Genomic DNA, 67080 nt, shown 5'->3' on the forward strand with positions numbered 1-67080 from the left:
GCCATTCTGTAACGTCCTCCACTATTACGTGTAATGTGAATTTTGCACGAGTTCCGATCTTACAACCAAGAATTAAATAAAACATGATTCATTTTAGAATGGCATAAGCATTTTTAAAATCCACATTGACATCTATTTATGTATATATTTTCAAGCATACACGACGATTTCGGAAGGTTGAGCAGCAGTGCTTTGGGTTTATCATTTTCATCCTGTCCGTCTGTCTGTCTGTCTGTCTGTCTGTCTGTCCGTCTGTCTGTCTGTCTGTCTGTCTGTCTGTCTGTCTGTCTGTCTGTCTGTCTGTCTGTCTGTCTGTCTGTCTGTCTGTCTGTCTGTCTGTCCCCATCACCCAGTCGCTCATTGCATTTAATTTTCTGTCATCCACAATATTTAACCCAGCCAAAAGACTTACGGGGTCACATGGCAACTTGACAGGTAAGTTCAATATAACTCACCTCCACAACCTCTATCATGTATTCATCATTGATATCATACTGGAGATAACCTGCTATGGAAATGTTTCCGTCATCCTCGACATCAAAACGGTCGTTCTGTTAAGGGATGGAAAATAATTATGATCTCAAAGCAAAATGCCACAGCACATGCGGGCTTTAAAGAACAATAAAATCTCACGTATGTATGTATGTATGTATGTATGTATGTATGTATGTATGTATGTATGTATGTATGTATGTATGTATGTATGTATGTATGTATGTATGTGTGTGTGTATGTGTGTATGTATGTATGTGTGTATGTATGTATGTATGTATGTATGTATGTATGTATGTATGTATGTATGTATGTATGTATGTATGTATGTATACTATGTGAGTCTGTCCATCTATCTAATATGTATTTTCTACATTTTTCCATCTGTAAGATTATGATTATCATTTTGAACTGAATTCGATATATCCATTATCTAAAATATTACGATATATTACAGACCTCATTTCCATCTACAAGTCTGAACGTTGATGGCGGCAATGCCGTGTCGTTGTTGGAGCTTGTCCACGGTATCGTAAACATAACGTTGCCAACTGGAGTATCCTGTAACGATATGTGTTCATAAATTCATATAATTTAGTTACTGGGGGGGGGGGGAACTAGTGAGTAAAACTTGTGAGATACGAACTGTGCACTTCATTTCTTCGAATGGTATTCCTAAAATGCAGACTCCGACTTAGACCACCAAGATCCCCTATATTCAACCTGTAGAAGGGCGGGGGGGGGGGACTTCAGAAAAATGATAATTTAAATATCATGTAAGAAACCACCCCATCTCACACACAAATCGTACATAATCCAGATACATTATTGTGTCAACCAATATAAAATAATGTGGTTTCTAAAGGTACATAAATGTAAATATTGCAATCTTTAATTATAAAGTGTTACCATATGGAAACTGGTCATTGCCTTCAGAGCCATTATTTCAATTTTTGACAACTGTTTATCAAGGCTTGTTTTCAAATAAAGAACATTACACACACACACACACACACACACACACACACACACACACACACACACATATATATATATATATATATATATATATATATATTCCTTGACAGGGCTAGATTTTTAATTGAGCCACCGTATTCCTTAAACATGACTTTTGGATTGACTGAACGCTAATACCCTTTTCAAGGTCAAGTTGTTGAAGTGTTTGGTTTGTATTTGACGAAATATAAATCAAAAGAGAAAAGTGGAAGTCCACTGACAGCACTTCCTCATGACATGGCCTGATTGGAATTCCAGCACTAGATGTGTCTTCCCGGGATAATTCATTTCAAGTACTTTGTATAATGCAATCTCAAATACAGTCAAATCGAGCCTAGGCTATTCGGACACCCCGTCATGATTTAGAATCAGAAAAACGAAAATATTCCTATCCATAGAATCAAGTCATATGGGGCTTTGACTATTGCCCCCCCCCCCCGATGGTCGAAATCCACGCATTAATTGACTCTAGGCCGGGTAATGACGCACTGTTTACCAGTACTAGTTTGAGTGACAGTGATATTGTCACATGTCAACCTAAAAGTGACGTCATAATAATATTGTCGCCATGTGAATTATTTGTTGTCGAAACCATCAATGGTACGATGCCTGGCTTCCTGTACTTAATATGTTGGTGCCATGATAAATCTACAATTATATGAATTATGTGTTGTCGAAACAGTTAGTGGTAGAAACTGTGTTATTACCCTAGAGTCAAGTGGTTTGGGGATTTTGACTACGTCCACAGACAGAGACAATATCCATGTCACTCAAATATTGCTTATGTAAATATTCTAAAATTTATGTGCTCTGTGCTCTCGATCTTTCGTCACTGCGTTTCACTTCGGTTCTACGCAAGGTTTATATATATAGAAATTTGGTTCATCAATCATATGCAACACAATATATAACAGTCGAATTAACTATTATTTGGCAGACGTCGATACGAACGACATTCGATCAAGTTCAAGGCTTCCAACGTCTGTACGTTCTGCCTTTTGCAGTAAATTGTGTAACGACAGTATACCCCTTTACATAATGAAAAATAACTTCTTTCCAAAAATGCTCGACGCGTTTCTTGGTATCCTTTGGGTGTTATATTTAAAACTATAGTGCCTCCTGTAGGCCCAGTTCTTAGCTGTTTCCACAAAGTGTAAACTTTTCCTTTTTTTAGAACCGTATTTCTCGAGTATTTTTCAAGATATTCCTGCGGAAAAGGTGCGAAAACTTAAATCCACCCAGAGCCTAAGTCCAAAAGTGTTGGCTCAACGTCAACGCTATCTCTCGTAATCACTCGATGTTAATCCGGTGATATACACTTGTTCAATGTGAAAGGGCGAAGACAGCAAAACTTACTTTTTGACCGAGGAACTATAGCTTTAATGACACACTGTCTTTTGTGTTCGTGATAAGGCCTAAGGAAAATGTTTAGTTCCGGTTATCCGACCCCACCTAGTTTTTCACGTCGACCGTAAATTTGTTTTACGTATTTGAGAAAAACATTACAAAATCTCGCAAATTGTGAAGTCTCGCAAGAAATACTGGATGGGTACACTGCCACTAACTTAAAAAAAGACAATATAAACTTTTCTTCCAATATGTAATGGCTGTACATCTGATGAGAAGAAACCAATACCACAGAGACCATATGGAAAACGACGGAACGCATAACCACCTGAACTAGACATTCACATATGAACAAATAAATGTATATGTAAAATAAAATGTAAAACCCCACCTATTCTACAATTGAGCGTAATTGGAACACAAGATTAAAGTCAATGCGTTTTGTCTTTGAGTATGATACTCTGAAGTCCATTCATTCTTTTTATTGCTTTGATCATAGCCACTGGAGACTCTCGTCAACGTCTGTGGTTAAAGTAATTAATTGTATGTGTGTAGTAGTACGATCATGGTATATGTCATTCGCTATTTCAAGGGGTAACATGGTACACTTACCTCTTTCACGTGTACTTCATACTGCATACTTTGTATTTCGGACCGTAACGACTCACATTCTACAGGAGAATTCAAAATAAAAAACATTATGCATCTCACAATCTCTCAATTCGGGGTGTTCTGGTCTCTCTCTCTCTCTCTCTCTCTCTCTCTCTCTCTCTCTCTCTCTCTCTCTCTCTCTCTCTCTCTCTCTCTCTCTCTCTCTCTCTCTCTCTCTCTCTCTCTCTCTCTCTCTCTCTGACATATAGAACATAGACACCGACTTCACCTACTAACCTGTTGAAAATAAGACGAAGACGAAGATGAGCGAAATCTTCACAATATAGGTGGCCATTCCTTCGCTATTCACCCAATAATGATGGGACTACTTCCCTGTTCACGTCTTCAAAGTCTGGCTGGTGTAAAAACTTAAATTCTGTCGTGATTTCACGTAATGTATACTTATGACAGAAAGGCGACAACTAGATAGATAAGTGGCCACTTCCATGTTTGCTGACCACTACTCATACAGTACAGCTAGTAGCCAATCACAGTCAATGATTTAATCTTGGTGACGCCTTCTCATGAAGTACCAGCCATCATATGATTAACAAAAAAACAAGGCCATATAACATGTACTGACATCAGAGTAAACAATACTTTCAAGTATTCTATGGCTGCTCCACACACTGCGGGGGGACGTTAGTCGAAATGGCGCTAGGCGGCTACTTTGTAAATGGCTTTTTGCATGTGCTTATTTTAAAACAAAAGTTTCAAAGATAGGAGGGAAAACCCCCTCCTCTCCGCCCCTCTCCTACAATAGCCATCACAGCCATCACTCTCAAAATCAGTGTTAAAGGGAAGCGCCCTGCTGCCCAACGACTAGTATCTGAAAGTATAGGTTTAAGCGTTGTATAAGATTTCTCCTTTCGAAACCTAAATCTGTTTCTAACGAAATATATCGAGGACCCTGGATTCGATAAAGTAGTTTTCAGCGGGGGCGGTGGAGAGGTGTGTTAAGAAAAATCCTGAGTTCGGGGGGGGGGGAAGGGGGGGGGGAGGTAGTCGCGGAATTTTGACCAAAATATTTTTTCCTCAAGTGCCCCCGCCATACTCCTGCCATAAGTACTGACTATTCACTTACAACCAGGGTTGGATGTAGAACAGGACCAATGAATTTGAATACTCCCTTTGTGACCTTCCTCCTGTTACTGGCCAATGGCTGTTGGATGGTTTGTAAATAAAAAACAACAAAACAAACAAACAAACAAACAAACCAACAAACAAACAAACAAATAACATAAACGGAGAACCACCAACATGTCTTGCGCTTGTGTGCATACACCATGATTCGCAATGAAATCCCTCAATCAATCAAATTATGTGACTTGCCGAGAGCTTATTTCATCTTGTGTGTGTACATTAGAGCGCCTCAATGACATAGTCTGTGTTTCAGGGTAAGCCACTGCAGTTGACATCAACTAGCATTATAGAGGAGACGAGTTTCCTCAGATTAAGCCACATTACATTATTAAAAAGGACACGCTTTACAGCGGAAAGCCACCACCATTTCCATTCTTTCCTCCAATTGAATCACAGCATTTGCATGGGATGTAGGTGCGGCAGTGTCTGCACATAGTAACGGACGCATCTATGATCTAACTTTGGCGATGCCATGATGATACAATGTACTTCAATAGTTCCTTTGTCGTAGAAAAATCACTGAAGTTAATATTTTCTTGCTAATGATGTAATCACGTGTGTGTGTGTGTATGTGTCTGTCCGTCTGTGCACATGGTGTCTCGAACAAACAAACAAACAAACAAACAAACAAACAAACAAACAAACAAACGCATAAATATGATATAACACACACACATAAAATTGACAAACATTAAATAATCAGGTTGCAAATTTCAATCTCATTGGTATATTTATGTTTCGTATATGTATTGCATAAAGTCTGGGTCACTTGACAAACGATCACAAGGTTTCGAAATTGAGACAAACAAAAGTTATTAATAACAGTTAGTTGACTGAAAGAGATATGGAGGTGTTGAGACAGAAGTCAGATAGCAGTGAACCTCTATACCTCTAACTAGTATAAACTTAGACCACTAAAAATCTTTTTCTTCCTTGTTAGTGCATGTTTGAGTGTTTGTCTAGTGTGATAATCACCCAGAAGATAAGAGATAACGCAAATGTTTGTGGTAACTGGACCAGGCTAATTATGAGATTATGGGTGTTTTAATTTAGATAAGAGGAGAAGAATGGACAAGATGTCTTTATTTAGTCAATAATGAAAGAATTATGTACAGCTGAAAGAGTGAGAAATAGCCAGGGAAAGAAGGAAAAGTTATATCCCCACAAAAATCATTGAGTCAATTGAGAAATCTCACACACAACATAAGTTTTATTTCACTACAAAATTAATCATTCAATCGATCAATCATTCAACCTAATAATAAATAATCAATAATTCGATCCATCGATCGATCGATCGACCGATCGATCAATCAATTACATGCTCCGAGAATGAAGTCATCTAACCATACTAAAACCAAAATTGTCCAGGGTGGAACACACGCACATTTCTCTCGTTGTGTTCCCACTGAGCTCAGTGGTGAGATCCCACTGTATGGAGATGTTACATGTTTCCCCATTGAGTTGTCAAGCATAGAATTTTAGGAACAATATGTACGACGTTTATGACGTTGAGTCTGCGTTAGCGACCAGGTATTTTACCCTCTGCTATCCGCCATGCCATCATGTTTGAAATACCAACTTGGGTACTAAAGATATCTAAAGACATGTTGTATCATATTAAAGTTCAAAATTCATTTAATCTGTAAATGGGGGGGGGGGGGGGGGGTGTAGATACAGGTCGTGAACATGAACTGCATTGAATATGGACCAGCAGTTTTCCTTAAGGACCAGCAGCATTTGCTACATGTCGGTCCTTATGACCAGTAGTCATTTTCCCTTAAGTTCACACACTGCTCTCTACTGTCCGCGACTAACATCACTATTTAGAGGCATATTTCAGAAACATAATTTCATTATACCTTATAAAAAGGTATTGTAATTGCTTTCATTGAGACTAGCAATAGATCTGTTTGATAACAATATCCTCGGGTTCCCAATCATCAATTTTAATTGAACTGGAAATTATGAAAAAAAACACGAAAACAGAGAAAACGTCAGTATTTTAAGACAAAACAGTGGACAAAACAAGGACATCGGTTTGTATATATGCATGGTGTACGCATGCGTACTATAAATTTATGTCGACCACATTATAGAGGGTGTAACCATGGTAACAGTATCATGAACAACTCAAATAATGGCCTACCTTGTACCGATAACACCCCCATTCTGTGGACTGTATTTAGTGTTATTAATTCGAACACAGCAGCAGAAAAGTATGTATTTTGAGTTGATTATGTTGCTCTTTCAAATCTCCATTAATTAAAAAATCTATACATCGTTGACAGTCGTCATATTTTGTCGCCTCGATCATCGTACTTTTCCAGCCACAAGATTCTATCATGCATTGCGAATTTGAAAGAAATGGCGTCGACATGATATGCCTTAATATTCATACAAGGGAACAACAGAGAGAGAGAGAGAGAGAGAGAGAGAGAGAGAGAGAGAGAGAGAGAGAGAGAGAGAGAGAGAGAGAGAGAGAGAGAGAGAGAGAGAGAGAGAGAGAGAGAGAGAGAGAGAGAGACAGACAGAGAGACAGGAGAGAGAGAGAGAGAGAGAGAGAGAGAGAGAGAGAGAGAGAGAGAGATTGAAAAAACTAAAAACATATTATTCTTGATTGACTTGTAAACAATCTATAAAATATGTTATTTTGGTCACAAACGTCAAAAAGTACAGTTGAAGTAGACAGTTTTATTCTGAATGTATCTTTTTCAGAATCTCCTTATACTAAACATTTTTTGTACATACCAACGAAAAAGAGGGTAGTTTTCATGTTTGACTACATGCATGTAATTTCACCTGAAAGCTATACTGGTTATAAATCACCTACCTCTGCCACACAAAGGTCATACTCTCTCTGAACTATACTATCGATTCCACAGCAACATGATGGCATTATATCAGTTTTGAACAAAAAAAACTCCACTAAACTGTGTTTCTGATAATATACGCTCAGAACACAGGGTAGGGGTCTTTCCAAGGTGCTCTAACCCAGGGAGGATACCCGGGGGAAGATATAATGGTTCAAAACAATTGCAAGTTTATTTACCGACAAATTAAGTGGAAGCAGCAATCAGAACGCGGCTTCCCTTTTTGTCGTTATGAAAGGTATTCATTTTACATCTAATTTGATTTGGTTTACTCTGTCCAATGGGCTTACCATTAGGACTTACTTAAGGGTGCATGTTTTGCTTAATGTATTGTGAAAAAGGTTTGAAGCGATATGAGATGCTATGACAACGATATACCCTGCAAAATATTTGATATGACTATATTTACAAGTTTTTCATTTCCTGTCCAGGCCATCAATTACGGCCCCAAGAACCCACACACAGTCTAGTCCCTGGTAATTAAATGGAATAAATATTGGGTTCACATCAATACTGAGTTATATGAAATCATGAAGTCCTTCATGGTGTTGGGAGTCCTCTCACATCCAGGCTACTTTCGCTATTAATATACCAGTTTGACCCTTTGCTGTATATTAAAGTCCACTCTCATTTAATATACTGTGTGCCCTCAAAGGTTACTTAGTATTTCAAAAAACGGCGAGTGCCCACTCATTGTGAAAGTACGACCCATTAATACAATAATTTGGTCTTTTTGGACAAAACTCATACACATCATGGATTCAGAATGTATTGAGCAGATTAATTTGAAATTAGATAGGAATGTTGGTAGGGTTGTCAAGATCATAAAATATTCATTATAAAATGATTTGGTCTTTGTATAGGTTGACATAGGTAAAAAATGGTATTCGTTTGTTAAAATGTTCAACTGAGAAACTAAGAAGAGACTAATTACTTTTTTGTTACTTTTCATTCTTATAGAGAGAGAGAGAGATTGAACAAAACAAAAAACACACTATTCTTGTTTTACTTGTAAACAAACTATAAAACATGTTATTTTGGTCATAAACGTCAAAAAGTAAAGTTGACGTACATAGTTTTATTCTGAAGCTGTTTTTTTTAGAATCTCCTTTTACTATGGGTTGTATTACTGTTATTAAAAAAGCGACAAAATGAAAGCTAAATCATTAATAATATTAGGGGCAAGTGGCCATTGTCAATAACCGTCTACACTTACGATTCCATTTTTGTACATAACAACGAAAAGGAGGGTAGTTTTCATGTTAGTCTGCATGTATGTAATTTCACCTAAATGCTATAATGGTTATAAAACGTCTACCTCTGCCCACACAAAGGTCATACTGTCTATGAACTATCGATTCCATCAGCCACAGCATCATGATGGCATTATATTAGTTTTGAAGAAATAACTCCACTAAATTGTGTTTCTGATAATGTACCCTCAGAAAACAGGGTAGGGGTCTTTCCAAAGACAAAGTGCTTGAACCCAGGGAAGATACCCGGGGAAAGATATATGGTTCAATACAATCGGAATTTCATTTACCGACAAAGAAAGTGGAAGCAGCAATCAGAAGCTTCCCTTTTTGTCGTTATGAAAGGTATTCATTTTACATCTAATTTGATTTGATTTACTCTGTTCACTGGACTTTAATACCTTAAGGGACTTACTTAAGGGTGCATGTATGACACGCTATGGAAACTATATACTAGTACCCTGCAAAATATTTGATATGACTATATTTACAAGTTTTTCATTTCCTGTCCGGGCCATCATCAGTTACAGCCCGAACAACCCCCACACTGTCCCTGGTAATTAAATGGAGTAAATATTTGGTTCACATCAGTACTCAGTTATACGAAATCATGAAGTCCGTCATGGTGTTGGGAGTCCTCTCATATCCTGGCTACTTTCGCTAAATTATATGTTAATATACCAGTTTGACCATTTGCTGTATATTAAAGTCTACTCTCATTATACCGTATGCCCTCAAAGGTTACTTAGTATTTCGAAAAACGGCGAATGCCCACTCACTGTGAAAGTACTACCCATTAATATGGTAATTTGATCTTCTTGGACAAAACTCATACAAATCATGGTGTTTCTTTTGTCAAAATGTTAAACTGAGAAACTAAGAACAGACTAACTACGTTTTTGTTTACTTGGGATTCTCTGAGAGAGAGAGAGAGAGAGAGAGAGAGAGAGAGAGAGAGAGAGAGAGAGAGAGAGAGAGAGAGAGAGAGAGAGAGAGAGAGAGAGATTGAACAAAACTAAAAATACACTATTCTTGTTTGACTTGTAAACAAACTATAAAACATGTTATTTTGGTTATAAACGTCAAAAAGTACAGTTGACGTAGATACTTTAATTCTGAAGGTGTTTTTTTTTCAGAATCTCCTTTTACTTTGGATTGTATTACTGTTATTAAAAAAGCGACAAAATGAAAGCTAAATCATTAATAATATTAGGGGCAAGTGGCCATCGTCAATAACCGTCTACACTTACGATTCCATTTTTGTACATAACAACGAAAAGGAGGGTAGTTTTCATGTTAGCCTGTATGTATGTAATTTCACCTGAAAACTATAATGATACCGTTATAAAACATCTACCTCTGCCCACACAAAGGTCATACTCTCTGTGAATTATCGATTCCAACAGCCACAGCAACATGATGGCATTATATCAGTTTTGAAGAAAAAACTCCACTAAATTGTGTTTCTGATTATATACGCTCAGAAAAATAGGGTAGGGGTCTTTCCAAAGTGCTTCATCCCAGGGAAGATATATGGTTAAATACAATTGCAATTTCATTTACCGACAAAGAAAGTGGAAGCAGCAATGAGAAGCTTCGTTTTTTGTCGTTATGAAAGGCATTCATTTTACATCTAATTTGATTTGGTTTACTCTGTTCACTAGACTTGCTGTAGGGGACTTACAAAAGCGTCCATGTTTTGCGTAATATATTGTGAAAAAAGTGAACGATATGACACGCTATGGAAACGGTATACCATGCAAAAAATTTGATATGACTATATTTACAAGTTTTTCATTTCCTGTCCAGGCCAGTAGTTACGGCCCCCACAAATCCCCACAGGGTCCCTGGTAATTAAATGGAATAAATATTCGGTTCACATCAATACTGAGTTATATGAAATCATGAAGTCCTTCATGGTGTTGGGAGTCCTCTGTATGTCTACACTGTTGGTATGTATAATATTCTCCACTCATGTACATGACTGTCACATAAAATGCTAGATACCGCATCTGTTGCTTTTGTCATAAAGTCGGAGGCTGTTTTGTTTTTATCTTCAGAATATACTCATGTGTATGTTGTATTCCAAATTTGCCTGTTGTTCGAGAACACTTGAAAGATTTCCACCATTCTCGTTGTTTCAAATTCACTTGTTCTTCATTTTATCAGGTGGGTGTAAAGAATATTCAAGCCCTACCTAACACTGGTATGTATTTTACGAGTAATCTTAATTGCCATCAATTCAGTTCTAATCAACTTACTATGGTGTAAAACTGTTCGAAACTGTCTGTATGGCTATCTGTCTGTCTGTCTGTCTGTCTGTCTGTCTGTCTGTCTCCCCCCTACCCACCCACTTACCTACCTATCGCCCCTTTCCACACAAAACCTTCATACATGTATACACATTTTTATTGGTTTATCAATATCAGGATAACCTCTACGTGTATATTTACGTTCCTCTGAAATACATCATTTGAGAATTTTCATCAAAACATCGACTGGGTAGTTGGGAGAAAATGTAAACAGTGACAAAAATCACGTTTAATTTTAGTTGAGTTTGATTTTGAGTGTTAGCCTTTATTGATACTTTTTTCACTTCACATTGTCTATAAAAGATGATTACATTGGATGTTACGAAGATACCGAAGACGTAGGTCTATGCGATGACAATTTTGAAGACCAAGATGGTCTGACGATTGAGAATTGCATACAATATTGTCAAGACCGAGGTCATCCACACGCTGCGTTGTACTTTGGTAACCAGTGTTGGTGTGGTGAACTGTCCAGTCAATCATCGACCGCTCCAAGTAGTGAATGTGACACTCCATGTCCCGGGAATGCAAACCAAAAGTGTGGTGGTAGATTTGCACTGTCTGTCTATAAAATCGGTAAGTAATTATTCAAGAGTTTTCAAAGTATTTCTTAAAGTTATTTTGTGAATTTGTTCATACTAGGAAACCGATGTTTATTTATATGTTATCTATGAAATATTCAATGAGCGTTTGTAAAGTACACTTGCCGTAAAGAGGACAGTAGTTTACGACAAGCAGATCGCGTAATTGTTGATCTCCTCTAATCAATGCATTTCCGAATTAGAATTTTCATATTGGTCTTTCTTGCTGTATAATGCGATGTTGACAGTCAAGAACATGCATTTGAAAAAAACGCTCTGTAGATTATCTGCATACTAAATGACGTGTTCCAGATTTCAATGCACTAGATTACACATTTTTGCGATATCTAAAAAAAGAAAGAAATTCATTTTGTCTGAATTATATTTGATACTGAGTGTTGTTTTAATGGCATGTCACTGCATCGTGTACACACACACACACACACACACACACACATACACGTCCCTTCACCATGAAATCCATACTAGTTCTGTTGAACATCTTCACAATAGTTTGTACAGTTGTACACTGTAGTGGATCGCCTTTGGGCAAGTCAGACTACGAAAGAACTTCACCAGGAAGATGATGTTTTTGTCCAGTCATAGTGGATCGGATTGAAAACAACAACAACAACAACAACAACAACAACAACAACAACAACAACAACGCAATTCGATCTAACCTATACCCCAACATCAAGTTGTTTTAATATATGAAACATAAGCTTCTAGATTGCTAGATTATCCTTTCACATAGAATGGACTCCTGCCGCATCAATACTATCAAATTCTTCAAAAAATTAATGTAACTAACTCTAGGACATACAGAAAAAATATACTAGATGTAAACTAAATGCTTCCTGTAAAGGCAAAACCATAGGTTTTTATTTCTACAAACATTGTTGAAATGCAAAATTCTTATTATCGAACTACATCAACTAGATTTAAAGGACACATTCACTTCTTCATCATCAATGCATGTACTACAATGAAATTCACATGACCGGCGTGAAAGGAATAGACACACCTGTGATTTTCAAGATGAACTCAATTGATAAGACCCTGTATATAAACAATTATACTCTTTGGAAAGTCCAATTCAACCAATCAACGCCAAGTGTGGTATCTGATAACAGGAGGTCAGAAAATAGATGTGCAAAGAGTGCAATTGTTTATATACCTTAGTCTTACTCTTAGCCTCCATTTCTTACACCACTCATTAAACTGACTCAACATATGTTGCATATCATTTTCATTGTAAGCTAAAAGCACTATATCATCTGCATACACAAGTATGCTAACATTATTATTACCTATATCAATACCTCTGTGCATAACTGTAATTTCTACTACCATGTCATTACTTAATAAAGAGAGAAAACAGAGTTAGGTATAAACTATCGCCTTGTAATGATAAAGCCGAGATAAAAAAGGTGTTGAGAAATTATTCTTATAAACGTGGGTACTAGGGGGCCTTCCGGCTTCGATAAATCTCAGTAGCTATGATAAGCAGTCCAGTTGAGGGCTAATTTACACATGACTAAATGCCAACATGCTTTACAGAACATGCATCCTTATTATGTGATGGTTGATGCATGTACCAAATGTTGCAGAATTTGAAGTGTGCATTATTGAGATATGGTTTACTTACTGAAAACAATTAATTATGCAAATGAATAATTAATATTTGTTGTATGTTTACCAGTTCTTGACATCAACGATATGGAAGACATAGCATGTTTCATGAGAATCGATATCCATTCGGTAGTCTTTGATATATCCTATCCTCAGACAGACTGACAGACAGACAGACAGACAGAAAGATAGACAGACAAGTACAACAGAACCTTCCATTATGGGAGGTAAAATGAGTAATATGTTATTCATAGTGCTAAATGTAGGTATGAAGAGGTGTACATTAGATAGGAAAGGGACCATTGAATGATTACTTTCACTTTTCCGCAAAATATACCAGCACATTTGGATGCTATTTTCGGAAGGCGTATAATAAACGTGTTCTATGAGAGCAAACAGTGTGAATATTGTACCCTTTGCGAACTTTATCATATTTGCTATTTGGAGTTCAACAAACGACAAAGACTGTTGGACATTTATTTTCATATTGTTGTCTAACAATAAGCAGAATCAATTACTTAAACTTAACTTGTATTGAAAAGGTAAAATGAAGGTACTTCCATGTTTGAGAGGATCCTTTACAACCGAACATGTATATTAAATGGAAGGTCATTTATGCATAGGACTGCCGGTCTTGAATGTGTTGTGCTGTTTATGACAGGATATGGTATCAGGGAAACTATGATTTAATTATATTCTATAGCTCAGTTAAAGTAGTACTGACAATGCCAGACTTTCAGTGGTGTGAGAACTCAGCTCTTCTCTCCATATTATTGAGCGTTTTCTTATCTTTTCTCATCAATACATCAGGGACTTCACTTGGTTGTGAAAATTCACTTGAATTGACTTCCACTAGTACGGATGTAGCAGTAGAGACAGATGTTCCTCAACTAGACCAAATGACTATGTGTATTTGGGCAAAAGCAGTTGACAATCCTGCTAAGGGTACACTGATGTCGTATGCTGTTCAAGGCTGTCATAATGAAATACTGGTATATGGCAGTGTCGACATCGAAATTTATATCCACAATGATAAGAAAGTAACATCACTTTCCATTAATGATGGCAACTGGCATCTGATGTGTGCTACATGGTGTTCAAGTGGTGGAAATTGGGCCCTTTATGACAACGGTGTGAAATCCGGTTCTGGCTCTGGTCTGAAGAATGGTTATAAAGTTATTGCAGGTGGTACCATCACCTTGGGACAGGAGCAGGATTCAGTAAGAGGAAGCTACGATCCCAACCAAGCCTTCAAAGGATTCATAGCATATTTCAGCATGTGGTCAAAGGCTCTGAGTGCTACTGAGATTGATGGCATTGACTGCTCCAGTATTGGTGATGTCTTCTCTTGGGATGTGAATGGTCTTGATATCAAAGGAGACGTGGATATTGTGTGTACTGAAACGTGTGGTGTAGATTGTACGAAAGTGTGTGGTGAGTTGAGTAATATCTTTTATCGAACAGCGTTCAAAGGTTTTCATAGAATAATATCTATATATGCATTTACAATGATTTTTAACATGGAACTGTCCAATGAAGGCATTTCCACTTTTGAGAAGATCCCTTAGGACCGAACATGTATATTAAATGGAAGGTCATTTATGCATTGGACTGCCGGTCTTGAATGTGTTGTGCTGTTTATGATTCAGGATATGGTATCAGGAAAACTATGATTTATTATATTCTATAGCTCAGTTAAAGTAATAGTGACGTTGCCAGACTTTCAGTGGTGTGAGGACTCAGCTCTTCTCTCCATATGATTTATCGTTTTCTTATCTTTTCTCATCAATACATCAGGGACTTCACTTGGTTGTGAAAATTCACTTGAATTGACTTCCACTAGTACGGATGTAGCAGTAGAGACAGATGTTCCTCAACTAGACCAAATGACTATGTGTATTTGGGCAAAAGCAGTTGACAATCCTGCTAAGGGTACACTGATGTCGTATGCTGTTCAAGGCTGTCACAATGAAATACTGGTATATGGCAGTGTCGACATCGCAATTTATATCCACAATGATAAGAGAGTAACATCACTTTCCATTAATGATGGCAACTGGCATTTGATGTGTGCTACATGGTGTTCAAGTGGTGGAAATTGGGCCCTTTATGACAACGGTGTGAAATCCGGTTCTGGCTCTGGTCTGAAGAATGGTTATAAAGTTATTGCAGGTGGTACCATCACCTTGGGACAGGAGCAGGATTCAGTAAGAGGAAGCTACGATCCCAACCAAGCCTTCAAAGGATTCATAGCATATTTCAGCATGTGGTCAAAGGCTCTGAGTGCTACTGAGATTGATGGCATTGACTGCTCCAGTATTGGTGATGTCTTCTCTTGGGATGTGAATGGTCTTGATATCAAAGGAGACGTGGATATTGTGTGTACTGAAACGTGTGGTGTAGATTGTACGAAAGTGTGTGGTGAGTTGAGTAATATCTTTTATCGAACAGCGTTCAAAGGTTTTCATAGAATAATATCTATATATGTATTTACAATGTTTTTTAACATGGAACTGTCCAATGAAGGCATTTCCACTTTTGAGAAGATCCCATAGGACCGAACATGTATATTAAATGGAAGGCCATTTATACATAGGACTGCCGGTCTTGAATGTGTTGTGGTGTTTATGATTCAGGATATGGTATCAGAGAAACTATGATTTATTATATTCTATAGCTCAGTCAAAGTAATACTGACAATGTCAGACTTTCAGTGGTATGAGAACTCAGCTCTTCTCTCCATATGTTTTATCGTTTTCCTATCTTTTCTCATCAATACATCAGGGACTTCACTTGGTTGTGAAAATTCACTTGAATTGACTTCCACTAGTACGGATGTAGCAGTAGAGACAGATGTTCCTCAACTAGACCAAATGACTATGTGTATTTGGGCAAAAGCAGTTGACAATCCTGCTAAGGGTACACTGATGTCGTATGCTGTTCAAGGCTGTCATAATGAAATACTGGTATATGGCAGTGTCGACATCGAAATTTATATCCACAATGATAAGAAAGTAACATCACTTTCCATTAATGATGGCAACTGGCATCTGATGTGTGCTACATGGTGTTCAAGTGGTGGAAATTGGGCCCTTTATGACAACGGTGTGAAATCCGGTTCTGGCTCTGGTCTGAAGAATGGTTATAAAGTTATTGCAGGTGGTACCATCACCTTGGGACAGGAGCAGGATTCAGTAAGAGGAAGCTACGATCCCAACCAAGCCTTCAAAGGATTCATAGCATATTTCAGCATGTGGTCAAAGGCTCTGAGTGCTACTGAGATTGATGGCATTGACTGCTCCAGTATTGGTGATGTCTTCTCTTGGGATGTGAATGGTCTTGATATCAAAGGAGACGTGGATATTGTGTGTACTGAAACGTGTGGTGTAGATTGTACGAAAGTGTGTGGTGAGTTGAGTAATATCTTTTATCGAACAGCGTTCAAAGGTTTTCATAGAATAATATCTATATATGTATTTACAATGTTTTTTAACATGGAACTGTCCAATGAAGGCATTTCCACTTTTGAGAAGATCCCATAGGACCGAACATGTATATTAAATGGAAGGCCATTTATACATAGGACTGCCGGTCTTGAATGTGTTGTGGTGTTTATGATTCAGGATATGGTATCAGAGAAACTATGATTTATTATATTCTATAGCTCAGTCAAAGTAATACTGACAATGTCAGACTTTCAGTGGTATGAGAACTCAGCTCTTCTCTCCATATGTTTTATCGTTTTCTTATCTTTTCTCATCAATACATCAGGGACTTCACTTGGTTGTGAAAATTCACTTGAATTGACTTCCACTAGTACGGATGTAGCAGTAGAGACAGATGTTCCTCAACTAGACCAAATGACTATGTGTATTTGGGCAAAAGCAGTTGACAATCCTGCTAAGGGTACACTGATGTCGTATGCTGTTCAAGGCTGTCATAATGAAATACTGGTATATGGCAGTGTCGACATCGAAATTTATATCCACAATGATAAGAAAGTAACATCACTTTCCATTAATGATGGCAACTGGCATCTGATGTGTGCTACATGGTGTTCAAGTGGTGGAAATTGGGCCCTTTATGACAACGGTGTGAAATCCGGTTCTGGCTCTGGTCTGAAGAATGGTTATAAAGTTATTGCAGGTGGTACCATCACCTTGGGACAGGAGCAGGATTCAGTAAGAGGAAGCTACGATCCCAACCAAGCCTTCAAAGGATTCATAGCATATTTCAGCATGTGGTCAAAGGCTCTGAGTGCTACTGAGATTGATGGCATTGACTGCTCCAGTATTGGTGATGTCTTCTCTTGGGATGTGAATGGTCTTGATATCAAAGGAGACGTGGATATTGTGTGTACTGAAACGTGTGGTGTAGATTGTACGAAAGTGTGTGGTGAGTTGAGTAATATCTTTTATCGAACAGCGTTCAAAGGTTTTCATAGAATAATATCTATATATGCATTTACAATGATTTTTAACATGGAACTGTCCAATGAAGGCATTTCCACTTTTGAGAAGATCCCTTAGGACCGAACATGTATATTAAATGGAAGGTCATTTATGCATTGGACTGCCGGTCTTGAATGTGTTGTGCTGTTTATGATTCAGGATATGGTATCAGGAAAACTATGATTTATTATATTCTATAGCTCAGTTAAAGTAATAGTGACGTTGCCAGACTTTCAGTGGTGTGAGGACTCAGCTCTTCTCTCCATATGATTTATCGTTTTCTTATCTTTTCTCATCAATACATCAGGGACTTCACTTGGTTGTGAAAATTCACTTGAATTGACTTCCACTAGTACGGATGTAGCAGTAGAGACAGATGTTCCTCAACTAGACCAAATGACTATGTGTATTTGGGCAAAAGCAGTTGACAATCCTACTAAGGGTACACTGATGTCGTATGCTGTTCAAGGCTGTCATAATGAAATACTGGTATATGGCAGTGTCGACATCGAAATTTATATCCACAATGATAAGAAAGTAACATCACTTTCCATTAATGATGGCAACTGGCATCTGATGTGTGCTACATGGTGTTCAAGTGGTGGAAATTGGGCCCTTTATGACAACGGTGTGAAATCCGGTTATGGCTCTGGGCTGAAGAATGGTTATAAAGTTATTGCTGGTGGTACCATCACCTTGGGACAGGAGCAGGATTCAGTAAGAGGAAGCTACGATCCCAACCAAGCCTTCAAAGGATTCATAGCATATTTCAGCATGTGGTCAAAGGCTCTGAGTGCTACTGAGATTGATGGCATTGACTGCTCCAGTATTGGTGATGTCTTCTCTTGGGATGTGAATGGTCTTGATATCAAAGGAGACGTGGATATTGTGTGTACTGAAACGTGCGGTGTTGATTGTAAGAAAGTGTGTGGTAAGTTTACAACAAATGTAATTTTTCTTTCCAATTTACATCTTTACACCCTAATTGTTTTCGTTGTATTATACAATTTTTTTTCATATTGTTTCATCCAGGGAAGAAGTAACCAGGTTGATCAAAGGGATAGCATGGAAAACGTTGACAATTTATTTGAAGCTGTTATTAATGAATAACTGGTGTAATTTTATTTGACGAATATGTTAATGTCACATCGAAATGTTTGTCTTACTACCGTATAGTCAATATGGAAATTCAATGCAATTGAAGGTGTCTATCATTTTCGTCATAGTAACATATTTTCTTTCTTGTGTGAAATTTTCGTTTTATTCCATTCATGTAGTCTAGAACATGAAAAAATGTTTATCTTATCTCATGGTATAGACTGTAATAAGTGATATAATGTACTTTTATGTCTACTTTTTCTGGTTGTCTGGGCTAAATAAAATTGGCATAAACGTATAATAAATTTTGTGTCTTTAATACATTCGACTCAAACATGTACAAAACAGTACAAGGAAAGTACCTGACGGCATATATGTCAAAAAAACCTGCATCTTCATTCCCCATAACAATATGTTGAACAAATGTTATCTCTTCCAGGCTACTGAGCATAATACTCTGCATATTATGGACATAAATGTTACTATTAACGTTGCTAAATTTTATCGTCTGGCTCGTCAAAAAATCTTATTAATATGAACATTGCTGTATATTATCATGTGGCAAACTGATTGCCATTGCTCTATTTATTATTAAACCGGATGTAAACTGAATGCTTTCCATAAGGGCAAACCTTTAGATTGTTGTTCCTTCATGCGTTATTGGAAAGAAAAATTCTGCGCTACCAGAAATAATATCGTATATCCCAATACTACGTCAATAAATAAAACGTAGCATTGGAACTCCGGCTGACACATTGTACATACCCCTTCTTCAAAAGTTGAGTTTTGGTGTATATTCCATTCACTGTAACCTTGACTAAAGTCTGCCATTTTAGATTACTGAAAAATCGTACACGTCAACTGACATCTCTTCTTTCGTGCCAGTAAAATGGACGACCGCCTAACAGAGTTTTTGTCCACTCGCATGCCATTACATGTCTGCCTTATATATAGTTTTCGAATATACATGCTGTTGGTTGGCAAAGTTGTCAGTGCAGTGCGTCTTGCACAGATGGGTGCTTGCTGCTTGTTCGGGTTCGTTAGGAATTGTGGTCGGTTCTCTTGGTTCAGCAAGTTCTTTCTCGTACAAAGTAATAAACAATTCAGTTATAGATTCTTTTTGGGTGGTGGTGGGGGCAATTTCGACATTTTAAATCAAAAATAGAATAACATTCATGTTTAACAGCTTCACTCTCACATGGTGGCTTTCAATATGTCAGCAGATCTGTCAGAAAGAAGAAACACGAAAGTCACACTACCGTCCATTGTATCGAAAGATCACTTTTACCTTCCATAAGGAAGGGTATATATTAGGGATGAGGCGGTCCTGCATTTTAGAAATACCTGGAATTTCGGTACAAGAGAAGCTAAAGTTTGCGATTCTGAATGAATATTATTATCGGGACATTGCCAAAATGACAACCTACTACTTTCCTTACTTATTCATCACTATTTAATAGGATGCTTCAGTTAAAAAAAGGATAAGTTGAATGTACAGAATATTGTTAGTTCTATGGGTTTGAACAGCCTGCCTTGTTGCCACGACATCTGCCATCAATGTACATGACTTGCATCTCCTGAGAGTGCCGTGGAGGGCTCCCTACTGTCGCCGCCAATGATGATGGACAAAGTGCTGTGATACAATCTTGTCACGGCGCCCTCTGGAGAGACAATGTACTTGACTCCATGACATATCTCTTCCGGTTTGTGGGTTTTTGAGATCATGTCTACAAATAACGAGAGACTTCGCAGCCGACTCTCTAACTCAGATCTTTAAAAAGACGATTTACCAGAAAATATAAAAGTTTATATGATGAGCTGAGCTGTCCAAAGGTAATTCACCCCCGAGGGGGGGGGGGGGGGCAAGTCACATAGACGGCAATATGGGGAGTGTCTGCGCGAAAGGGGTTGTATTTTTATGCTGGTTGGTATCAGAAAGAGTGTACTTTTTCATGAGGTGGTGGTATGAGAAAGGGTTGGGTGAATCAAAACTGGCGTTAATTAACAGAGACAAATATGCAGTCAACACTGGAAGCGCTTCAACCGGGTGTATCTACCTTCAAAACTTCCATACTCTCGTCACTGATGCCACACTAGATTGAGGGCTTGCGCCCTGGCTTTTACTAATTAAAATGCAATTTGGTATCAGAAAGGGTATACTTTTTGAATAAATTTTGCTATCACAACGCTCTTTGGGTTTCAATGTTTGTGAGGAGCCTCCCCCATGGAGTTATCCCCCGGGAATTCACCGCATCGGAAAGGAAACATCTCTCACGAAGAACATCTAAATAATCACCATGTTTATAAATTTACGAATACCCCGAGAGAGAGAGAGAGAGAGAGAGAGAGAGAGAGAGAGAGAGAGAGAGAGAGAGAGAGAGAGAGAGAGAGAGAGAGAGAGAGAGAGAGAGAGAGAGAGAGAGAGAGAGAGAGAGAGAGAGAGAGAGAGAGAGAGAGAGAGAGAGAGAGAGAGAGAGAGAGAGAGAGAGAGAGAGAGAGAGAGAGAGAGAGAGAGAGAGAGAGAGAGAGAGAGAGAGAGAGAGAGAGAGAGAGAGAGGCAGTATTGGACAGGACAAAGTAACATCTAATTCAAAACCAATACACTTTTCTGGTGGCAGTTAAACATCAACATAACCCACGCGTCTATCTAATTCGATTAATCAAAGGCACAGTCACTTGTGAGCTAACATTCTATTCCAGGATGATCTTATTCTATTTCGGGATGAATACAAAAATAATGACGTTATTAGGTATTTACGAATATTCAAAATATACCGTCAGAACAATATGACAGTATTTTTAAATATTCGTAAATACATGTACCTATAATAACGTCATTATTTTGACAATGATCACAACTTGAACCTCTTCTACAGTACAGGCGTCTATCTACACGTAGTCGGGCACGTGCAGTTTAGCTGAGCACAGTGTGATGTGAAGGTTTGCACAGGGGGCTATATTTGAGGGATTTTGATTGGAAAACATGATACGTCCCATGAGTTCTTACCGCGTGGACCAATTCGTGATACAAGGATGAAATTAGTCAATAATACTTCTCCTTATCCAAGGTCACGTGTGACGCAAAATCCATTAATAGCCAAACTTTATGATTAGTGATCTTAAGTTTCGAGTAGGAATGTTTTTTTTTGTTTTTTTGTCAAGTTAGCCTACAAAGACTTGCCTACCTGGTTTGACACAATGGTTCGACAATGATTGACAAGCTGGATAACCAAGATTCTTGGTTATTGGCGAGTAAACTCGCCCCCCTCCACCCTGGAACACTTTCTTCATCTCTCCGAATTGCATTCCACGTATGTGGGATCATGAAGGGGAATACTAACACGATTTTGTTCAGATTTGTTGATGTCTGCTAAAATGACATATTCCAAAATTTATGTTACCCCCAATCAATCAATCACTCACTCACTCACTCACTCACTCACTCACTCACTCACTCACTCACTCACTCAGTCAATCACTCACTCACTCACTCACTCACTCACTCACTCACTCACTCAGTCAATCAATCAATCAATCAATCAATCAATAAATCAGTCAATCAGTCAGTCATTCATTCATTCAGTCAGTTAATCAATCAATCAATCAATCAATCAATCAATCAATCAATCAATCAATCAATCAATCAATCAATCAATCAATCAATCAATCAATCAATCAGTCAGTCAATCAGTCAGTCATTCAGTCAGTCACTCAATCGCTCAATCAATCAATCAATCAATCAATCAATCAATCAATCAATCAATCAATCAATCAATCAATCAATCAATCAATCAATCAATCAATCGAGGGATCGATCGACCGGACGACCGACCGACCAACCAAGCAACCAAGCAACCACCCAACCAAGCAACCAATCGATCGATCGATCCAGCGATCGATCAATGTCAATCGCCCAACACGGCATGACTGGAGGGGTTTGTTCTGACACAATAGGTTTTCGGCAAAGGTTTAACCCTTTCAATACTCATGTACTCTTTATATCCAAAATTTTCTACAGCATATGTTAATTAAATCACAAGACACTGAGGTGAGGTGCGTTCAAATTTCCTGGGGGCGCACTAAAGTTTGTAAATATTAATTTTCATTGAAGCTAGAATCCATGTACAGGGCTGTTGAAATAGTGAAATAGCTCAATATTGACGTTACGAAGGCATGCAATCACTTCTTTTTGCATTTTCTCAACGTTTCTAAGGGATTGAACATAAATTACACAGGGTGGGGGTGGGGGTGGGGGTGGGTTTGGTAATGTTCAGAAGTTCAGTGGGTGAAAAAGATTGTCTCTTTCCCAACACCTTGCAGAAGGACTACTGACACTTCCCTCCACTGTCATTAAAATATATGTAATCAAAAACATTATTGTACAAAACTAGTTACCCTCCCCTAAACACTTGCATGAAAAATGGTGACCCTCTAAAAATATCACTTCCCCTGTAATTTGTGTCAAGTCCCTAAGTTCTCTAATTAGATGTGAATTGTTCCGGAAATAATTATTGATTCGACTGAACATATTTAATTACCTTTCTTCAAAAGGAAATTATTTTTACTTTGTAAACTCAATTGGTGGATGTCATTTAATGGTGTCACTGGTCAAGGTAAGAATTCTTGTAGGTTATGAATTAAGAGTTAAATTAGTCTGTGAATCATAATGTAAAAAGACTAAGGTGGAAAATAGCTGCATGATGTGTATTTGACTACAGTTGTTTCGTTTCTCATATGGTTGAATTATTGATATCGTGTGAACAAGTGTTTCCTTAAAGAGGGCTTACTAAACAAAGCACCCAACCAACAAAGCATCCAACCAACCAACCAACCAACCAATCAATCAATCAATCAAAAGAATTTGTACGTATAGCGCCATAATCCAATACTACGTAATGTTCTATGGCGCTGAACAGGAACAATAGTAGATCAATGTAAAATGAAGTTAGAGAAAGCTCTTGCAAACAGCTGTTTCTTGATGTCCCTCTTGAATTTATCAACTGTTGACGAAGAAAGGAGTTCAAGTGAGACCAGCGCTGCTCGCGAGAACGCATGCTCACCATATGATTTTATGACAACCCACCCACCCACCCACCTATCACCGAACACACCGACTTGGTTTTTATCTTACAGGGTTATCGACTGGTCAAAAATCTTCATATCCCGCAGATCTCCACTACACATTACATACAATCGTCTACAAATATGGCCGAGCTGAAAAACAAGCTATGTCCGATGTTGTCATTTGTAGTTCTTCTCAGTTCTGCGTTTGTCGCAAGGTCTTTGAGACAGGACCACACATGTCAGCCACTGACTATCCCAATGTGCGTAGCGCTAGAATTATACAACGAAACTGTAGTTCCAAACCTACTCCAACATGATACTCAAGATGGTGCCGGACTAGAAGTTCATCAGTTTTACCCTCTGGTAAAAATCGAATGCTCCCCGTATTTGCAACTCTTCCTGTGTTCTCTGTATGCTCCGCCATGTACATTGCGTTCAAGTGAAGGAGAACCAATTCCACCGTGTCGGCCCCTTTGTAAAAAGGTTAAGAAGTCGTGTGTGACTTTGATGGAGAACTTTGGTTTCTCGTGGCCTGAACGCCTTAGGTGCCGAAATTTCCCAAAAACATCGACCGACGACCACCCATGCGTTGAATTTGACATTTGAGAATTGGAAATACAACACTGGATTCAATAGTCTGTGAGAGCCTATACGGATGTTCGTGGATGTAGAATTGTTATTTCGTGAATAAGATTTACCAATAGGACATGCACATGCAGTGTTTACACGAATGTTACGTTTGTATTTATTTCAATAAAGTCTCTGAAAATAAGTAATTTGTCAGACATGAATTTTTGTCAAAGGTTGATCTGGTATTGAACTTCAACCTTGACTGTGAGCAGCAATTGTCTACAGGATATCCACTAAAATACGACTCCGGTAATCGAGGCTTTGGTTTGCTATGATAGACACAAGCGAAAACAATTGTTGTTCGATTTAGTATATTACACATGCGGGTGAGAGCTTTTCCTCTGTTATACCTCAGACCACTAAAAATATTCGTTAGTGGTCTGAGGTTGTACGAATCTAATCACCCTCAAGTGATTAGATTCGGAAATCCAAAAACAATACTGAGCTTCAAGTTTATAGAACTAGCTTTCAGATAGCCGCCCTACTGTGACAATAGTATATCAATGTTGCATCAATATGTTACGACAGTAGCTTTAGTTTGTGTCTAACTAAATAAGCAGAAGCCTCGATTAGAGCACATACAACTTGTCTGTGATTTAGAGTAATATTTTATAGACAGCTAACATAAAGACTGGAAAGTGTAGCATGATCTTGAACGCTAGTGTATGGTCTAGATGACATAATTCAGAGGGGGGTGGGGGTTCATTGGATATAGTAAGTAAGTAAGTAAGTAAGTAAGTAAGTAAGTAAGTAAGTAAGTAAGTACTTTTATTATAGTGACATGGCGTAATAAAATACCTCCCAGCCCATCGGGCTTACAAGTCACCTTGAACATAAAAAAGGATACATTGACAATATAGAGAGGTCACAGTGAAAAAAGAAGTAATTGTACATAGAGTGGAAGGGTATAAACTCACATAATGGTCTGAGGTATAGATACATGAATGTTAGCTTTGGAAAACACCATTAATTGGCAAACATGATAATCAATATTCAATAATACCTGCAACCAATATCATTTTTCCATGTTGTTTTATAATAACTAAACGTCAGAGTTTTGGAATGTTAGCTTAATTTTATTTTACCACAGTTTTTAAAAAACCCAAATCATCGTGAATGTTTGTGTTAGACGAACAAATAATTGCAGTTTGTAATACGATCGTGGATATAGTTGTAAATGTAATTATAGAGAGTGCACGAGGAAATGTGTGAAATTAAAACTAAAAGATAATTTCATATTTGTAATTAATTCTTGGGAAGTTAATTAACTAAGTCAAATATATGCAATGATTCAGGGTTTGCGGAAATACATTGATCTATAATTGGTTTTATTAATTGTACTTTGTAATAATTATCCCCCTGCAGTCATTATCACCGAAAAATGTTGGGAATAATATCTAATTGGATTTCTGATGTGCAACTGTGTATTATTGATGCCATTGTCACTGTATTAATATCAATGTCTGCAATATCCTATAGTGTAACTGCCGTCTATGTCGCGATGTTGACACATTTATCCACAGACAAGCCTTAGGAAGAATTCCTTGTCAGTGGTACTGAAGTGTCACAGTGTTTTTATTGCATAGTTAAAACTCGGTGAATTTTCGCTCTGAGTGAAACCACCAAAACTCAAAGCTGTAATAGTATAATTTCATCGTACACTTACTAGCTCTCTCCCAAGGGGTGCCATAATGGCGTGCGTGCGTGCATGCATGCGTGCGTGCGTGCGTAATACGTAATTTCTCAGGCATGCAATATTTCAGAGCGGTTGAACGATGCAGATTTGTGTAAGTGACCTTTCTTGACTCCAAAGCACAAAGAAATGCAGATAAGGCCTAAACAAGAGTTTGGTTCCAGTTACCCGACCCCACCTAGTTGTTCACTGCCAACCCTAAACTTTTTTTTCGCATTCGAGAAAAAAATAATAAAATTGCGAAAATTGTGAAGTCTCGCGAGAAATAACGGATTAGGAATCTGATATGAACTTAAAAATACAATATAAAACTGTTCTTTCAATCTGTAATGGCTGTACATCTGATGAGAAGAAACCAATAACACAGAGACCATAGGGAAAGCAACAGAAAACATTAATACCTGGACTAGACACTCGCACATGAAAACAATTAAAAAAACCAACTACCTACCCCACCTATTTCTAAAATTGAGCGTAATCGCAACTACACAATTGTTCTAGGCCTAATTAGGATGAAAGCAGCTTTAATATGCTATTTAACAAAAGCTAAATGCAGAGTGGAGGTCTCTACACATTTTTCTAGGTCTACATTTAAGCCATTATTAACCAGAATTCAGTGACTGACTTGACACAAGGTCGTAACTTAATACTGTTAATATATATTTATGCTTATAACAGCTTATAGTTATAACACATTACAGGGCCACACACTGTGAGTATGAAATTGTCGAACAAATAATACATCCCTAGTGGATATTGTCCGGAAATAGTACATCTATATTATACGTTAATGCAAAAAACTAGTACACGACTCGAAGAATGGGAACCCTGGAATCGTAATTATATTGATTGAATAATAAAGACAAATTTCGATTCTGGATTCCGAATTTCGGGATGTCCATGCTATCGATGCGACTTCTATCATTGATGACGATGTGCATAATTAATGCTTGTGTGTACCATGTCTCTGGAATATTGACATGGTTTGGTCACTAGTCGACCACACGTGATTCATTCGAAATATGGGCACGAGCATAATTTCATAAGGAGGGGGGGGGGGCGTTAGGCTGGCACTAAGAGGGGAGGGGAATGAAAATATGTATATGTTATTTGCCAAATACCGTTCCATATCTTGCTGCGAGAGGTACATTTTTCTGGTATAACGGAGAGCCGGAGGCGAGCCGTTATACCAGAAAAATTGCCTCGAGCAGCAAGATGTGGAACAGTATTTGGTAAATAACATACTTATACGTCACCTGCGACTATGAATTTATTTTTGAATGTCTAAAAATGCTGTTTCATTTTAAAATAAAATAAAAGGCTTCTCATTAGCCATGGAGAGAACAGTGCTCAGTTCAATATTAGTAGCAGAGCATGATAGACCCAATCTCTAAGATATTAGGTAACTCAGAGTTTCACGCCTTTGCATCTTCAGACGATTATATTATTATATTTACTGTCCCTGTGGGACTGTGGTTGTACATGTACGATTGAATATCGCGAGAATCAACATACATGACTCTTATGGCTTTCTAGTACACTCACACTCACAACTGCATGTCTGTTTTACAGTGTCTGAATCCGTGGTCAACAAGGTTGTTATTGATTCTTGCATTGATGCAGTGCTCACTTCTTGTTCGGTTGTGCTCGGATCATTTTCGTCATCAGGCAAGCCAATACAAAATGTTACACCATCGTCAGACTCGGGATATAAATGACAATCCAGATTCGATGGCCAAGGAAATCCAAATTCTGTTAATATTGGTTCGCATCTTTGCTTTACCTCTTCGCAATAGTTGCGGCATGGTAATACGGGCCCCTCTACCTGTAATATGCACACTGGCAGGTATGCGTAGCATAAAAATGACCGTAAATGCGCGGAACACCCATATTGTATTAGTGGAGTAAATGTCTGCAGTTGTAATTCAGCGTCCATCTGAGACATATGACCCATCATATTTGGGAACCTAACTTGGTAGGACGTCAAGATATCTTCGCAAAGTGTAACTTCGACCGGCTCACACTGTTCCTCTTGTGCTGCAGATGTGACTACCGTGATGATAACTGCGATAACGTAAATCAAAGCCGGTACAAATTTCGTATGCCAGCGACTCATCTTAAATATCGTATTTCGGGGCTTAAAGAAGTGTCCTAGGAAAGATGATAAACCGTGATCAGTACATGTAGGCATGTAGTGAAATGACCACGTTAAAATATTATCAGAACAACTCTTCAGAACGTAATTAATATGCATTTGGCAATATGCGTCACATTTGACCCACATGACGTCGCGCATAATCTGAAATCGATAGAAATCAGATACATGACGGGAGAGAATTTTGTTTTCATTAATTTAGCCAATACCAGTCAAAGGAGGCCGGACGGGGGTACAAAGGCATGATGGAGTTGGGTTATCTGTCAATTTGCAAAATGACTGTCTTTCATCATAAGGCCTAATAAAAAAATGTGTGGTCCCGGTTACCCGACCCCACCTAGTTTTTTGCTGCCGACCCTAAACATTTTTTAGTTACATGTTCGAGAAAAAATAATACAATCGCGAAAATTAAAAGTCTCGCCAAAATTAGTGGATGCGGAAACTGACAACAACTTAAACATACAACTGATGGCGCCTGGGACCCTATTTTGCATATGACTGACTGTATGTTTGGAGGTGGAGAACTTGTGATGACTCACTGGCAAGTTATCACCAAAATATAAACATTCCCTATATCTGGGTTTTTCACATGCAAATGCCGCATATTTGAATAATCCTGAATGACAAACAATCTAAGCAGCTGTTTGCAGGGGAATTTGTCTCATTTGGAAAGTTTTTTTCATTCTATGAAACAAACAGACTGATTTTCAACTAATTTATGTATCAAGTTACCATCCTACGACATTCACAAACAATTTGTACATGATACATGACCTGTGTGTTTCTCGGAGCACAGAAAAATGCTGAAAACAAGACCCAGAAGCTAGCTAGTGCTCTGTGCAGCAGTTTGAAATTCCCGCATTTGCATAGATTAGCCATAATCCTCTTTATATAGGGCAGTTCTGGAACAAAATACTGTTCTTCAAATCTGTTAAAGCTGTACATCTAATAGGAAGAAACCAACAACACAGAGATCATTTTGAAAGCAAAGAAAAAATAACTACCTGAACTAGACACTTACACATGAAAAAAAATATAATAAAATAAAATAAAAAATCTACCTACACCATCTATTCTAAAATTAAGCGTAATCGGAACCACACAATGTTTTTATTAAGCCTAAGCATATATGTTACACCGTCTGCTGGTGAATAATACTTTTTCATAATAATAATAATAATAATAATAATTAAATAATATTATATAATAATAGCTCTTGTAAAGCGCTATATATCCTAAAAGTTCATAGGAGCTGAACACTACAAAAGCAATAAAAACTACTAGTGGAAAACATACTAAAAGAGTCACAAAGTTCACTGACAATATAAAGAGTCCCGTGTAATAAATTAAAAGTACACAAGAATCACTGGTAAAAAAAAGTTACTGTACATGCAAGTCAAACTTATTCAGGCACCTACCTTGGAAATGTGACTGGGACAAGTATGTAAGCTTGTTTATCTTGGACTGTGAAAAAAGCTTAATGCAGAGTGGAGGTCTCTACACTGTTTTCTAAGTCTACATTTAAGCCACTATTAATCAGAATTCAGCCTGAGTGACTGATTTGACACAAGGTCGCAACTTAATACTGTTATTATATAGTGATGCACAGCTTATATTATTATTATTATAAGACATTTCAGGGCTACACACTGAAATTATTGAACAAATAATACATCCCTGGTTGATATTGTCCGGAAATAGTACATCTATATTACACGTTGATGAAGAAACTCACATGCGACTCGAAGTGCGGGAACCCTGGAATCGTAATTATTTTTAGTATTGAAAACAAAGCTCGTCGTCTCCAATAACGCAGTCGGATCATAGTCCTGTAGCTATCTATTTTCTTCATTCTAGCCTTCATTATTGACTGCCAGGGAGGGGGTGGGGTGGGGGTGGGGTGTATGAATACGTTACACAATTCGATTCATCTATCTTACAAAAACACATGGCTAACCATTGTCTAACTTTTTAGCTGGGTTGCTGTACTTAACAATGTCATTGTATGTTAGATCAGGCGACACTATGATGGTATACAGACTCAGATATAATGGCAACGTTCGTGTGTGTGTGTGTGTGTGTGTGTGTGTGTGTGTGTGTGTGCGCGCACAAGAATACATATATGATGTGTATGTTTGGTTGTTTCTGGAGTGCCGGGGGGGGGGGGGGGGTAGGCTGGCACTGAGAGGGGAGGAATGAAAAAAAATTGGACACTGTTTTTCCCAAGCCTCCCGTATACAAATTCTGCTTGTCCTATGACATATAGTAGAAAATGACCGTTCAAGTTACAGCTCTCATATTGTTCAAGAAATGAAAATTCATCTAAAGTGGAAACAGATATAGTATTTACATGAACTTTATTAACATTGTAATACAATTTTTCCATGCCACGATGTTTTGATATTATCACAGATTTTACAAAATTTATCAAAAAACATCGTAAGCAAATGTTTTCATGTCTAATTTTGCATTTAAGTTGATAGGTGCATAAGATATGATTTTAAAAGTTATCATGAAATTTTACATTTTGTATGATCTGGGACACTTTAGAGGTCATCACACTAAAGGATAAATTATACAACCATGTACCGGTACACCACTTTAGATAGCTGAAACTTCAGTTCTTGAATTTCCATGCTATCATGTAACATGTGCTAAATGGTCACTATTGTAAACAATATCACATGTGCAACCTTAATAATAAACTATCACTATTATAAACCACATAAACTCATCTGGTGACAAAATGTCAATTTTCAGAAAATGTTACGGTAATATAACAAAACATGAAGATTTTACCATAATTCAAAATTATGCCTAAAAATTGAGTGATGGCTATGTGGATGGTGATCGAATGTAAATATAGAAATAAACCAACCAACGGACACGCAATTTTAAAGCCACATGTAATGTAATTATAGATTCTGTTCAGGCAAATTCAGACACCATATACATTCCCAAAAAGTGGATATACATTTTAATTATGTAAATAGGGATAACACTCTAGAAATATTCAAATTCGCAAAGAAAATAATGAAGCGAATTGCTGTTCTGTTAACGGAAATACCAACAATTTGCATATATTGCTGTTGAATTAAATCAACATTTTGAGTCAGTTATGTAAATAAGCTAATTATATATGCAACACATGGAATGAAAACTATGGAGTCATCTAAGTATTGACTACCATAAATTTAAAATACTGTCTCAACACTTCAGAAATATGGTTTGGCTCAATGGCGCGCACAGAAATTGGTATGTTCAGAAGTTTGGATCAAAACTACAATAATGCAAATGCAATAATGTTATGCAAATGAGCTTATATGATATTCAACCTAAAAATTTATGGTGTGTTCTCGGGCTGATGTGAAGCCACGTCGGAGAGGGTCCAATTTATATTGTGATTGGAAAGCATACACAACTATGCTAATTTTTTCTACACATATATCATGAATCTGACTGTACATTCATGAAGCTCATTCACTAACAGAAGTGCATGACTACACTTTATCAAATGTCTGGCTAATTTATTTCTGTTGTCTTCTAGTAACCTGACTCACACTGCAATAGACCTGTTGCTAGTTCCAAGATGTAATGCACATCTCTCCATACAATGCCATGTATTGTGTACACACTGAGGGGTTTGCACGTGCTACTCAGGGGATGGTTGTCACCTGACCATACCCTAAGTTCACCCATAAAATCCCTCTCTGTCATTGATAGCGTTTAGTCTTTGTTCTATAAAATCACTTGTAATCAAAGAGGTCAACATGTCTTTCATCATTTCCTGATGAAAATGTTATTTAAAATGTAATAAAGACAAAAAATTTTAATAACCTAAGCAAAGTCCTCTCGTGCTGCATCTTGGAACTGAAAAATCAACTATTGGTGATCTGTTTTTGAATCAATTAAAATATCTTAATGAAAGGCTTCATTCTATACTGTGTTCTAATGTTATGAACTAGGAAAAACATATACATGAATAAATCAAGAATAAACAAGAATAATGTCAAACACAAAATGCAAAATACAACATTTCAAAATATCGCATTTAAAACACAGCCCGAATAGTTAATCAAAATACAGAAATTGTTAGTGTCTAAAAATACCCTGTTGTCAGTAGAAACTAACAAGACTTTGTATATAATATCACCCTACTCTCGTCATACTTTGTGACTATCACATGACATTCTCATTATCCCGTTATGTATTGTTGATGAGAAGTCCGCACTTTGCATCATCTGTATCCACCCACAAGTCCATTCCAACATATCATTTTACAACAGCGTTAGGGGGTCAATTAAAAACATTGCACAGCATCTTGGGTAAAATGTCAACAACAAATGATTCTACTGGGATACATTTCCAAGCTCAGTGTGGGAGGCCATCTTCAAAATTACACCCTTCGGTGCCTTCTCCATCACATCGATCTGTTTTCCAATGTTATCTGTTTCTTAAAAATTTCAAAAAGTTACACTATCAATAAGGAACTCTACATTTGAATTCAAATTATTCAGTGAGTCATCATTTGTTAGGGCAAAAATGAATTTTTTTTTTTTACTTCTATGAGTTGCCTAACTAACGCAAGTATACTTTGGGTATACTAATTGTTACACAAGCTTACTCAAAGTTATTACTGTGTGATACATTAATTGAGAAAAGTCAGTATGTGTCCAGATCTACACACAATATAACATATTCAAATGACAGCGAATTCATGATACTTTTTAGTTTGAGCACGGTCTCCGAATACTAATTGTTTTTTATTTTACAAACAAAAGCCATGAAAAAAACCTGCCAAGGCACTATCAACTATAAAATATATCCTCTTTACACTAGATATACGTACGATAAAGAGAAACCCATTTCACTCAAACTGGATGAAACCTAGAAAACTTTGAGGTTCTAATTCCCTGTTAAATGAAATGTTAAGCCCATCTTTGCTCTTTCAAAAACTGTTTTCTATTTTTTGATCTGATGTGTTATGCACAAGATATTTATAAGGAATTGGTAGAAAAGCATAAAAGATGTTCCAGTTACCCGACCCCACCTAGGTTTTCACACCGACCCTAAACTTTTTTTTTACGTATTGGAGAAAAATAACAATAAAATCGCAAGAAATAGTGGGTGCGGAAACTGACATCAACTTAAAAAGACAGTATAAAAGTATTCTTCCAAACTGTAATGGCTGCACATCTGATAGGAAGAAATAAACAACACAGAGACCATTTGGAAAACTGTGGAAAACCTGAACTAGACATGAAAAAAAAATATAATAAAATAAAATAAAAAATCTACCTACCCAACCTATTTTAAAATTGAATGTAATCAGAACTACACAATTTTTTTTTTTACACCTTAACACAACTGCCTTAAAAAAACACACTATTTTGTTCATATAATTACTTTGATCATTCAGAGATCTGACATAGCTCAGGGTTTTATAATTATTGTCTCTCAAATCACATGTTAAGCAATATAAATAGTTCTAGATAGTATTCAAACTCTTAATTAGAGAAGTTTAATAATTTCTTCCAAATACAAATGTACATCAAAAAGAGTAAAGCATTAATTTTGATTGTTTGATTTAGCTATTGGCCTATATAAGATTCAGTCTCCTAAAGACATATACAGCACATTTCAAGTTACCATTCACTGGATTTGTTTGATACAACCATGCAGAAAGCAAATAAGAAACTGCATATTTTACACTAGGATAGAAATATAGCAAACTACTTACCACATTTTGTCTACTCTGAAATAAACAATGCAACTGTTCTGCAACTAGATGCAGACATACTGGTGCCAATGTTTTGAAATCTGCATTTGACATCTGCAGGCATGGTGGCACGTTACTTCATTTCATTTAGATAAAATGTAGCAAGAAACTGTATTCATTCAATCTTGCTATCTTAAAATGTAGCATGTGCAGTTTTGTATTGGTTTCTGCTGCATGGTTGTATCAAACAGAGCCACTGAATGATGCTTGAAATAGGTTGTATACTCTTTTGGGCAATAAACATATACTAGAATTGTATTGCTTACTTGAATTATCACAAAAGTTGTCTATTTCTACTGAAAATGTGATCAACATCAATCAATTTTACATGTTTACAATCTGAACAGATGATAAAATATTTAGAGAAAAAAAACATTATTTATCGACTTATAACAATTTTCATTTTATATATTCTGAATAACACATAACTATGAAATCTGAAGACATACACAGAAATCTAAAATACAATGGGTAACACTGAAATAAAGCACTTTCCCTTTGTGCTACACTCATTTATAGCATTCATATCAAGTTTAAAGGTATACTGTTTCAATTGGTTTATTTACAAGCCTTGCATGTGGCCTTTCTTATGTGGTCAATTAGCAAATGAAACAGTATACTTTTACACTTGATATGCATACTATATAAATGATTGTGGTATACATGTATACAGAAACACTTTACTTTGGTGTTATGAGTTTTAACTGCTAATTAGTTAAAATCATGCACTTCTTTAAACATGATTAGAATTTCAATGGGACTGAAAGAGTAATGAAAGACTGATGGGTTTTGTATACAAGTTTGGCTATGACTATATCAAAATCTCATAAAGTGCGTGTAGAATACTCCAGCCTGCAATATCGATCTTGTTTTGCATAAAAGTTTTGAATTGTTACAACTAAATTTTTAAAATACAATGTTGTATATTTTGTTCACTTATTGTAACAGCAGGTACCGGGTAGATATTTATTCCAGGCATTCTAAGTTTAATATAGTAGAAAGTGCACACAGAAGAGTGAAGTACAATGGCTTAAAAGAAGCGTACAAGGGGCTAGTCTTATTTATATGTAAAAAGTACAAGAAAGTGAACAAAGAAAACTATGTGTGCCAAAGTGACAATCTGTAAGTTAACCGAAACCATGATTTAGTGAGGCGTGATTTAGTGAGGGTATAACTAATGATACAATTATCTTTATATAACACAATATAATTTTTACACATCGTTACTTTGTAATCTTTTGCAGACATGACGTGATAATGATAATAATGATGTATTACTCACAGGGTTCATACGTGTTGAGCACTTTGCCCTCTATGCAATATGCAACTTATACACAGCAACTCTTGAGATGCACCTAGTTTGATGTTCCCCCTATCCCATACTCTGTGGTCATCTAGATGCTATCTGTGACTTCAAATCTCTTTTCATGACTAGCTCAATGAGGTCCTGAGATGAAATTTCAAATTCAAACAAAGTCATCATGTCTATGTTAATCATTACAGAATTCTGTCCAATGTTAAGTTAGTGTTTATTGGAATCAGTTACATAATGTCCAAATATGGTATATTTTTCATATAAGGACACCGTTTACACACTGTTTACATGTCCAAATATGGTATATTTGTCATATAAGGACACCGTTTACACACTGTTTACATGTCCAAATATGGTATATTTGTCATATAAGGACACCGTTTACACACTGTTTACATGTCCAAATATGGTATATTTTTCATATAAGGACACCGTTTACACACTGTTTACATGTCCAAATATGGTATATTTGTCATATAAGGACACTGTTTACACACTGTTTACATGTCCAAATATGGTATATTTGTCATATAAGGACACCGTTTACACAGTTTACATCATTCTAATAGTTAGGGGTTTACTCATTTGCATTCACAACGTTCTGGTTGATGATTTCTCATTAAGCTAGACAGGGTGAAGAGATATCTTGAGATTTGGAACCACAGTTAGCATCAAGACTAACTCTGTGGTGACTCACAAGAAAGTCCATATGTTTTAATTTTGCCTCAAAACAAAATGTTTATCAGAGCTGGTGTAGAATCACTTGCATTATCAGGTTTTTCAGCCAGTGTCGAGACATTCTCATTGCAAACTTATGTCATTTTGGGGAAGTACTTTGAAACACATCTATCATACATTGTGCAGTTAGACATGTTGCTAGGGAGACATGTCAGGAATTTTATACTGATTATTTCATAAATGTATCTATCAAAATATATTGAAATTACAGAACATACAAAGATAGTATGAACCCTGTGGGTGGTAAATGTTCTGAGGAAATTTCAAGAAAACAAACTAAGGAACAAGACACTTCATATTATAATTTTTTCAATCAAGGCATTGTTGCAGTTATTGCTATACAGTATTTACAAGTACAAAAAAAAACCTTAAAGTGGCCATACGGATGAGGATTGGGTATTTATTTTGGATTTTTAATTCTTAAAATAATTTTATTACAGCTTCCTACTTGAAAAATCAATGTGAAACAAGTCTGTGTTTGTAACTCAATAAATTGTAAAACATTAATAACTGTGTAAAATGTTTGTAATTATATAAGAAACATTTTATACGTTTGTTAACGTTTTTTTGGCATGTATTCAGTTACAAATGCAGATTTGGTCTATGTTGTTTCACATTGGTTTTTCATGTATGAAGCCATGATAAAATTGTTTTATAAATTAAAAAATCCAAAATAAATACCCAATCCTCATCCATATGGCCACTTTAGCTCCTAGGATTGACACAATTTGATATATCTTCTTGTACATTTATGACTGATATGAAGGTTCAATAAAAGTTAATATGTCAAGAGTTCCTTCACATACTCACCTAGTATATTCTAACAGGCCAATTCAAAAGAGGAAAATGTAAGGTATACTAGAAATGAATGTGTTTATTTTCATTTTTTTTCAATTAAAACAGACCCCTTTCTCAGCAAGTCTGCACATTGAAGTCAGTAAACACTTGTTGATAAAACCACTCATAAACACTCACAAACTTAAAATTTACAAGCAGTAGTAATTTCAAATAAAAAATTACTGTCCTTTGGATACAGATAAATCATTATTTTTTGTGGGTAGATCCTCATAACTTGTAAGACATGACTACAAATGTGAAATTCGTTGGTTGAAAGTCAAAGTATTCACTCCACAACTTGATAGCTGAATTTTGAAGTCAAAGCTCCACAACTTGATGGTTTAAATTTGTCTTCAAAGCTCAGAAGTTGATGCTTAAATTTGTTTTCATAGCTCCACTAACTTGATGGTTTAAATTCACCATCAAAGCCCCACAACTTGATGGTTTATCTTCACCATCAAAGCCCCACAACTTGATGGTTCAAATTCATTGTCAAAGCCCCACAACTTGATGGCAGAATTTTGAAGTCAGGGCCCTACAACTTGATGGTTTAAAATTGTAGTCAGAGAGCTCCACAACTTGATGGTTAAAACTACTTCATGTACAACCAACTATCATCTAGTCATGCAGCTTGCTGGGAGGGTTCACACTTCTCTAAGAGTTCAAGTACTTTAGCAACAGTTTCCCTGACTTTGAGGTTGGTTGCTGGATTGCTAAGCAGTTGCTTGAGTAACGGTAATCCACCATCTGCAAGTAGCAATGGACAGTACCTGTCTGTAGAGATAAAGGAAGGCATACCATTGTTAATGACTGTGTGTGTACCGTTTGTAAATTTACATCTAATTTTCTGTTTGTGAAAACCTAATTTATGATAGCTACGTACTCTGTATATCATGTATTTCAGTATATGAAAATAATATGACAGAGCCCCATGACACAAGAGTGCAAGTGTTGAATAATCTGGGTATTTGCACGAGTGTTTGCAGTGTTCTCTGCGTCCATACTTTCACGAGCATAGTGAGTGAAAGTGCAGCAGAAAAGACTGCAAGCACGAGAGTAAATACCCCTGTGTACCAACACTGGAACTCAAGTGCTATGGGGTTCTGTTAGTATTACATATGTTTATTTGAAAAGGCAAATTTCCATAAAAACAATACAGCGCGATCACACAATTTCATGTGTAGTGAATGATCACACCCTCATTTGCATATCATTTGCATATCATTTGCATGTAGGTAAGCAATAACGTTTTCGGTATTAACCCGCAGTGAAAATACCACTAGTATGCGCGCACACACACCGGTGCACGTAATCTCTGGTAGATATGTAATAACATGGATAATTTAGTATTAAAGAAATAGAAGTTTTCTTGACAATCCTAATGCAAACATGCAACACAGGGGTGTCCATGCAGTCCAACAGACAAAATGATAAATTTAATTACCATGGATATTGCAAACATACAGCATTGCCCAAACAGCCCACAACTGTGCTGCTGGGGTGTCCGTGCATCTCAACAGAGGAAAAAATGGATGAAAGGACCTATATGCAACCACAGTGCTGTCAGGAAGTTCCCAATCATTAACTGTCTTGTACTGAAATACAATAAAGATAAGATTTTTAAAAATATTTTGTCTCTGGCTACATTTACACAATGCCATTTTGAAATGAAACACAGCTATTTTGTTGGGTTTGCACATAATGTTTATGCAGAGATGCCAAAATGCACAACAACGAGCAACAATTTGAAGAGCTTTTGAAAGTAGACATACGTACTTACGCATGCTCCTAACCACTGTGTTATGTTTGCACATGTGCAAAACAGCATAATTTTTTTATTAGTTCCATTTTTGGCATTTTCATATAAATGGTACAAAATGTATCTGTCATGTAAACATATCCAAACTTTTTAACGCACATCAATAAGATTGATTTTTAGTGGATTTCATTGAAAATGTTATTGTGCTAATGCAACATCAATTGCGATACAATATATCTCCAAGGATAACAAATTGATGACATCTCCCTTGAGGAAATGGTTTATTTCGTTCAGGCATAATTATACATTAATAATGAAAATTCCATGATTAATGTTTGTTCACCTGACCAATGAATAATGTACAAATTGTGATCATGAAACAAAAATACTTCATACTTCTTTCAAATTTCAGCTTAATTCTACAACAGTTTAATAGTGCACGTGGACAAGTTGAATTTGGTGGTCAAAAATGATAAATCGGTGGTCATGGAAATTGAGACCACTGCTATATTCAAACCTGGCATGTCAACACATCTTTTCAACCTTCAACAAATAAAATATAGATCAAATCTGCTTACCAAGCAATCATGTAGTTCATTTCTCAGCTCCATTGACAGTGGCCAACGTTCTGCACCATCACTTATGATATGTGCTACGACACCTGCAGCAAAGTAACTCACTTCGATCTTACTGCTGCCAAGCAAGAGCCTGTATAACACAGAAATACAAACTTATTATATAATATATGGCCATTTATTTCATTGTCTGGTACAACGTGGGGTTATTTATAATTTGGCTGTCTGTCATTCTTAGCTTGTAGTTGCTTATAAGTTGGTCCCTTACACAATTTATAACATCAGTTGAGTTGGCTGTGGTGGGGAGGTCAGTTCTTACCATACTTGCTTGACTGCCACCCTACTATTCCAGCAAAATTTAAATTGACAAACTTTTTCCATTTAAGAGAGTGCATGATGTTGTTTGCAGGTATAAATGCTTGCTGATTGAGTATGTGTACTGTAGCCATCAACCACATTGATTAATGAATCCTTTACTAACCATAGACCCTTCACGTGGAGGGTTTATGTCCTATCCAAAGCTTTCGTTTTTGTGGGTTTCACATAACTTGTACATGTATGTTTTGCAGTCATTTATTCATAACATAAAATTCATACTGCAACAAATTGTCAATACATTTCAAAGACATATCTCCCACCACAGCCAACTCAACTGATAAATTGTGTAAGGGACTTCTGACATATTTAGTAAGTTTCTCTATACAGCATTTGAACAAAGAGAGATGCTTGCAAGTGAGTTGTCAGTGGCTGAGCAGTTAGCTTTTTTGCTTCTTACCGCTGCAATCTGGGTTGAAACTTGTTGGCTGGTTTTGAGAAGAAATTTCCCAGATCTGTATGCATAAATAGTGATGCTCAGTTTGACCCACAATGTAGATTTTGCTTGGGTACTTTGGTTTCCTCCTGCTCTAACGCCTAGGACCCTTAGACACTGCATAAGTGGCCACAGTCCACAATATTTGAATTTCTGAATTTACTTTGTTAATATTAATATAATGTTTATATTATTCAGCAATACCAAGTTTAGATCAATTAAATCACGTACAAATCGTTTCAGTAAAGTTTCTATCCCACGGCCATACGCACACTAAACAGAGCATGATATACAGTTTTTAGCAGGTCTTTAGATCAGAACATTTTTTTAGTCACTGCCTTTTTATTTGTGTCTGTCATTGTATTATATCCTAGTTTTTGTATCTTTTGTGTTTTGACTGCGAAACCACACCGACTTCCATTGTAAACTTTTTAAGTTTATATGTGGCAATAAAGTTATTATTATTATTATTTACATGACTTAAACTTCGTTTATGATTACCTTACAGTGAAAATTCTGAAAATACACTATACATTTATATATCTTTATTTATTTGTCTTTGTCTTAATTTTAATTAGGGACACATATTTAGAACTTTTACTTGCACAGTTACACCTCTGTTCTGTTTTGACACCAAATATATTGAACATAGCATCAAGTCTGAATTTAGATTTAAAACAGCATCATCTTTTAAAGCAACATGTTGCTACTAACAACCTAGTATGGATTTGAACAATATTCGGTTTTGTTTTAGCGTAAAATATTTCTTAGAAATAATGGCACTGAAGACTCATGGAAATTTCATATTCAACAGAAGGTACTCAGTAAACATGTTCCTTTTTATGAATGGGGGGGGGGGGGGCTGTTATTTTAAGCCCAGGGGACAAATCATGGTGGTTATACAACCCTGATAAAAGTCACATTAATGTGATGATCCTGACACTGAGGGCGCTATAACATACAAAGTGACTCACTCAAATAGACGAAAGAAACTAAATATGAATACCACACTTCTGATATTTTCCTGCCAGTCTCTGAAAAAATGTACATTTTGAATAAACATTTATCGTCCAAATGTGACAAATAAACACACTGGCTTAAACAATTTAATATCTTCCTGCAAGATGTGGATCTTTACAAAATGTACACGCTGATGTAAGGGGGGTGGGGGGATGTAGAACGGGGGAGGATTTAAACCTTTCTCCCAACTCAAACATATTTTTGTACAAACAAATACCCCCTTGGGAGTAAAGAGGATTGATAGGTATACAATACATGACACTCTATGGCTTTATTAAGTATATATTTTATCTCTTCTTTGTAAAGAGTAGAGTCTCTCTTCTTTGAATACATTGAAAACCACCTACCTCAGCTGGTGAATAAAGTCTTCTTTAACCAGGATTACTCTTAAGTGTCCAACCTCAGCCACGTTATTCTGCAAATGATTCAAATGATTCTATATTATTCAGAAATATTCCACTTCTTGAGTCAGGAAAAAAATTTCAAATGAGAGCAGTTTTCAAATTATCCCACAGTTCAACAGTAGGCCAAATATTGTAATAAAATATGTTTTTTTTAGCTTTATTGTTTTTTCTTTCGATTGAAAAATTGATAGAAAGTAAATACTCGTCAAATTAAAATTAATTACGAGAAACAGTTGTCTAGTTGAGTTATTGAAAAGCTAATCCTAAAAAAAATGAACGTAAGTATTCCCTATGGCTTCACTGATAGCACTAATGCAAGAACATGGGATTGAATCATGGGCCTTTCGAGAAACAATTTTAATGACTTCATGCATAATGAACCTAAATTTTTTAGAAATTGGTTTCATTTAACAGAGAAACAATGCCAATTGAAAGTAGTAGCATTCCTTTTAAAATTCACCACTTGTTATGTTAAAGGTAATCCAAACTCTGGTACAGTTTTCACTTGAATATCTTGGTTTACCAGGTAGTAAACAATGTACATGTATAAAATTCTTACCAACAAACCCAGAACCTTGGTTTGCAGATTATCTTCATCTGGGAATGCCTGCAGAAAAAGAAATACATGTATTATAAAAATGATGTTACTTTTTATATACCACTCAGAGCTAACAAATGATTACATCTGGCACAATAGGCTTTCATACTTCTTTAACTCACATAGGACTAAGGAGCGTACAATCCATTCAGCCTTTTGTACATGTAAGTGCATAGAATTAAAGTGTTAAAATGTTAGATGTCATGTTTGAGTTCATTTTAGAGTTTCCATGACATATAGATGGTGGTTGAAAATAGGATTGCATGATTTTTCTGTTAATAACTTTGTCCTATCCCCCCTATCCCCACCCCTTCCCATCCCCACCCCTTCCCCCACCCCATGTTAGGAATATCACAGTAACTTTTTCTTGACTTTAGATGACATATTTCATACTTAAAATGCAAATTACATTCATTCTTATTTTTTCCCATCACATATGAAATTTGGATTTTAAACTGTCTACTGACAAAACTTTAACATTATGTCATTCCTGTCCTAAAATGTCCCAAAAATGATATGGACAAAATTTTCCTTTAGTCCTTAATATGAAGCTCTTAAAAAATGAAGGGATAAAGAATGGTACATAACAATGTCCACTTCTTCTCACCTCTAGCATTTGTAGAAAGATCTCCAAGCCTTGCTCCTTTAGGAAGAGAGAGCAGCTCTTTGGGCATTCGTCAGTAAGATTCCAAAGGGCACTTAGTGTAAATTTCAAGGCATAGTCAACCTGTCTGGCTTCAATCTTCTCTTTCACAATCTGTAGAAGTTTCTAGGTTACAAAAATAAATGATATTAAGTTATAAAGATTCCTAGACTAGCTGCTCACAATAGTTTATACACGACCACAAATCCTGGTTACCATATACCTCAAATTATACATACATGTACAGTGTCTGTAGTTTGCTTGTGTAATTCGTAACAAATAACATAGTGTGAGACATTAAAAATATCATGCCGCCTAACTCAAACTCTATAGTCACTCTAGTTTTGTAGTAATTGAAACTCTGTAGTCACTCTAGTTTTGTAGTAAAAAACATCATGCCGCCTAACTCAAACTCTATAGTCACTCTAGTTTTGTAGTAAAAAACATCATGCTACCTAATTGAAACTCTATAGTCTCTCTGGCTTGGTAGTAAAAAACACCATGTTTCCTAATTGAAACTCTATGGTCACTCTGGTTTGGTAGTAAAAAACACCATGCTGCCTAACTCAAACTCTATAGTCACTCTGGTTTGGTAGTAATTGAAACTCTGTAGTCACTCTAGTTTTGTAGTAAAAAACATCATGCTGCCTAATTGAAACTCTATAGTCACTCTAGTTTTGTAGTAAAAAACATCATGCTACCTAATTGAAACTCTATAGTCACTCTGGTTTGGTAGTAAAAAACACCATGTCGCCTAATTGAAACTCTATAGTCACTCTGGTTTTGTAGTAAAAAACACCATGCCGCCTAACTCAAACTCTATAGTCACTCTAGTTTTGTAGTAAAAAACACCATGCTGCCCAATTGAAACTTTATAGTCACTCTGGTTTTGTAGTAAAAAACAACATGCTGCCTAAACTCAAAATCTATAGACACTCTAGTATTGTAGTATATTTATTATCTCAATTCAAGAGAACACTGACAAAACCAAAGCAGATTCAGTGTAGAGACTTTCTTGGTAATACTAGTATTCAGATTATACAAACTCAAGAATTTAAATGAAAATATGTTAATCATAATTTATCAACATAAATAAAATCACTTTCACAACTGAGGTTAAAAATAAAGTTCTTAAATTAATTTTCTCCAAAATGATTTGTCGTATCAAAGCTTGTCATCATCATCATCATCATCATCATCATCATCATCATCATCATCATCATCATCATCATCATCATCATCATCATCATCATCATCATCATCATCATCATCATCATCTGATTTTGTGATTGTTAAACAGTAAATTTTGGAAAAGATTTTTGATGGATTGTTTTTAATCTGTGTATTATAACAAGTCTTTTTATGTTTTGAGCAATTTTTCAGCATATGAGCTGGTTCTTGAAATAAATCATTATTATTATTATTATTATTATTATTATTATTTCCAAGGTGTATTCTACCTTAAATCAAGATTAGCTTACCCGTATGTTAGTCTGACTTCCCAACTCTTCAATTTCCTCTGTACTTATTTTCAGGGCTGCTTCTGACAGGATGAAGACCGCCATTGTTCTCATAGGGGAGTCATCAAATGTTCGCAGACACTGTATGGACAGGGAAGCTGTCTTGCATCGGTCAAATTTCTGTAAAATATAAGACGATCATCAAATATTCATTTGGAAGTATATTGTTAAAGGGGTACAGTCCCTGTACTTTATGGGTGAATTGTCAAAACTTCAGATTACAAGTACGACCACCTTTATGATACAATGTAAACTCAAATTTACTCTCTCAGTATTAGTGTGTATTGTTACATGCTTATACTCTGACAATAACTTACCACGTCTCTCAGGACAGTATCATTGTACAGAATCAACAGACAGTTCTTCTGCAGCTGAAAAAGATATGCAAGTAGTTCAAAAAATGAATTATTAACATGTTATATGTAGAGTAAATACTGAATTTTACATTTTGGTAAAATATCATCAATTACTTAAATGGACATGAAAAAAAAGGTCTATTAATTCTCAGTACCTGAAATAGAATATTACTGCCTAGGTGCATCATAAAAATAAAGAACATTCAATTTCTTGATCAACACCATAACTTCCGCTCCACACGCTTCACATGCATTACTATAGGTGTGTGTGAGAATAAGTTTACCTACTTGTTCTATATATTTTGACACACTAGCATGAGGTACAATGCTATTGCAGGTACAGAGAATAAGTCAACCTTCTTGTTCTATTTTGACCCTCTAGGATGAGGTAAAATGCTATTGCAGGTGCTGAGAATAAGTCGACCTTCTTGTTCTATTTTGACCCTCTAGCATGAGGTAAAATGCTATTACAGGTATTGAGAATAAGTCAACCTTCTTGGTCTATTTTGACATTATAGGATGAGGTGAAATGCCATTACAGGTACTGAGAATAAGTCAACCTTCTTGTTCTATTTTGACCCTCTAGCATGAGGTAAAATGCTATTGCAGGTACTGAGAATGAGTCAACCTTCTTGTTCTGTTTTGACCCTCTAGGATGAGGTAAAATGCTATTGCAGGTACTGAGAATAAGTCAACCTTCTTGGTCTATTTTGACATTATAGGATGAGGTGAAATGCCATTACAGGTACTGAGAATAAGTCAACCTTCTTGTTCTATTTTGACCCTCAATTATGAGGTAAAAAGCTGTTACAGGTCCTGAGAATTCAAAACTACAAAACTATTAGAATATAAAGAGGTATTCCCTGCCCAAACAATAACTAGCTATACAGACAGTGATTTCTACAGAGCAAGGCAAATAGAGTCAGACATATATGTATACAGACAGACAGACAGACAGACCAGCACTCCTTTAAGGTTGAGAAGAACCCTTATGTGCTATTTATTTTTATTAGTTCCAAACTAAGAGCATAAATAATTTGCCTCATATATTTCAGCTAAATCACGAGCTGTTAGTGAGTACTAGTAATGCATGAACTGACCTGTTGGCTGTATGGAAATGTCTCCATGGCAACTAATGTCAACTTGACCAGCTCAGTCAGAATAGATACATGGATGCTGTTTGCCAGTTGTCCTCTGGCTAAGTTAAACATGGTTGCACTGAAAAGACAAACACACAAAGGTAATAGAATAAGCATTCCTAAGAATTGGAAATATACACTTTTCGACTTCAGAACTAATATAAATATCTAATAAAAAATGTAAGTTCTGTGACAGAAGTGCAAATTTGTTCAGTCATGTGTCTACCCTTTTGGTGGACATTGTATGTGTATAGCCTGTGACAATAATTCATTTCACACACTTCCACGTTTTCCATCTTGCTTGGGAGAGGTTGTTCTCTAAGCAACAGAATGTGGGGCACCTGGAGATTTACAAATAAAGCTTGTTCTTGGTCCCAAAATACTTCTAGAAATTTGGGATCTCACCTTCTTGTTTTCAAAATACAGTATTTAGCGGCCATTTTTGACTCTAAAATGATTAAATTTGATATTATTTTGACCTCTATTTAAAAAATTTGTATGGTGACCCCGGATTTTTATTTGTAACTGTAATAAGTTGGAGTTTTCTTGAAATTAGTAATACCAAAAATTGAAAGAGTTCACTTACAAAGCACAATCTATGTCAACTCTATAAACACAAAATCCAGATTAACCTACCTGTATGTTAGTCTGACTTCTCAACTCTTTAATTTCCTCAGTGCTTACATACTCTGAAAATTGTTAGTCTTGCCAAAATCTTTCACTTACCTGCCAGCCATCTGAATCCCAAGATGTGTTGGAAAGTTCCGTAAAGTTCCAAATATTGCCTGTAAAACAAAGGATGATGTATTAAATATGCAATGAAAGTATTTCTCCTCCATTTTCTTCAACTAAATGAATGATGTCACTCTAGTTCCATGGGTTAAAATGGGATCACTTTTCATTCCAACGGATGTATCATGGCTGGATGAGTTTTTCTTTCACGTTTTTCACAGTTGCACGTCCCTCTTCCCTCCATTGTCTATGACCAAAGCTATCCTAGAACACCACACTATCTGGGATTTTAAATTTTGTTTTCCCCTCTTAAAGCAAAATTTAAAAATCCCCATCTGCATGGATTCCAGGCTGAATCAAAGCTTGATTTACCATAAATTAAACTACCCCCGGTATATGTAACTTGCACACAATAATACAATCCAGGAATTAATATAATTAATAACTTGAATAAGGAACACAAAATCACATAATGAATGAATTTTTATTTTTTTTTTGCTAGTAGTTGAGGTAAAATAATGTGAATCTGAGAAATGTTTCCTTAAACTGTTTATGTTTACCTTTTCAAAAGTCGTTCGTGAGACAAACAAGGTTGGTGGGTTCAGAAGGTTGCAAATGTAAATAATCATTTGTAAACTCGGCTTATGCCACTAGATTTTCCGAATAGATGATGAATTTTGTAAGTACTCTTATTTCATTGTTCACATGATAAATGTGTACAAGAATGAATGAATGTTCATGGACTCTGGGACCATACTATCAAAATGAAAATTTCCTTTCACAGAGTAAACACGTCTTGGAAGCAAATCCCACATTTTTGCCGACGTCTCATAGTACATCCCTGATGCTGCTGATGAGACATCAGTGAAAATTGGGGATTCACTTCCAAGAAATGTTTTGACTCTGTGAATAGAAATTTTCATTATGAAGTGTGTATATGTAGTTTGAAGAAATGTTAACTTACTTCTAACATTTGACAGCTAGTTTCTGTTATACCCTGTGTGAAGGTGAACAGATTGAATAGGGCTTTGTGAGCGTAGTTGGCTCTGTTACGATAACGATTCAGTGCCTCTAGTAGCTGGGCTTCTGTAGAGTCTCCTGTAACCTGTGAATAATCCATACATGCAAATAAACAAAGGGGCGATCGCACAATCTTAAGCAGCAAACTTTGTTCGTTTAGGGCAAACCCCCCTCTCCCCTCCCTAAATTAACGCTAACAAGTGCGACATAGACATGTTTATATATGATGTAAACCATGATAGATGCAATTTTACTTGTAAAAACTGTTACATTAAAATACTACTGGAAACCAAGCACTGTATATCACATTAGAAGTAAATTTTAATCAACTCACTGACATCTCAGTAGTAAATACAGAGTCTGTTGTTTTACAAGGCATGAAAGTTCAGTGGTGAGCTTGGGTAACAGAGATATAAAGGGCAAGATCATCTACTACAAGAGCTAGTGCAGTCACAGTGCCAGCGATGTGGACTTTCTAGCTGACAGATTGCAAATGGTTTTTATCCTGAACTCATCCATGATGTATAATAATAATAATCTTCATTTATACTGGATAGTTACCTCCCAAGAAGTCCAGTGAGGACCATCCCTCATGGGATCAGTGTTAATACAGGAGGAAACCGGTCTACCCGGGGAAAACCTGCGTTGTTTGGCGAGTCAAACTGAATGACACTCTTCTTACTTACAGCATGGTCAATTTTATCAAACCCCGGTCGCAGCAGTAAGAGAAAAGTGGAACCACTCAGCCATCGACAACTCTGATACTAACAATGAGTGTCAGCACAAGCACTGCAGCCAATAAATTGCGGTATTTTTACCCCGTTGACATGTGTTTCCATGGAGATTACAATAGAAGGAAATCAGCATTAAATTCCCTTTATAATTCAAGATGACAATGTGTTTTTTACCTCTGTAGTTACAACACAACAAAAAACAAAGCAAACAGTTGTAAGACCCACCTTAAGATCAGATCTGAAATCCTCATGTTCTTCATTACTGATGAAATCTGCTTGACATAAGGTGGATAGAAGCATCAACCCAATAAATTTGAGCTTATGGTGATTCTGAATGAATTGTCTCAAAATGTCCTCCTGGAGACACTCCCAGCCAGACAGATCCAAGGAGGTGACATGAGGAAGGACGGAGGGTGATTCTAGAAAATTATTCAGGCTCTTTTTAATCAACGGGTCACCAATTGTCCAAGAGTCGTTGTTTGCCCTCCTTGAAATATCCAGTTGTCTGAGTTGTGTCATATTTACTAGGGTACAGAATGTCTCCAGAGAAACTTTGACATCAGCCATCGTCAATGATTTTAGCCGATCCTTGCACCTCTCTACAGCTTTAATGTTGTCGACGCGAGTGTGAGAAATATCTAAACTTTCCAACAGTGGGAGTCGATCAATTAATATCTCCAACATGAGACTGTCCACTTCTGTTTTGCTAATATTTAGGTGCATCAGTGATTGCAAGTTCGACCACTGAGCGGACACTCGTTCATTATCACGAAAGTTGGCAAAAGGATTCACACCACTGCAATTAAGAACTTGTAAATGACCTAATGTCCAGTCGCCGAGTGCTTCTAAGATATCGTTGCCACTTATTGTTCTCATGATGCCAGATATATCCAAATCAATCAGTTTATGATGTTTAAGAAATTGCAGGCCTCGTGGTGTTATTTGTGCATTTTTCAGAAACACTCTTTTCAAACTGGTCTTTTTCGGGTCAGCAAATAGACTGAGTGAGGTGTCTGTCACTTGTTTTCGTTTGGCGAGGATTTGTAAAAGGCCATCTGCCAGATCAGGATGAAGAAAGATATCTGTGTATTTGAATTGCATCTGTACATGTACACCATTGTTATCCACTTGGAAGTCTTGACACAGTTCATGTAAATTGTCAGCGATGTACTCAAGACAAGTGTCTTGAAGACGCCCAGGAGATGCTCTTGACAACATCTTGAAAACTGTTGTTGATTCTTTTCCCTAGAGTAAAGAAAGAAATTGACAACATTCAGAATAGCTGACTGGACAAAGACTGTCTTTGCTAAGCTTAATAAGCAGTTAAGGGTTAAAGATGCAGATAAGGGCAGTTGGTGTGTATACCTCTTACCTCTACAGTCTGGGTTCGAACCTATTAAATTACTCCTGCTTGTGAATGGTGTACACGACTTGGTTATGACATTGTCCCTGTAGGACTCAACACCAGACATCATACCATGCATGAGCCAAGTTGAACAAAATATATGGAATATATACTCTGGTTGTTCTATGTCATGGGGAATGGGCATCTATGTCACAACAATGTGTGACTACATCACTGGTTCTGCTGTGTTCAAAATGAGTCAAAACGTTCAAAATTGCCATTACTTTCCCTGATTTTTCTTTGATAATCTACTGGCCCTGGTATAATAATGTTATTCTCCAATATTTTTCTTCATTCAGCTGGAAAATACTCGTGACCTAAGGGTTGTCACTACGAGTCACTAGACGAGTAGTGGGCCTTAGGTCAAGAGTATTTTCCTTGGCTGAACGAGGAAAAATACTGAGGAATAAAATCTAATTATCAGAATCGTGACTTACTCTCTGTCAAACAAGTATGACTACTATGAAGTATGATGTGTTTGCAACTGCATTTCTGTTCGTTTACAGCTCTTTTTGGAGAAGCTTACCCAAACTGTTAAACAAATTTAACTATCAAGATCAGTGAGCCTGATCACAAGGTCTCATGTTGACATAGATACAAAAAAAAAGATAACATACAAACAGCACATACACAGTGTGGACTCTTAACACTGTAACATGGATGTATTATTATCACTAATACAGCCATGCACTGTAACTAACAGAATGTAATGTAAGAAACAGTGGATGGATTTTGTTTGAACTTATTATACCTCATGTCTGTTGTATTACTATTAGTAGAAGTGTGCATATTGTTACTGTTTATATCGTTAATGATATAAAGTTTGTAAAGGCTGTGCAACTGATATTTGTGTGTTATCTTTATGATGTCTATCTCATCTCAGAAATGTGCAAAATAAACAATTTTATGCTGAGGGCTTTGACCTGTGCATATCATGCACGGTCTCCAAGTATGCGTATGTCTCGAATGTTGAAAATAATAAAATAGCGATTCATATTTCATCACTACCATTTACAACTGGGGTGGAATGTTCCACCCACACTAACTTACAATGTTGTATCGTTTGAATTAAATGCCTGAAACTGAACATTGAACGTTCATGAAGACGTATTTGCCCGGGACCGCCTTGCCATACTTTTTTGTAGAAAAAGGTTACCGCTAGCATATCGACAATAATTGCTACAGCTGAGCTTGCACTCGTATTACGGTCACGCAGTTTGGATAACAGGACATCAAAAGTAAATGTCGCTTCCTTACCTTCTTAAGCAAATACTTCAAAAGTAAAAATATACGACCTCTCAAACTCCTCGCGCAGATACTACTCCTATTTGTATTTCCGTGTCATGTCAGCTGTCATCTTGGATTCCATGAACCGCAAGAGGGCGCTCTGACTTATCCCGAGGTCGAGCCGGCCTGGGTCATCATGCGTGACGCACTGATGTGACGTTATTCTTTAGTCAAGTCGCGCTGTGCATGATGTGGCGTACGTGTGCTACTGCTAGTCGATCGGGATAAAGGGAGTCTTCAGTATTTACAAGGGGGGGGGGTCGGAGGAAATCACACATGGTCTGGTAAGTAAAACACCCCCCTCCCCCATTCTCCATTGGTAAAAAGTGACCCTCCCCTTTACGGTCCCATTTTGTAAAACATGACCCTCCCCGTGACAATTGCATATACTGAACGATAATCAATATTCCCATGTCATACATACACATTAAATGATTTTGACTCTGTATTAGAAAGCAATATTTGTACATATAAAGTGACAAACAGTAAAAGACTGGCTATTTACCTTTCTATAATCATACACAATCTAGTTAGTATCTAAAACGTGCTTTCCATGTTGTGCAGTACACTGCTACCATTACCATCATATTTTAACAACATTCACTGACAGTGTGAGTGATAAGGTGAAATGGTACACTCAACAAAATGCATCGTTTTCTTAAACAATTTTCTTACAATATATGTATTTTATATTTTTGTATTTTGGCATGTAAAGTACTCGTAAAAATAAATGTTGAGTGCTCATCTCACTTTCACATCTCAAAACACACAAAACAAACTGACAATAATTGAATCTTCAATTTGGTCACAAAACTACGGATTGTAAAATGTGACCCTCCCCAAGAACAGGTTTGTAAAATATACGTGCCCCCCCCCCCCCGATTCCTCCGGCCCTCCCCCTTGTAAATACTGAAGGCTCCCTAAATGTTTATCCATATATCGGCGATATTCCTGACACGGTTTGTGAAAGCTCACTCCAGTCCTAATTTTCAAATAACTGTCTTTCTGTTTGTTTCTGTTTGCCTCTCATGGCAGCCAATGTTTTTTTCCCCTAAAATGTACAAACTGCTATTTCAAGTTGAAATGGCTAATACAGTTATAGCTTTGAGACATGCCCATGCATCTCTGCTGGAGATGAATCAAATTTCGTTAAACATACTCCCGGAATATACTGTTAAGAATTGAAGTCTTGGCTAAAAGTCAACAGGTGGTCTTTCACTGCCACCTTTAAGTAACTTGATGGTGTTGAGAAGACATCCCAGTAATGACCAGGTTATAAATCTGGTATCGGTCTTGGGAATCTAAGTCATGCGCCAGATGCACTAAAAGCATAGACCCTACGAAAACTCGGACCACAGGTCTGAGGTTAAGCCTGAGGCTAAATAAACCACAGTCACTTGTGAGCTAGTACCATCCTTGAATAGAATATTAGCTCCTTGAATATAGTCTTTTTCAATGCAAACATCGGTGACGGTATATTTTGAATATTTGTAAATACCTAATAACGTCTTTATTTTGTATTATGACCATCCTTAAATAGAATATTAGCTCACAAGTGACTGTGGGCTAAACTCATGAATATAAAGTCCATGACGTATTGTATTGATCGTGAACTCTTCAGATTGACCAAAGACTTCCACAACCAACCGTGTACATCAGCTGTGCTAGTGAGTTCCTAAAGTACCAGTAACCCGACACTTATGGCAAAGGTAGAGTCACAGTCACAGTCACACCATGAAGCGACGAAATCAAGGTATGGCAAGAAAAGCAGTGTTGCAGCCCCAGTATTGTCATTCTCGCAAACCATTGTTTCTTCCGCTACACCTCGAGCAGTGGGAGGCTCGTTAAGAACGGTGCCGTAAAACAGGCCGCGGTTTGCGACGATGCAGTATTGTTTGTGTGGACACGGGCATTACTTTAATAATATAGCGCTGGAAATATACGCTCCGATAACCCCGAACGAAGATTTGTCGTAAATCTCGGAGCGTATGTCTGTAGAGCTATATTTTACATTTTGACAAGTACCACATTTTTTCATTGTCTGTGAGATACGACATTCGTCTCACGCTATAGCCAGCACGCACCTGATATTGCTGAACAATCTGAACCCCCAACCCCTCGCTTGGTTGTAATATTCTCAAAAACTGTCGGCCAGTTTCTAATCTACCATTTTTATCTTCCTTGGAGATATATGAATATTCACTGCGTTTTTATTTATGTTGATTTTAGTCCCTACGGTATGGCCAGGTTACATAGTGTAAATATTTACTTATCCTATTTAGCGCTGTCACTTATATACCGTGGCACTATGGACCACAGACAACTAACAAGGTTGTTCTTAGTTGTCTGTGTATGGACTAGCAGCGTTCGGGCTTTCTTTCGATACTCTAAGCGAACGAAGTTCGCAGTGAGGGCTTGCCCGAAATGCGGTTTCATCCTCGATAGCGAAGTTCGGTCGTGTGTTGTATTTTATCGGAAGAACATCCGAGGTCTAGCAGATAGATTATGTATGGATGTACTAGGCCCGGTTTGTCTGATGTCAAAAGTCTGTGCTTATGTATGTATGTATGTATGTATGTATGTATGTATGTATGTATGTATGTATGTATGTATGTATGTATGTATGTATGTATGTATGTATGTATGTATGTATGCGTGTGTGCGTGTGTGTGTGTGTGTGTGTGTGTGTGTGTGTATCTATATCACCATTTTCTATAGAACAACTGGGCCAATTCAAAAAAAAATTTATACACGTGTTCGGTAGGGTAATGGCAAGAACTGCTTAGGTTTCGGTAAACAACCAGGAATATTAATTAGCAATTTACGTAATTAATGGTTTTCGGTAATTAAGCTATATCTCAAGAATGCACGCTTCAAATTCATTAAAACTTGGTACATACATTTGGGATACCTAAGCACATCTGCCCTAAAAGTATTAGGGCCTTAAAACTCTTTCTACGGAGTGCTATGTTACAACGTCCTATAAAGCTTCACATTACATGTTCTGGTTGGCCAGGAGATTGCTACAGCAAGGGGCAAAGAGCAATCAATAAGAAAAAAATAACTTATTGCATATGTTCTGTTTTATTCAAACAATTGTCTGTAGGAATGAGAATCTCAAAACTTTGCCCTTACGGAAGGCATTCAGTTTAAATCTGGTTATCGAACGTTCTGGAAGGCATTGTTGTTATTAGACTAAGAGACCACATCGCTTCAATTCCTTATACGAACCTTTACAATCGGCTTACAAACCTAGTCATTGTTACAAATGACATTCTACGTGCTCTTGATTCTAAGCATGATGTGCTTTTAGTTTTGTTAGATTTTTCCGCTGCTTTTGATACAGTTAATCACAAGCTTTTGTTAACTCGCTTGCGTGATCGTCTAGGTATCACTGGTAATGCATTGAGGTGGTTTAAATCTTATCTTTCCGAGGCTGATCGTAGACAATCTGTAATATCATAAACTCTCAGGCTGCTGAGTCACCCTATTACCCTCTTGATACATGTGCACTTCAAGGCTCGGTCTTTGGCCCGAGTTTGTTCAAAGTTTACACATATCCTTTGGGCGACGTGGTTGCTAGTCATGGATGTAAATACCATTTCCACGCCGATGACTTCAATTTGTACATGTCTTTCCTTTGATACAGTTAGAAATCTTGAATGGTGTATTTCGGATGTCATCATAGTAGCTTGGATGTCTTCGAATTTCCTTTGCCTTAATGACGATAAAACAGAATTTATTATTTTTTCTTGGGAATTATGAACCTGCTTACAATGGCACAAACAAATTCGTATTGGTAAAGCGTTGATTTCTGTCCAGTGTCAGGCAAAGAGCCTCGGCGCCATCCTTGATTATTGTCTCACCAATATCTGTCTAGGTCTGCCACTGAACAACAAGTCCATTCGCTTATTTCCTCTCGCATTGATTCGTGAAATTCATTGTTACATGGTATACCTCAGTAATCTATAAATCGCATTCAACATGTACAAAATGTTGCAACCAGATCTAGAATTATTTCACGTTATGTTCATATCACACCACTTCTACAGGAATTACATTGGTTGCCTGTAAGTCAGCATATTATTTATAAGATTTAGTCATCAATTTTAAATAATCTTCATGGTTCTGGTCCTCCATATCTTAGCGAGTCGGTCAGTCTCTATGTCCCGGGGCATAGTCCACGTTCCGCTGATCATATTAAACTTAGTACCGATACATCCAGGACAAAAAACACATATTCGTGTTGCTTCCCCAGTTTTATGGAATGCTGTCCCTCTCCAAATCCGTAGTTGTGATAATTTCAATGTTTTTAAACGTATGCTGAAAACGTATCATTTTAATCTTGCCTTCTCTTAGATCTGGAATTTGGAATTTAGTATTGATACTTTTATGCTTGTTTTGTATTTTAAGCAGCTTTGATCACTGTCTCTGTGGATTTTAGTCGCTATATCAATTAAATTATTACTGTCATTCATCATTGTTATTTGATATTATTATTAACAATACGACACATCTTACAGTCTATATATTTCATTCATGATTATGATTTATAACAATTAAAAACATTCAGATGAAAGGGAGACGAAAATTGGTTGTCTTGCTATGATTTGAGTCCCCTATTACAATCTTAGAAATTACTCCGTTCTGATGAAAATGGAAAAAATCATAAAGTATTGACAACATTTATCATACATAGGCTAAAAAGAAAGAATAGACAAAACAAGAACTAGCTAGACCTAGAGATAAATAATATACAAAACATAGACTGAATAGTTGCATAGGAACCAGTTTCATTGACACTGTGAATAAAAATGTACTCAAGCAATGGAAATCATCTGCTCTTTTCCCATTCTGCTTGAGTGTGATTGTGTGACAACAGAAATTGATTCAAATATTTTACTTCTTCGAAATGTATGATGCTGTTCCAATCAGCAATATATCTAATACTCATCTGTTTTTCGACATTATTTCCTCGCAGCAAGAAAGGCGCGTATCCCAGTGATACGGTAATATTACACTTAACTGGCCGAGGTAGATATGCCCCGGGTGTTTCACCATTTCAATTAAAACTGGAGACCTACTTACGATTTGCTAAGATACCATATAAGGTAAGTTTATTTTGAGAATGGCTGTGATACCATATCGAAAAAAAATCGAAACTTATCTGGGATTTGTTATGATACCATATAAGGCAAGTCGAAACCTACATTAAGATACCATATAAGGCAAGTTGAAACCCACCTCAGATTTGCTATGATACCATATAATGTAAGTTGAAACCTACCTGTGATGTTCGCTATGATGATATAAAGAAAGTCAAACCCTACTGGAGGTTTGCCAAAATGCCCCTATTAAGGTAAGACAGAACCTACCTGAGATTTAATATTGTATTTTGCGATTTGCAATTAACTCTTTGAATATTCCGCGTATGCTCACAGCTTAAAGTTAACTATATATCAAATCATATTTGTTTCTCACAGACCATACATGGTAGCAAAATGTCACCAAAAGGCAAAACTCCATGGATTGAATTTAATGGGGAAACCATGGGTGATTCCAGCTTTATTATTGAATTTCTAAATAAAAAGTTTCAAGTAGATCTCAGCCAACATTTGAGTCCACAAGAAAGAGCCATTGCAAGGGCTTTTCAGAAAATGGCAGAGGAAAATCTATATTGGTAAGGGTATAGTAGTACTATATATGCACGAACACACACTCGGTTGTACACGCCCACGGAAATACGCCTTGGAAATGTAATGATTTTGTTGTCACTTTCTTCAAGAAAACTTAAACCCATTATACTATGTTTCTCAGTTGAGATCAAGAAAACATAACTAGTTACCATACACATTTATGAATTAGAAATCAATATGCCGAATACTGTATTTAATTTATGTAAAAATAGAAGATTATTGATTTCCTTGAAAACAAGACATTAAACTTCCAAAATTCTTTTACCACGATTTCAAAAGGACCTGGAACATATATTTTAAAGTGGCAAAATGGATGAGGATTGGGGTGTTTATGTTGGAGTTTTATACAACAAGCATTGTGCACATTTATAAATCTTTTGTAATTGATTGGCATACAGTATGTTGTTTCACATTGATTTTTCAAGTACGAAGCCATGGTGAAATTGTTTTATAAATTAAAAATCCAAAATAAATACCCAATCCTCATCCATATAGTCACTTTAATAACTTTTATTTTTAGGGAAATCATTTAACAAGACGCATTATACTTTCAATTATACATTTTACTTGCAGGACAACTGTTTATAATCGATGGATTGATAAACGTTCGACTTTTTCAACCCTATTACCAAGTTCATGTATAGTTGGGTTAGCAGTAAAGTTAACAAGAGGTGGACTAAGGAAGAAGTTAAAAGCTCATGGAATTGGTCTACATAGTGAAGAAGATATCTACCATATTGCTGAAAAAGACATCAGAGCGTTGTCTGTATTTTTGGGTACGACACCGCCATGTATCATAAATCGGAGTAAAATACTAGAATATCTTCGGTTCTCATAACATTGTTCAAATGAGATGATATCTGTCATTTGAGACAGAGCAAATGGTGTCACTAGGGATGATTTGATGACAAGTGTAGATAGATAGATAGATAGATAGATAGATAGATAGATAGATAGATAGATAGATAGATAGATAGATAGATAGATAGATAGATAGATAGATAGATAGATAAATAGATAGATAGATAGATAGATAGATAGATAGATAGATAGATAGATAGATAGATAGATAGACAGATGCTTGTAGATGAATAATAGCCAGACCGACAAACAAACAAACAGACAGACAGACAGACAGACAGACAGACAGACAGACAGACAGACAGACAGACAGACTGACTGACTGACTGACTGACTGACAAACATATAGATAACACATAACTTATACAGGTCTGTCCTTACGTGTCTTCTTCTAATGAAAAAACAAGAGCACGATAAACTTGTTCACAAACAAATTCAGCTATCTGGTAGCCTAATATGCTAATTCTCGACTAACTCATTTACATAAAAGGTACACACTCACTGATTTACATAAAATGTAAACACCCTTGAACCTAGGTCAATGGCTCGGTTAATAAACTTTTACTAACTTAGCCAACATCTTATGACAAACCCATAGCATACAATTATAGAGCTAACAAATAGACATACATACATACATACATACATACATACATACATGCATACATACATACATACATACATACATACATACATACATACATACATGTATAAACACATATATACACATACATACACACATATATACACACATATACATACATACATACATACATACATACATACATACATACATACATAACAGACAGACACATGCTATTTTTTATATTATTTATAACAAGAGTACATACATTTACCAAGCTTATTATCTTATCATCTTTAGATGACAAGAACTTTCTGTTTGGTGAGGAACCATGTGAGGAAGATTGTGCCATATTTGGGCTCATTGCACAGATGGTCTGGCAACTTGCTGATTCTCCTCAAGAAGCCCTTGTGAAAGGTAATGAGCCATATAAAACGATTCGTGTTGGCACTCTTTGTAGAAATTTCGTGTGTGGACTTTCTTGTAAAATATTGTCTTTCTTTGAAAAACGTATATCATGATTTGATATCACAGAAGAAAACTATAATTATCATTTTCCTGCAGGTGACTGTGTCAACCTTCAACAGTATTGCTTTCGGATGAAGGAACGATTCTGGCCTGACTGGCAGGAATGCATCATGGGAGACAAAAGATTGGACAAAATGTTGAATTATCTCGAGTCAGATCCAACTCTGTGGAAAGGAAACTGAAAATGTCATAGACATAGCTGTCTAACCATCCATTACATAGTAGAAAACAAATGAAAACAGTGATTTGTTTCAACTGTAGTGGATAAAAACTGTTACAGTACTCTACCAAGTGCAGGTTGATCATGCATTTACGTCAGTTTGGCTTTGATCTCATCCTGAAGATTAGACACTATGACAACCCTCCCTGGCTTCACTAAATTGTTCTTTTGTTCTTACTATACTTCGACAGAGTGGATAGTCCAATCCCCCTACACGGTGCTCTCTTGTCGGGTAATATAAAGGTAGACAAACCCCTCTATGTACTGGGCAAACTGGCGACACCAATGGTTTGACGAGGGAGTACCGCACAGGGACATTGGCTTCTCTTTCAGTACAGTAGATATAAAAATACAATTAAGAGAAGCCAGTGAGGATTGTCAGAAGGTCTAATATTTTACACAGTAGGATTGGACTAGCTGTTATGTGAAATTAGATGTAACCCCCCCCCCCCCCGAATATTTGACGTACTAGATAACGAGGGCTATATATGATAGTCTACGAGAATGCAAACAACCAGAAAATTGCTTTGGAAGAAGTTCATGATATGTATTCTCGAGTACGTCATTGTCAGTTTACATGTAAATCATGGGGAAAATATTGATGAACTCGAGACAGTTTCAAAAACAAAGAAAAACATCAAGTCTTTACCTTCGGGTATACTTCCATGGTTAAGTTGTGTGGGTTTAACGAATACTGCACAATTATATGTTTTAGAATTAATATTATGTAAAATACAAGTGGTCGGTGTGTTTAAAAGGAACTTTGGTTCCTTGATTAGATCACAAGATAGATTTTAGCGAATGTATTTGTATGGAAACAAAAATATTGCCTTCATGTAGATATTTACTTAATACTTCCCTATGGGACATGAATTGAGCTTTTATTTTATTTTGTTATTTTGGCTGAGTATGGTAGGGCAATGTGTAGAAATATAAAATATTGATGTGAAGAATAAAATATTAATAGTGTAAAATGCGTCAGATTGTCCATGCCTCTTCTTTGATGTCACATGAAAAGTGATATTACAATTCGTGAACGTTTTATTCGTGAAAATGTATATATGGTAGTCTAGTAATTGCCAACGCTAACTTTAAAACAATTAACAGCAAATACATATTTTCAAAAGCTTCCGACTCCATGCACAATACTTATATTTTCTGAGTCATTCAAAGTAAACCATAACGGATCAGTGATATCAAACGGTAATTTATCAAAGGATTTTATTGATCTTGTCAGAAAGTACTTAGTCACTTCAAATCAACTCTTTCCACCCCCACATATATAGAGCCATAAAAACCCTGAACATAATGACTTTAAAATTTCTGCTTGGAATAAAAAAAGAACCATATACAAAATTTACAAATTTACAGGCAAATTCTCTTTTGTGGAATTTTGATCAGAAATTAGGTTTTTTCTTCTTCTGTTATTTTCTTTTGTAAAATCTGCAACTTGAAGTCTTTGAAGTATATTACCCAAATATTGCCAACAGTTCTCAATTGAACAGTACATCTTAGTTAATAACCGCTGTCCTCTTTGCGGCAATGCATACTTATAGTCGTAAACTACTGTCCTCTTTACGGCATTGTAATTATAATTTGAATGTACATCTATTTAGTTAAAAATAAAGTCTGAATGTTTCAAAGATAAAATATGACTAGTTTGAACTTCGGGAATATGCATGGTAAAATAGCAAATTCTTGAAATATTTCATACACAAGGAAAATCAAGTCCGAGCGTCTTTAGGGTGAAAGTGTGTGTACAGTAAATGGTGTAAACTGTTATTGCGAAAAATGAGAGAAAGTTGAGAATATATATATATATAATTTATCGAATCAAACGTAACCTAAGATAAAATGATGTCCATATAATAATGTTATACAAAGATAACAAATAGCTGGGAAAATGCCTCAAAAATAGATAAAACCCAAACCCCTTCAAATGGCATTATGCAGTAGATTATGGTCTACCTTTGGAGAGGAGTATATTTCTTCCACCTCAACACAGGCGTAAAAAAAACATTCCTGCAAGTAAAACAACTTTTGCCATGTCATACAATGACAATGTAATGATAAAGATTCTTTACACACTGACAAGTTCAATGAAAAAAATGAAACATTGCCATGCTAACCAAAAATGTTGTATTAGATGTCGTTTTAGCCCATACCTCAACATGCAAACAAAAGACAAAAGACTGATATAAACAAATTCCTTTTCTTAAAAAAATGAGAAAGTACCTTAATATATTTTTGGTCTATTTTAAGTACACAAACTTATTATCCTTGTGTACCATCTTTAAAAGAAACCATTTTAATCATATTGCGTAATTTGATTCAAAAAATGTAATTCTATATAATATGTATCAAAAGTACACCAATGAATAGGACATTTATTTGGAACAAAATGGTGAGAAATATTGACAGGAAATACAAACCAACGAGTGTCATAAAAGCAGCGCCTCATAACAAATCTACAAGGGCTGTGGGATCCGTGACCGATCGCGGCCAACGAAGTAGTACTAAGTATAGTAGTCTCATTTTAATATATTGAAAGGTATGAAAATATTTGAAAACTGAATGTTTTGAGTGATATTTGGAAAATTACTCTTTTGAATAATTATCAAATATTCATATTATTGACAGTGGTTATTAAAATTGCTGCAATAATAATTTCTATAATAGAAAGAAATTGTAAAATCATAGAGAATATTAAGTTAAACGACTTTGATTGAAAATGATTACTTCCAAATGATGTTATTGAAGATATCACAAATCCTTTAAATACATTGTTTCACGAATATCTCAATTTTTATACTTCACGATTTTTTCTCTCACAATTTATTCGTCGGCTCTTGCCATTCTCTTGCTACTTTCGGCCGCCTTCAGCATACTAGCAAACATACCATTTGGTTTAGCTATCAATGTGTCAGGTGTATCAAATTCGGCAACCTAAAATTGGAAAATAAAAAGGTTAATTGGCAAATTAAATTTACAATAAGTCGGACATAATTCAAGATTCAATCCCTCTGTCAGGATATTGGGACGATGGCGTCATGGTGTCCAAACACCCTAACTTCCCATCAGCTCAGTATGCGGACAGACAAATCTGTGGTGTCTGTAAACATAAACATACAGTCGTGCCAATACTAAGGTGTCATTTACAATAACTGCTCCAAAGTCAGTTCTGCATCTAGCTACATGTAGTACCAATTTGTATCAGAAAGTTAAGTACAAGTTTGGTTTGCTTGGTGTTGCTGGTATACAATAGCCATGAACAAGCCTATATCGGTTGACCATACGACTGGGGACGTTTGTTATCATACAAATCGACAAATGCAAGCTTACCTCTCCATCACTCATGACCAATATCCTGTCACATGTTAATACAGTGTTCAATCTATGTGCTATCGTTAACATGGTACATTCTTTGAACGCTTCTCTGATGGTAACTTGAATCAAACTGTCAGTTTCAGTGTCAATTGCAGCGGTAGCTTCGTCCAACATCAACACCTACATGCAGGAAACACAGAACGGTGAAAGGTTTACACAAATCTATCAACCTATCTTTGCGACCTTGTACATATAAGACAACCTACTAAACTGTATGTCACATGCATCGCCACAATTCACCAGTAAAACTTCATTAAAGTCAACTCAAAGATTGGTGATAGAGAGCTCTATGAACCAAAACAGAGTGACAATCGTCGTCCAATTAATACGATATCACGAATTTGGAAAAAAGTGTTGTGGACAGTCATGCTTTTGAAAGAACTTTGGACATGCTATTGCAATTATAGTAAACTTTACAAGAAGACTTTTAGTTTTTTTCATTGAAATGACCTGGTTTATAGTAGTTTATATTTTTTTTAAAAGAAAGAAAGACCAATTGCTATTTGATATATATAAAATCTATTGACATTTCATACCTTGCTGTTTCTCAGCAAAGCCCTAGCCATACACATAAGTTGCCTCTCACCGACAGAGAAGTTTTCACCGTTTTCAATAACTGGTGCCTCAAGACCTTCTTCCAAGCTTTTGATCTGTCCAAAGAAGAGTAAATGCGTTAAAAGTCTTGAACAGACATCCTATCAATCACTTTTACCACTCGTGAGCCAAGTTGTTCATGAACAGAAAATATTTATATACTGATCGTTCTACATCATGACAACGCACGTCTGTGTCATTGGTTCTGTGGTGCGCGAACAATATCAAAGCTGACATTAAGCTTGCGCAGTATAATTATACTCCAGTATTTTCTTAATTCAGGGGAAACATTCTTGACATAAGGATTTGTTACTACTCGTCTATCGACTGACAGTGACAAGGCCCCTTGCATCTTCCGATTTTCCTCATCACAAACTAAGACAAATATTTGGGTGTATAAATGCCTAGAAATGCTAAAAATATCACTTCGAAAGAAATTGGTAAGGGTACTGAAAGAAACAATGTGTTAGCAAAAACATGACTATAAAAACAATCATTTTCGAGATAGTGTCGAATCATGGACTATGAATACATTACTTTACTAAAATAATTTCACGTCAACATTTTAAAAGAATACTGTCTTTTTGACTGATACAGGAATATGTGACGTGCTGGCAAAGATCAATTTCAAAAGGTTGTCCCTGGAGACGAAAAACAGTCTTAATATAATAACAATTAAAGATCCGTAAATATACTCACTGCTTTCATCATGTAGCACTTTTCGAGTGCACCCCAAATTTGTCTATCTGTGTAGATTTCAAATGGATCCAAATTATACCTGAAGATTTAAAGTGTACATACATGCAGCATAAGCAAATACAACGGCAATGACAAGATAAAATCAAAGATAGATTTTCTGTTATACTTGGCATCTTAAATTACATCGAAACCACGTCATTTATTGACATCACATCCACCCTCTTAAATTCAAGTTCAAAAATTTACCAATGCACACACGTGTGTGCTGTCAGTGTCAATGCATGAATATGTAAATCATTAAAAAAATCATCGCGGATGCTTTAAAAATCTTACTAACATTGCTACATTTCAAAACCTTTAATATTAGCATTACTACATTTCATCGTCTGGCTTGACGAAATTCTTACAACAGCGATTTCAAAATACCGTTCAGTGGCTCTGATTGATACAACCATGCAAATATCAATAAAAAACTGGACATGCTACATACACTTTATTAATAACAAGTTCGCAATGTATTGCTTAATGTAGTCCAGACTACTACAACAAGAAGCAGATTAGTTGGCGCCAATGTTTTCCAATGTCTGCATTTGATGTCTCCATAGTTGCACATCAGTTCATTTCAATTATATAAAATGTTGCAAGAAACTTTTTTTTTTCAATCTCGCTATCTTAAAGTGTGGTTTCTTATTTTTAGTTTCTGTGTGTTTGTATTAACTAGAGCTGCTGAAAGGCATTTTGAAATCAGCTGTAACATTGCTACATTTCATCATCTGGCTTAACAAGCAATCTTAACTAGCATTGCTATATTTTCTTTGCGTTGAATAACAGATGGTTACAGTCAGTAAATTATGGTATGGTAACTAAACACAATCAATCATTGACAATACAGTGTCCACACAAATAAAAACTATAGCGACATATTTAGGCAAAAGGAAGTATATTGACCACGATTGATGCAACCATTCTGATGGGTATCGAATGAGTGACTCAGTAGTATATATGACGAACATGCCAAGTTGAGCGACACGGGGGCGAAACGCTATCTTAATTACCATGTTTGAGTGCTCCACAAAACTGCACAATGATTTGGCGTTTGCGAAATTATTTCACCAACTTTAATCACTGTAGCGGAAGAATTGCATGGGGCAGAAACAGCATGATATAGTTATCTGAGAACATCTCACCTTACAGTACCGATAAAAAGTACGGGATCTTGTGGAATAATAGCCAATTTACTCCTCATGTCAAAGAGACCGATTTCATGACAGTTAACGCCATCTATATCGATATAACCAGTGGATGGTTCTACCAGTCTGAACAAACCAACACCAAGTGACGATTTACCTGTATGCAATCCAAAGATGGAATAGATTGATCACTTAAAGAATCACTGTACGAAGTTCTATAATGATCAAGTGTCCATAGTAGGGATGTCATTTTGTTTCCTCTATACAGGTTAATTATAATCATGATGCTTTCAAAGATATTGATAGACAGATAGATGGATGGATAGACAGTTGAATGGACTTGAAAAGTTGAAAAGTGTCACTTTTCTTCCCTCATACATACATACATACATACATACATACATACATACATACATACATACATACATACATTCATACATACATACATACATACATACATACATATACAGTAAACAGTAAAGTGTTTCTGGCCAAGACGTTTCGCCCAGGCTTTGCTTTGCTGAGCAGTTTATTGTATATGTTCAAATGAGACTGAGCTCCCGGATCGATGGGTCTCCAGTTGAAATATGAAAATGAGCTCAGCCTCTTCGAAATATTTGGGTTGCAAAATGTATGGTTCACGATGATATTATATATATATGTGTGTGTGATGATATAATATAGATAAGTTCACGGATATGGACAGGCAGGCAAGTGAGTAAGAAATGTAAGGAGAGTGAGAGTGGGGCATTATTACAGAGAAGGTGTGAGAGGAGAGGGTGAAGAGAGAGGGGACAGGATATGAATAGAGGGAATAAAAATAAGTAAGAAAGACCCATGATCTATGATCATGACCTTACCTGACCCAGTTCGTCCAACAATGCCAACTTTTTCTTGTGGTTTAAAATCAAGCGTGATATTCTTCAAAACCAATGGCAGATTTTCTCTGTACCTCATGGAGAAATTTATATACTGCACTCTACCATACTGTGGCCACTTTGCAGCTGGTCTTTTACCAGGGATGATGGCCTCTGCTTCTTCATAAAGTTCCTATCAACATGTACACAGAAATAGGAAAACTTGTATTGCAATAAATTGTACAGATATATGAAAGAGGATCCCATTTTCGTCTGGACTCCCCAAGCCACTTTATTCCTCATTCCTCTCTAAGACTTTTTAGTCCCTCCCTAACGGTTCTCAAATATGGCTCATGCCCATCCCTTCCCAACAATGGTCCCGGATCTCATTATCAGTGTTCCATGCCTCACATGCAACATAAACTGCGCAGTTTTGTGTGATATCTCAACTACCGACTTGAAGCACTTTATAATAATTACTACCGAATTTTATCACATGAAAAATATGGTTTCCTTTAACCTGTTGGTGCAAATCTCAACTCTGTGTATATAAGCAATATCAAAATAACCGTGTTTACTGTGACGACTATACATACCAACGTTTTAAAGTTTCAATTTGACGAAACGAAATTTAAGGTTAGGTGTGAAAACAGTTGTCTGGCAAAGTAAAAGAAATAGTTGGTCAAGAAAAAATGACTGCTCCTATGTAGTAACCCTAATGCAGAACTAGAACCTGGATGGACAGCCTGGCCTTTGAAATGATCAAAGGTTTTGGATTCCAGGACCTCAACAAATGGCGTCGTCATATATCATAAGTGCACAAAGTTGCATTGTATTGAAGGGGTCAGAGTTGACAGGTTGAGAGGTCAAAGTGAAAGAGAGGCTGATTCTACAGTCGCCATACTTACATCTACATATTGTATGATTCTTTCCGCTGATGTAAATCTGGCTTCAACTTCCGCCATCAGTCGTACTGTAATTTGGAATACTCCAGCATTCTGCAATGTTAGGAGATACTCAATACAACATCTTACGAATTGACAATGGCTGAGCAATAACTTTCGCTAAAATCAACACCTACTCATTCAAATAAGGTACAGGACAAATTTCCCCGAAAAATTAAAGTTCTTCAGAATTCAATTCTCTCCAAACTTTGCCATATGAAAGATTATTCCTGGTTTTGAAATAAGAAAAAGAAGTTTGGAATTCACCGTATTGTTTTCAAGGATATCGCCAATCATTTATTTTCGTATGGACTTATTAGCAGCCATATTGGATTCCAAATGGCTTAATAATTTTGATATTCATTTTGACCTATATTTAAAAAGTTCGTATGGTTACCCATGATTTTTGAAACTGATAATGGGTTGGCATTTTATAACACTTCAGAACCCCTAA

At 36.4% G+C, this 67080-nt stretch overlaps 4 protein-coding genes across 4 annotated transcripts in view; 2 read left to right on the forward strand and 2 right to left on the reverse strand.

Annotated features, from left to right (window-relative positions):
- The first annotated feature begins 10650 nt into the window (after nt 1–10650).
- Nucleotides 10651–19147, forward strand: LOC144437069 (uncharacterized). Its single transcript, XM_078125939.1, has 9 exons — nt 10651–10728; nt 10946–10982; nt 11392–11664; nt 14115–14738; nt 15102–15725; nt 16089–16712; nt 17076–17699; nt 18063–18686; nt 18788–19147. Exons 1-9 carry the CDS (start codon nt 10681–10683, stop codon nt 18796–18798), a joined length of 3489 nt encoding a protein of 1162 aa, XP_077982065.1. The 5' UTR covers nt 10651–10680; the 3' UTR covers nt 18799–19147.
- A 17765-nt stretch (nt 19148–36912) lies between these two features.
- LOC144437063 (protein zyg-11 homolog B-like) lies at nt 36913–51030 on the reverse strand. Its single transcript, XM_078125931.1, has 12 exons — nt 48601–51030; nt 47586–47726; nt 46616–46674; nt 45851–45968; nt 44712–44765; nt 44356–44514; nt 42839–43000; nt 42193–42240; nt 41577–41644; nt 39402–39531; nt 38509–38659; nt 36913–37838 (listed from the first exon to the last, which is right to left on the reverse strand). Exons 1-12 carry the CDS (start codon nt 49591–49593, stop codon nt 37687–37689), a joined length of 2235 nt encoding a protein of 744 aa, XP_077982057.1. The 5' UTR covers nt 49594–51030; the 3' UTR covers nt 36913–37686.
- A 229-nt stretch (nt 51031–51259) lies between these two features.
- LOC144437064 (failed axon connections homolog) lies at nt 51260–59873 on the forward strand. The gene is made up of 7 exons (XM_078125932.1): nt 51260–51351; nt 52689–52820; nt 56049–56178; nt 56551–56747; nt 57337–57539; nt 58508–58624; nt 58772–59873. Exons 2-7 carry the CDS (start codon nt 52768–52770, stop codon nt 58915–58917), a joined length of 846 nt encoding a protein of 281 aa, XP_077982058.1. The 5' UTR covers nt 51260–51351; nt 52689–52767; the 3' UTR covers nt 58918–59873.
- A 1917-nt stretch (nt 59874–61790) lies between these two features.
- The window catches only part of LOC144436998 (ATP-binding cassette sub-family C member 5-like), a 22154-nt gene continuing 16864 nt past the window's right edge, over nt 61791–67080 (reverse strand). Inside the window, exons 18-24 of the mRNA XM_078125865.1 lie at nt 66591–66680; nt 65686–65875; nt 64823–64982; nt 63636–63714; nt 62879–62992; nt 62298–62462; nt 61791–61901 (exon numbers count right to left, since the gene is read on the reverse strand). Of these exons, the coding sequence (XP_077981991.1) occupies nt 61791–61901; nt 62298–62462; nt 62879–62992; nt 63636–63714; nt 64823–64982; nt 65686–65875; nt 66591–66680 (909 nt within the window). The remainder of the gene's footprint in view (nt 61902–62297; nt 62463–62878; nt 62993–63635; nt 63715–64822; nt 64983–65685; nt 65876–66590; nt 66681–67080) is intronic.

This window comes from Glandiceps talaboti, chromosome 6 (assembly GCF_964340395.1).
Source record: "Glandiceps talaboti chromosome 6, keGlaTala1.1, whole genome shotgun sequence".
Lineage (NCBI taxonomy): Eukaryota > Metazoa > Hemichordata > Enteropneusta > Spengelidae > Glandiceps > Glandiceps talaboti.

What these genes read in the sequence shown, in the direction of transcription:
- LOC144437064 (XM_078125932.1), top strand. Translation starts at nt 52,768, where the DNA reads ATGGCAAAGGTAGAGTCACAGTCACAGTCACACCATGAAGCGACGAAA. An exon ending in TTGCTAAGATACCATATAAG is followed by an intron (nt 56,179 to 56,550) that starts GTAAGTTTATTT and finishes TGTTTCTCACAG; the next exon opens with ACCATACATGGTAGCAAAAT. An exon ending in AGCGTTGTCTGTATTTTTGG is followed by an intron (nt 57,540 to 58,507) that starts GTACGACACCGC and finishes TATCATCTTTAG; the next exon opens with ATGACAAGAACTTTCTGTTT.
- LOC144437069 (XM_078125939.1), top strand. Translation starts at nt 10,681, where the DNA reads ATGAAGTCCTTCATGGTGTTGGGAGTCCTCTGTATGTCTACACTGTTG. An exon ending in ACTGTCTGTCTATAAAATCG is followed by an intron (nt 11,665 to 14,114) that starts GTAAGTAATTAT and finishes TCAATACATCAG; the next exon opens with GGACTTCACTTGGTTGTGAA. An exon ending in AGATTGTACGAAAGTGTGTG is followed by an intron (nt 14,739 to 15,101) that starts GTGAGTTGAGTA and finishes TCAATACATCAG; the next exon opens with GGACTTCACTTGGTTGTGAA.
- LOC144437063 (XM_078125931.1), bottom strand. Translation starts at nt 49,593, where the DNA reads ATGTTGTCAAGAGCATCTCCTGGGCGTCTTCAAGACACTTGTCTTGAG. An exon ending in GAAGTCAGACTAACATACGG is followed by an intron (nt 43,001 to 44,355) that starts GTAAGCTAATCT and finishes TTTGTAACCTAG; the next exon opens with AAACTTCTACAGATTGTGAA. An exon ending in TCTTTCTACAAATGCTAGAG is followed by an intron (nt 42,241 to 42,838) that starts GTGAGAAGAAGT and finishes CTTTTTCTGCAG; the next exon opens with GCATTCCCAGATGAAGATAA.